Source organism: Pleurodeles waltl, chromosome 11, assembly GCF_031143425.1.
Source record: "Pleurodeles waltl isolate 20211129_DDA chromosome 11, aPleWal1.hap1.20221129, whole genome shotgun sequence".
In the NCBI taxonomy this organism is placed as follows: domain Eukaryota; kingdom Metazoa; phylum Chordata; class Amphibia; order Caudata; family Salamandridae; genus Pleurodeles; species Pleurodeles waltl.
The window spans coordinates 36429912-36495893 of NC_090450.1; the positions used below are offsets into that span (position 1 = coordinate 36429912).

Below are 65982 nucleotides of genomic sequence, written 5' to 3' on the forward strand. Positions count from 1 at the left end.
TTTCTAAAATGATTATGAACATTTTTGAGGGGGGGGCCAATGATTTTTATTTTTCAACTGGGGGGGCGCGGCATTAAAAAGTTTGAAGACCACTGTTGTAGCAGGAGATGATCAATGTGCTCACTTGTACATCTGTACAGCACAATCGCCTGGATTAACGGAGGGTTGCGGGCGCAGGCTCAGACTGCCTATAGGACACTGGATTTATACGGCAGGGGAGGGCCAAATTATGCAGCAGGGTTGAGTAAATTATGCAGCAAAATAAGTGGCAAATTAAGCAGCGTAATACAGCACATTTTGTAACAGTATTGCTTCGTTATTTTGTACTTTTGTCACTTGTTAACATTATCTGGGCACTGGGAGCACCACATTAGCAGCATTATAACACCCAATTTCAGAAATAAGCAACAGAAAGGTGACCAATCAACCTTTGCAAAGGGCCTCCCACAGCGCAGCAACACATGTAGCTACGTTTTTAGTAACTTTTGAACTCTGAGCTACAAACAGTTTCTTTTGTTAAAATCTGCAGATTGTGCAGGAGACGATGGATTATGCTGCAAATCCATAACTATTTGAAAATCACTGGAGCCGCACAATCGCATAATTCCAGTGGCCTGCAAACGGGCAGTGTCAGCTATCGGTGTGTGGGCTGTCTGTGGGCCTGTTTTATGGTCGGGTGGGGTGGTGTTTACTGCTGATTTCCCTGACATTGCCTGCATCAAGCACAAATGCATGCAGTCTCCCATACCTTGCAAACAATTATACAGCGTCTCTTTACAAGCTCAGAACAGCCTTGATTTGCAAATGTAAACAAGCATAGGAACCCCCATAGGAATAATATTTCATACAATTCTTTGTTAGCAAAATAGCAGTAGGAATATCTGGTCATCTAAGTATATGCACAAAAAAAAGCAGGTAAATAATAGATTGCATTAAATGTCAGGCACACTTATCTGTATAATGAATATCAAACATCATTTATTAATAAGTCAATTAAGGCTATTGTTCACACAAAACAGTTCAAGAGCACGGGGTTAAAACAATTCCATCCCAAGTCACACTCTCCCGGGGTCCAACTCAGATCGGTACTTGATGATTTGCATGTGTGTGGTACTACCTCCCTGAATGTGATAATTGTATCTCTTGTCTTTCACTTGCTGATCCGGCGTTACCCTTTCTCCATCAGTGTACAGCGCCCCCTCCTGTGCATCTTGTTACAGCTGCAGGAGGAGTAGTGTGTGAGGCAGGACTTAAGAGTGTTGTCATGAGGTACACTGAAAGTGACTTGATCATAGCCAAACGTACTGAACCAGTCTTCTACCTTCTCCTCACTCAAGTGAACCTAATGAAACAACCTAATCCCCCTGGTGTCCTACTATATTGTAGTGGGGCCACCAGGAGACCCGGTACAGGCTATGTGTGCAGAAACAGAGCCCGTGTGTGGTTACCAAAGGTCTGGATCCTATTACCTGCCTATCTCGTACCGCTTACAAGGAACATTCCTTCCAAATGTCATCCTATTCATAAGCGACTGTCCATAGAAATTTCCTAATCCCTTGTATCTTTGCCATTCTATTTCCTGTCTAGGGAGTACAACTGTCCAGCTATGACAACCAATAACTAGCTAAAGTGTTAGAGAAAGTAGCAGACTCGACCGCAATCACCATTGAGTTTAACTCTGACCAACTGCAAGCAAAGGACATTTTACAGAATTAGATGACTCTGTGTTTTGTCTTGGCTTCCAAAGGTGGGATTTGTGGAATTGTAGAATCTTAATGTTGTATTTTCATACCTATCATATCTTTATGCATAAATTAGCAGACTGATTAAATAGGTTAAAATGTTAAGAATTTGCCAAAGATCTGGGTGGGGTCCAGACAGTGGGATATTTGGCTTTGTTTGATAAGTTTTTTTGGAGGTTGGGGAATGAAGATTCCTAAAACTGTGTAGACCATCTTCGTTGCCCTCCTACTAATCTGTATTATCATCAGATTTGTATTGTCTGCATCAATGGTTCCACCTGTGGCAAGGGTACCCAGTGAAAACATTAGACAATAAGGATGAATGGGATTGGAAATTTTATTATGGTTCTTTACAATGTTTTGAGCTTGATACGGAATTAAAAGTGAATCGTTTAATTAGGACTGATGTGTTCTAAGGCGAAGTGAAAAAAAATGCAATAGGGGAAAACTGTTAATTGTTACCAGTGCAGCCATGTTTTCGTGCTTGTGCCAACTGTGCTTGAAGAAAGTGCAGGTCTATTGTATTTGATGCCTCTATTTCAACTCTCAGCTTCCAAGACAAGAAGCTTGCTCAGTCCAAAAAGCTAACATTTTTGTAACATCTAAAGAACTCTTCTTCCTTAGATTCCAGCACCTGGGCACTTCCCATGTTTACAACATCATGTGATTTCCAATCAAGGCCTGTTAAAAAAAGCAATATAGTTATGTCTTGCTCTTGCTTACAGATGTCACTTATTTTCCAGTTCCTGTGGCCAACTCTGTGGATTCACAGATACTATATACTTTGGTTGTTAATAACCATTTAGCACTTATGTTGGCATGCTTGTTTAACAGGGTGCTCTGGGTAAGGACATGGGCTTAAAGGTAAAGCTGTGTGGGTAAGGTTGGACTGGCCTATAGGGAAATCGGGCAATGCCAGTGCTTAATTTGTAAAAGAAAAAGTGCTGGTTGGAATCCCGGGGCTGTTGCAATTAGTTGTGGACATGCAGACACCAAGGCTAGTAGTCTTCAATCCGCCTCATTCCTCTTAAATGCACCACCAGACATTACCTGCCCCTTTATCTGACTCTCGCCGGTCCCTTCTCCCTTTGTGACTGTTTTTCTCTGTTACTCTTTCTCCGTCTTTCTGGTTTATGTGTTTTTTTCTGATGGAGTGTTCTCAGTGTCAGAATAGTAAGTGTTGTGAAGGTTCACATTCATTGATTGATTGATTGGTGTATTGATTGAAGACTCACATATAGCATCCGTCAGCAGATCTGTGTGTGGAGGGTGGAAGGGATCCCACTGCTGGAACAATAAATGCTTTTCCAGGTCAGGTTTGCAGTGCACAGGGAGAGGGATGAATCTGAGTGGGGTGGCGCCTCGGTGATAGAGAAGCAGTGCTCCTGGTCAGGACAGGAGTGCATTGGCACAGCTGTTTTCGCATCTCAGTACTGGAATAAGGTAGTGTTGACTGCCAAAATGAAGTGCCTACTCCCTGCCATGTGTTTGGATACCAGTCCTGGAATAAGGTAGTGTTTTTGGTAAGGACTGGGTGCTTAGGCACAGCGATGAGTGTGGGTTCCAGTAATGTAATAATTTTGTGCTTTCTGTCAGGACTGAGTCTCTACGCCCAGCTCTGTGTGTGGGTCCCAGTACTGGCATAAGGTAGTGTTTCCTGTCAGGACTAGGGCCCAGTTCTATATGTGAGTCTCAGTACTAGAATGGTTCGCAGGTCGGTCAAACGCTTCTAAAGGGCCTTGACCAGCTGGCCACGGTAGGCCCAAACCTGCAAAAGCAAGGTGCGTTGATTGGCTGGCGTGCTTCAAAACAGCCAATCATGAGTAGCGGCAACGAGCATTGTGGTGCTCCAGTGGGTGCAGGACGGCACCCCCAAGAAATTGAGTGACCGTTTTCATCGCCAGGAACACCTCACCGGATCCAGCAGTGAAGTGATGTGAAGGTCTGCATTGCCTTTGCCGGGTCTGCAGAAAGTATTCGGGACCACCAGCGTGTTTGTGACCCGGCCAAGCATCGATCGCTGGCAGCCCAGACTGGCCTGCAGCCCCTGTCCATCCAGGCGAGCTGCGGCAGGGAAGCCGTAAGGTTAGCGTGACCAGACGTCCCAGATTTCCTGGACAGTCCCAGTTTTTAGAGGACTGTCCCTGTGTCCCGATGCTTCTCTTAATTTTAAACAAATGTCCCAGTTTTTGGGATAAAGGTCAGATAATTACAAAAATGTCCTGGTTTTTGGGACAAAGGTCAGATCATTAAATAAATGTCCCAGTTTTTGGGACAAAGGTCAAATCATTAAATAAATAAATGTCCTGGTTTTGGGACAAAGGTCAGATCATCTAGGGAAGCATAAGTTAAAGGTATGCTCTCCTTTAACAGACGCCCACAAAGTTTGAAATTATTAAAGTAATTTATCTGTTACTGTCAGGCAACACAGTGTCCTGTCTGCTCCCAGCAGAGAGACGAGTGGAGAGCAGAGAGACGTGGGTGGAGCGGTTTGTGGGTGCAGGGTGGGAGGTCAAGCCATAGCTAATTTTATATATGTAGTCTTGTAAATGTGTGTGCGTGTGTGCGTGTGTGTGTGTATGTGTATGTATATATATATAAATATATATATATATGTAAACACACACGTATAGGCACACATTCACAAAGCTATGCAAAAAAAACGGAACAGGCCAGATATAAAAGTGAGTGTAAAGTCTTTAGTCCTTCTTTTATGTCTGACCTGTCCCGGTTTTTGCTCCTTAAAATCTGGTCACCGTATACCTGCTGTGCACCCCCGGCGATGCGTGCAGAATATGGATTGTTGGCCACTCCTGTGTCTCGCGGGTGCAATGGGGGGCAGCGTGGAACAACTGCAGTGGACAGGGGTTGTGGTGCATAGCAGTCTCGTGGCTGGGACTGCCAGGGAAGGGATGGGCCCAGCTCCTTCCCTCTTTGCAGAATGCCCTGCTGCGGGAAGGCAGACCGCATACCCTGGTGATACACCTGGGGGGGAATGATCTAACTTGCTTGGACAGGAAGGCCTTGTTGGGAGAGATGGTTGTCGGTCTCAAGGCGGTGGCACGACTGCTATGCCCCGCTGACATCCTGCGGTCCACGATAATAGCGAGACCAGAGTGGATGGGGGCCAAGGATCATGGGCAGGGGAAAGATCCAGGAGGAAACTGAACATCTCCATGGCCAAGGTATGTAGGACCAACTCCTGGGGTTTCGTGAGGCATGGGTTCATTGACCTCAGGACACTGGGGTTCTATTAATCAAACGGCGTCCACTTGACAATGGTGGGCATGGATATGTTCTTGTTAAACATAGTTGGGGCATTAGAGCTGCTAGGTTTCCCACCGAGCAGGGGGAAAGGGCGGAGCTGCCTGTGGTTGAGTAACCACAGGCAGCGTGGTGGAGAGAACTCAGCCAGACTGAGGGCATATTAGCCTAAAGAACAAGAGCTGCTCAGGGAGTGTCCTTGGGATGCCTCCTAGCAGGGACACGAGGGAGCAGACAAAGGCCAACAAGGGATGGCAGCGGGCGGACACAGCACTTGCGGCTCCGGCAAGGCCAAGGGGTTGCCCACTGTGATTGGTGGCAAGGGAATCCTAGCCCCAGAAACACTGACTAAGGACCCTCAGGAGAAAAGGCTGTGCTGGAACACTAGTGACTAGCAACATAACAAGCAAACCACAGGGTAACCTTAAGAGACTGGGAAAACATTATGTGTGAATTGATCTTGCAACCAGAATGCAACGTTTAAGTTTGTGATGTACAATGTAATTAACTGCAGCCGTTAAAAGCCCAGTAATGTCTCCCCTTGCTAATGTCACAGGGAAAAGACGGGGGGAGAGTGGGTCAAACCACGAACAGCCGGCAGGGGGAGATGGTCTCTCGCCTGTCTGGGACGGGTTGGTTTGCAGGCCGGTGAGTGCTGCTGACCAGTTTGGGGCGCGTGACAACTGCCTCCCAAGGGCGTGACCACTTGTCCAGAGGAGGCACAAGAACACAAAAACAAAGCGCGATATTTGACCGGCGTGCTTCAAACCGGCCAATCATGAGTAGGGGCAACGAGCATTGTGGTGCTTCAATGGGTGCAGAATGGCACCCCCAAGAAACTGAGCGACCGCCATCATCGTCCCACCCACCCACACCGTAGGAGCTGGCGTCGCAGCCGCAGGATTTGGGCTAAGCAGCGTGGTAGCGAAATCTCAGCCAGATGGGTGCGCACGTTAGCCTAAAGAACAAGAGATGCTCAGATAGTGTCCTTGGGATGCTTCGTGACAGGGACACGAGGGAGCAAAGACCAACCAGGATTAGCAGCGGGTGGACATGGCGTTTGTGGCCCTGGGAAGGCCAAGGTGGCGCCCACTGTGATTGGTATCAAGGGAAGCCTAGCCCCAGAAACACTGACTAAGGACCCTCAGGCTATGCTGGAACACTGGCGACTAGCAACGTAACAAGCAAACCACAGGGTAACCTTAACAAATTAGGCAAACATTATGTATGAATTGATCTTGCAACCAGAATGCAATGTTAAGTTTGTGATGTACAATTTAATAAACTGTGGCCATTTGAATCCCAGTAATGTCTCCCCTTGCTAATGTCACAGGGAACAGATGGGGGGAGAGAGGGTCAAATCAGAAACAGACAGAAGGGGAAGATGGTCTCTAGCCCATCTGGGATGGGTTTGTTAGCGGGCCGGTCAACACAGCTGACTAGTTTGGGGCCCGCGACAAACGCCTCTTGAGGGCGTGACCAGCATTGCCACAGGATGCACAAGTCCACGAAAACAAGGAACGATGATTGGCCAGCGTACTTCGAACCGGCCAATCATGAGTAGGGCCAGCGGGCATCGTGGTGCTTAAATGGGTGTAGGACGGCACCCCCGAAGAAAATGAGCGACCGCCATCACCGACCCACACATACCGTAGAAGTGGGCATCGCAGTTGCAGGAATGGCGCTAGGCAGCAGGGGGTGGAGAGAATCCAACCAGATGGAGAGCACGTTAGCCTAAAGAACAAGAGATGCTCAGGATATGTCCTTGGGATGCCTCACAGCAGGGACACGAGAGAGCAGACAGAGGCCCACAAGGGTTAGCAATGGGCAGATACAGCACTTGAGGCCCAGGCAAGGCTATAGGACCTCCCACTGCGACTGGAAGTAATGGAAGCCTAGTCGTGAAAACAGTACTTAATTTGTAAACAAAAACGTGCCGGTGCCCAAAGATATCCTCTTAAACAAGCGGCTGCCGCAATTAAATGTGCAAACACGGAATACCAAGGCAGCGTAATCCTGAAGCCATCTCCCTGCCCCTTCAGCTCACTTTTGCAGCTTTCTGTTTTCTCCTATTGCAGAGGTCTTCAAACTGGGGGGCGGGCCCCCCTTGGGGGGCCTCAAGAGATCCCAGGGGGGGCGCCAAACTCTGGCCAAAAGAAATATTATACAGATAACATGCCTTTGTTTTGAGCAGAAGCATGTTATTGCAGTTTTTAAAAGGTAACAGTACTTAACTGCAATGTTTAAATAGGTTTAGACCCATTTAAGCATGGCCATCTTTCTAAAATAATTGTGAAAAATTCTGAGGGGGGGCCCAATGTTTTTTTTTTTCAACTGGGGGGGCGCAGCATTAAAAAGTTTGAAGACCACTGTCCTATTGTGAAATTTTTTCGTTTTTCTCTTCATCCGTCTTTCTCACGTGTCTTTTGCTCGCAGCAAGTGCTTGAGGCAGACGAATAAGTGCCGACCCTCGAAAATAAGTGCCGTTGCTCGGCACCGGAAACAACAAACACAAATTAAGTACTGCGTGAAACGCTGACTAAGGGCCCTCGGGAGGAAAGGCTGTGCTAGAACACTGCGACTAGCAATGTAACAAGCGAATCACTGGGTGACCTGTTCAGACATGGGAAAACATTATGTGTGAATAGGTCTTGCAACCAGAATGCAATGTTTAAGTTTGTGATGTACAATTTAATAAATAGTGGCAGTTTAAATCCCAGTAATGTCTCCCCTTCGTCACCGGGAAAAGATGGGGGGAGCATGGGTCAAACCAGGAATGGCCGGAAGGGGGAGATGATCTCTCGCCCGTCTGGGAGGGGTTAACATAGCGCTTGCCGTCAGGACTGGATCCCTGGGTACATAGCTGTGGGTAGGGCCTCCCAGGTTCTAAAACGAGGCAATGTTTCCTGTCAGAACTGAGTGCATATTCCCAGCATGGTGTGTGGGTACCAGCACTGACTTCCATACATGGGTACTTGGTTGGTTTACACATGCCAATTATTAGCGCCTGGGAGAAACTGCTAACATGTGTTAATAACTGATGAATCTGTCAGCAGCGTCGGCTTCTCATCTGCAAAGATGAGCTATTTTTGTAGCAAAAAGTAACACAGATGAGTGTGAACCTTGCCAGCACAGACACTAACAAAGTGGTAAGAGCTGAGGCGGCGGGGCGCGGCGGGGGCGCAGTTACACTAGCGTGTGTGCGCAAGATCACACAATCTGTCCGCTCTCTGCTGTGACAGCCGTGCAGAGGAGGAGGGGGGGGGCCCTCTCACACGCCGCGGGGGTGAGGCCAGGTGCGCCCCAACAACAGAGCACAAGGGGGATATTTACTAAGATTGGGCATCAGTGCTTGCCTGGCACAATGTGACACAACGCGTTACGCTGATGTACTAACCTTTATAAAAACCCCAGGCACTGTCCACAACTAGGGTGACCACCCGTCCGTAAATTTCATGGACTGTCCGTAATTTCGCCCTGCTGTCCGTGATGAAAGCTTTAACGGACGGCATTTGTCCGTAATTTGAGCTAAATTTCACCTAAAGGGCAACGGAGGCAGGGCGAAATTACGGGCAGAGGAGTTTCCCCAGCTGGGCTGGAAGGCAGGGGGTCTCCTGTGCTCTGAGGGAGGGAGGGGCAGACAGATAAGAAAAGGCCTTCTTGCCAGGGGGTCTCCTTCCCTAAAGACATGCAAATGTGGGCAACTGGTAAATTTGCAAATACAAAGGGGCTTGAAAACCTCCATTGAATTTACTAAAAGGAGCCACTTGAAGTTTTCTGGTGGGAAAGATATTTCTTTCAGAGAGGTATTGTAATGGTTTTCCAAGGTGAGCTGTGGAGTGTGTGGTTTTAATGGAGTGTTATAACATTTTTTTAGCACTAGGTAGAAACTGTATATTATTCAAATCTGTATTTGAGAAGCGCTTTTTTTTTTATTTAACCGAAATGTATTCTCACATTTTGTAGCAGCCTTTATTATGATGTAATTGTATTTTTTACAGTTCTTTCAGGTACCTCGGTACCTCATTGTACTAACAAACATTGGCAAAGCCAGTAGGTCTCATCTACGAAAGAGTTATTGGCTTTGCAAATGTGTTTTAGCCATTAGCCATGTTATACACCAGAGTAGCTGCTGTTCAGCATGGCTTAAAGCTAGTGGCATAGTGGTGTGGTGTGGAGTAGAGTAGCATAGGAGCAGTGGCATAGAGCCCAGTGGTGCAAAGTACAGAGCAGTTGTTTAGAGTGTGTTAGCGTAGAGTGCAGTGGTTTAGAGTGCAGTGGCATGGAGTGGCATGGGACAGAGTAGAGTGGCATAGAGTGCAGTGGAGTAGAGTGGCATACAATAGAGTAGCAGAGAGAGCAGTAGTGTAGAGTGGTGCAGTGGCATAGATTGCAGAGTAGACTCACGTTGCAGGGAGTGCAGTGGTGTAGTGTAGAGTGGTGCAGAGTAGGGCAAAGTGCTGTGGAGTGATGCAGAATAGAGTGGCATAGAGTGCAGTGGCATAGAATGCAGTAGTACATAGTACATTGGTGTATAGTACGGTGGTGGAGAGTGCAACACTGCAGAGTAGAGTGTCAGTGCAGTGATGTTTTGTGGAGTAGAGTGGCACAGAGCAGTGGAGTAGAGTACAGTGGTACAGAGTAGAGGGCAGTGGGCAGTGGCGTGCAGTTGTTTAGAGTGCATTGGCGCAGAGTGCAGTGGCATAGAGTGGCATGGGGTAGAGTTACATAGAGTGCAGTGGAGTAGAGTGGCATACAATAGAGTAGCAGAGAGTGCAGTAATGCAGAGTGGTGCAGTGTCATAGAGTGCAGAGTAGAATCATGTGGCATAGAGTGTAGTGGTGCAGAGTGGAGTATTGTAGAGTGGTGTAGAGTAGAGTATAGTGCCTAGAGTGCAGTGGCATAGAGTAGAGTGGTGTAGAGTGCAGAGTTGCAGAGTAGAGTGTCAGTGCAGTGGTGTAGAGTGGTACAGAGAACAGTGGCATAGAGTACAGTGGTGCAGAGTAAAGGGCAGTGCTGTTGTTTAGAGTACACTGGTGTAGAGTGCAGTTGCATAGAGTGGCATTGGGCAGAGTAGAGTGGCATAGAATGCAGTGGAATAGAGTATATTGGTGCAAAATGCAGTAGTACAGAGCAGAGTGGTGTAGAGTATAGTGGCGGCCAGAGCAGTGTTGCAGAGTGTCAGCTTGCAGTAGTGTAGAGTGCATTGAACTAGAGTGCAGTGGTCAGAGTAGTATAGAGTACAGTGGCGTAGAATAGATTGTTTCAGAGTAGAGTGCAGTTGCATAGAGTGGAGAGGTGCAGGGTAGAGTGCAGTGGCATAGAATGCAGTGGCATAAAGTAGATTATTTCACAGTAGAGTGAGGTGGCTTAGAGTGGAGAAGTGCAGGTTAGAGTGGAGTTGCATAAAGTGGCATAGAATGTGATGGCATAGAGTAAAGTAGTGTAGAGTGCCGGGGCATAGAGTGCAGAGGTGCAGAGTAGATTAGAATGATGTACAGTGTATTGATGTAGAGTGCAGGGGCATAGAGTTGAGTGTTACAGAGTAAAGTGCATTAGAATAGAGTGTATTAGCTTAGAGTGCAGTGGCGTACAGTGCAGCATTGCAGAGTGGCAGAGAGTGGAGTTGTGCGGATCAGATTGGTGTTGCCTAGACTGGAGTGGTATGGCGTGCAGACGAGCAGAGCGCAGTGGTGTAGAGAGGCATAAAGTGCAGTGGCTTAGAGTAGAGTAGTACAGAGTAGAGTAGAGAGGCATAGTGTGAAGTAGCATTGAGAGCAGTGGCATAATGTGGAGTGGTTCCGAATGGAGAAGAGTACAGTGGCATGGAGTGGTGTAAAGTGGAGTGATACAGAGTAGGGTGCAGTGGTGTGGAGTGGTGCAGAGCAGAGTGGAGTGGAGCATGCATACCATTACAGACAACACATTTTTGCCATTACAGACAACACATTTTTGATTGAAATGACCATTACATTTGCACAGATATACAGTTTTTCAAATCAAACTATATTGTGCAGAGTCAATGATGTGTGGAAATTGCATCACCTAATGCAATGATTTGTTTTAATCATGTCAAGGTATTTGTTTCCAGCACAGTTCAGAATTAACAAAAATGTGCTTGATTTGTACTTCAAATTCTGATATATTCTGAAGTCTATTTAAATGTTGTCATGTGATAGAAAAAACTCTTTCCTAACCCCAGTATCCAGCAAGATTGTTTCATAAATCCTCTCACTTTGAAATCAGAGAAAGGAAAGTAAACACTAAGTTCCCACCGAAGACAGAGCCTGACATTTGACTTTGTTCTTTGAATGCACAGCAAACATGATAAGATAAGAACAAGATTTGCAGGCCTGTTTACAGAAAGGGAGCACTCGGCAGGATACTGTAAATAAGGGTTTGGCAAGGGAAGGGAGGAATTCAAGCTGCATAGCCTAAAACAAATAAAGCCAGCAAATTGAAAGCAACAAATTGTGAGTTAGAAACCACAAGGCCAATGGCAAGGAACAGGAAGAATGCATTCACAAGGAAGCACAATGAATTTACTTAAAGTGACTGCTGTGGGATACTTTGTGGGGAAAGTCCAGTATTTTAGTCCATATCTTGCAGAGGTTTGGTACATCAATCACCCAGGCAGTATGACAAGAAGACCTGGAGTGGTTTCCATGTTGCAGGATAGGTCTGTACACCCATTCCATCAGTTTGCCACCATTTCCTATGGTACAGAGCTTCTGGCACACCTCTTGTAGGGTTAGTGCTAGGTAGCAGACATGAAATCGGGCATTTAATGATTATTTAAGGTGGTTGTAAGTAAGGAGTTGACCGGGTGAAGATGGTAGTCTGCCACAAGGGTTTGGAAATTTAGTAGCTCACTGAAACAAGGTCCCCAATTTTAAGACACCTGCAACATGCCACTGATGGAGTTGCTCTGAGCACAGCCATCCTGTGCGAGTAGGAAGGCTTAGCAAAGGTAGTGCAGGAGCATAGGGTTTCTTCGTGTCAGTGAGTTTACAGGTTCTGGCAAGGCAAGAGAAAGCCATGCATGATAACCCCGGATGGTGATCCATAGAATGGTCAGTAGGAAACGATGAGCAGTGCATTAAGCCTTCCTTAAAAGTCTTTACTGGTAAACCCCATCTCATGCAGGGAGGTGGGCAGAAAGCCAGTGAGCCACCCATTGGACATCTGCAGCTGAAAAAAAGCATTCTAAGTCCAGAAGATCTAATCCACCCGCAGTCACAGTTAGCTTTAGAGTGGAAAGAGCTCCCGATGGCGCCGCAGCGACCAAATCAGATGTGTGGCCTGTCTGAAGAAGGAATGAAGGACGAGCAGGGGAAGGTTTGCAAAATAATACTATCATTGGGGTAGCACCCCATCTTCGCTAGTGCCACATGGCCCACTACAGAAAGCAGAAGAGAAGACGAAAAAGCAAACTGGGCTTGGAGGGACCGTTCGCTCTGCCGAGATTTTCATCCTGGAAATCAGTGTAAGAATGGTAGATATTAATCATTAGGTATCGAAAGGTAACTGGTTCCTAGTTCAATCTGAGATCTAATTGTGTATGAAGGCGAAAACAGTGCCATATGCTAAAGAAACACTAATTACATTTTAAAATTTGTAAATTTTGTTTGTGCAATTTACATCCCAAATATTTTGAAGATTCTATGTGTACTTGACACTTAGGGATAACCCAGATCTCAAGTTTTGCTTTTGCTCAATTTCAAAACCATATAAAGACATGGACTAAGTGGGCAATTGCCTTGCACAACCTTGCAAGGGGTCTGGCCCCTGCTCACCCTTCACAAGCACTAACAGCGAACCATTGCACCAGAAGAGTTTGCCAAGGTGGATGGGTGTTGATTGTTCAACCACTTGACAGTGCCCCTTCTGTTTCGCTCCTGTGTGCAGACAACTCCCCAGGTACCCAATACCTTCAAATACTCTTGGTGGACCCATCTTGCCTGATTTTGGGAATTGTCCCACCTTGTTCTTCTCTTCTTTATTTATCCAGTTGTTAGCAACAACCCTTTGAATTACTTGCCGTGGATCTCCCATTTGATCTCGATTCCATCCTACTCTTTTATTATCTTTGTTTGGTAGTCCAGGCTCCCATTTCTGAGATAAATGTGGAGTCCCAAACATACACTCTAGTGCAGTGAGACTACAGACAAGTTATGGGTACATCACATCCTGTCATTACGTGTGAGACTGTCACCCACACCATCTGCCCTGCCTCTTTAAAAAAAAATAGGTTGAAAGTCCATGGGCGGTTGGGGTAAGCCAGATGTTTTTGTTCAATTTGTTTAAACTTGCATAAGGTTAATTACCTTAATGTTTCCCAAACTGTTTGCCAGGGGTTTTGAAATGTTCAGAAACATAATCAAAATGTTGCTGTTATTTTCTCTTCAGGAAAGATCGGGTAGATTTGGGTAGGGGTGATGGCCTTGCCGTGAAGGGCATTAATTTACTACTGAACAAGGACGTAATGTGACACCTGAATGTAGCATACCAGGAGGCAATCACAAAAGGTCCACAGTGAATTAATAGTGCTATGTTAAAAAAGAGTAAATAAATGCACTGACAACATAGTGAGGCATGGCCTCTCTTGCGTGTGTCTGTAAAACTGACGTTTGTTCTTGAATTTTTGTCCTGAATTTTGACCCTTTGTCCTGAATTTTTTACAGTCCTGTCCAGAATTTGCCTCAGTGCCAGGTGGTCACCCTATCCACAACCGTGCAGTGGTATGTGGGCGCCCCTCCATCGGCGAACCTAGGGGACATTGTTAGCCAGTTGTTAATATCATAGCTGGATAGTTGGAGTCCATAGATAAGACATAGAATTGCAAATAAACGAGGGGTTTAGGAAATGCCTTTGGCGGTTGCTTATGAAAAGAATGGCATTTGGAAGGAATGTTCCTTATAAGAGGTAGACAGAGGCAGGGTGACCGGATCCAGACCAGTCCCTAGGTAGCCCCATTTGAGCTTCTGCACACATAGCCTGTACCGGGTCTCCTGGTGGCCCCACTATGTGGCAGGAGGACTCCAGGGGGGGTAGATTGTTTGCATTAGGTTCACTTGCGTGAGCACAAGGTAAAGGACTTCTGTGCGCTTGGCTATGATCAAGTCACTTTCAGTGTACCTGGGGATGACACTCGTAATTCCAACCTGGCACACCAGTCCTCCTGCAGCTGTAGCAAGATGCCCAGCAGGGGGCGCTTTACAGTGATTGGACAAGGACAATGTCTCACCAGCAAGTAAAAGACGAGTAACAGAATCACCACATTAAGAGATGTGGGGCTGAGCGCATGCAAATCACCGCACTGCTCATTCCAGTCACACGGGACCTGCGTAAGAGTCCATGGGCGGGCAGGCATGCTGATGTATAATATCTTTTTAATGAAATCACCACGTTGCTTAATTGCAGCCATTTTGTATGCCCATGTTATACTTTCTATATCAGAGAGACAATGGTTAAATGAATAGAGGACAATGTTATTCACCTATGGATATACATAACCAATATGTAGCCAATTAATGCTTTATATTCCTGCATAGGCCTGTAATCTCGCTTCTGACGTGGTTAGCTTTCCGTTTGCATTGTCACTTGTACTGGAGGATTGAGAAATGGCTACCTCAGCATCCGAGCAATGTATATTACCTCTATTTTTTCAAGGTTCTCTCTCTGTCCTTATTACAAGTAAGCCCTGCTCCTAGTGAAAGTGATCAAGTGTGGGACGTGTCACTATTCTGTGCTCAATATTTCCAGTTCGAAAGCACTGTCTCACTGACTGCTTGTTTTTTGATATTGGATAGAATTTGGACAAAAAAGCAGGCTTTTAGTGGCTTGATATTTAAAGGCAGTGCCCCTAGACCAGTGATTTTCAAACTTTTTAAAGCCACGCCCCCCCCAGTGTGAAAAAACAAATCATCGGGCCCCCTCTCAGAATTTTTCACAATTATTCTTTTAAGTTGGCAATGTTTAAACATGTCTAAACTTATTTAAACATTGTAGTTAATTTCAGTTACTTTTTTAAAAACTGCAATAAACATTGGTCTAATTAAAACAAAGGATATTTATATGCATTATCTTTCTTTTGGCCAGAGCCTGGCGCCCCAGCCCTGGTATCACTTGAGACCCACCTAGGGGGGCCCACCCCCCAGTTTGAAGACCCCCGCTCTAGACCATTCATCTTCTCCAGACTGGCGAGCAGCACATTTAACAATAGAAACTTTAGATGGCTGTTGAGGGCCATCAAGCAAACACTTGACCTGGTCCACCATTTTTGATAGAAGCTCTGGCACAAGGGAGGAATCCTTGCGGCACCCAGAGGAGCCTGGAGGTGTGAGCAGCCCTGAAGGCTTGCTTCAACCAGTGAAAATTGTTGCAGTTTTCTGGGACACTGAATTGCATGCACTTGTGAAAGCACATAGTTCAGACATCTGAGTAGAATGGATACTGAGCAGAGGTTGACCTTCAATGATGCCATACAAAGCACACACGGCATAGACTGCAAGCAATGTTTCTTTGTTATTCCTAAGACATGAACTATCAACATTACACATATGCAGCTTTCTCGTTCTACTAACAAGTACTGATTTTTGGTTTCCTACCGGCCCCAAGCACACTAAAGCAGGGGTTCCCAACCTGGGGGTCCACAAGGCCTACTTGGGGTCCGCGACTGCTTAGAAAATTAAATAATATTAAAAGATTAATGAAGGGTATATACATTAACAAAAGCAAAATGTAAATCTGGACATTTTAAAATGTTCTCTGAGAGGCTAAGACTTCAGCTAGTGTTCTTATTTTGATTAGTGGAAGCAGTGCACGTGCATCAAACAAAATGTACTATCAATCAATCAATCAGGAATTTGTAAAGCGCACTACTCACCGTGAGGGTCTCAAGGCGCTGAGGAGGGGGGGAGAAAGGAGGGGAGGGAGGTGCTGCTACTGCTCGAACAGGCAGGCCTTAAGAAGTTTCCTGAAGGTAAGGAGGTCTTTGGTCTGGTGCAGGTGGGTGGGTAGAGTGTTCCCTGGCGGCGAGGAGCGAGAATGATCTACCGCCGGTTGTAGTTCTGCAGACGCGTGGGACGGTTGCGAGGGTGAGAGTGGAGATGCTGGGTCAGGGTGTAGAAGGAGAGACGTCTGTTGAAGTATTCTGGTCTGGTATTGTGGTGACTAGTGGCCTCAATTGAATTTTAGAAAAGGTTACAATTTTTATGTTTTTTTATATTTATTTGAGAATTAAATAAATGATTACATATTTTGTGCATTTGTAAGATAAATGTTTGTTTCTATATTTTGTGTATATTATTTTGCAGGTCAGTCATCAAAAAAGCTTAGGCTGGGGTTTCCTTCTTCAAGCAATGACTCAGTGGGGGTCCCCGGATTTCAATAGTGATTCAATAGGGGTCCCCGGGTTCCAGTAGTGACTAAGTGGTGGTCCACAGGAGTTAAAAGGTTGGGAATCACCCAAACCCAAAGCATTAGCATTGTTGCACATTTACATGTTTTATATGCACTACCTTTTTCTTATCCCATGTTACCAACTGCACTTTGAGCTCAACTGGTTTAGTAAACGTAGCCTCGTTCTGAAGTTGCCACAGCAGAGCAAGAACTCCAGCCATTAGTGGAGACAGCTCACGGTAACATCTTCAAGCTCTTGTCGCATTCTTCCCATGAGAAGAGCCCAGTGAAGTTTGGGCTCTACCGTGTGTTCTTTCCTCCTTCAATAGCATTGAAAAAAGTGAATAAATGTAACTTAGAAAAGTATGGAATTTAGCATGACATGCTCCAACTGACCAAGGGGTGAAGCTCTAGTCCGACGATATGACAATCTGCATTAAAGATTTGTTTTTGCTTGCTGGCTATTTTGCATTAAACGTATATTAGATTTCTGTGAGAATTCCCAAATGTCTGTTTTACAGTATTAATGAGACATGAGGTAGGTTTTTCGTTAAAGACACATCATATGTATGGCCTCTGCATATGCATGATGTTCCATACCTTTGGATTTAAAGCACTGTCAGAGCAATCGGTACCCCTCTGGCTGTCCTAAATGATAGACTGTCTTTTTTTTATCTCGGTAAATTCAGGCAGTTCAAGTTGGTCTTGTGAGCCCAGGGGCAGGTTAAGGCAATCACTTTTCCAGTGCCCAAACCTTCCACACAGAAATATAAGAAACCACCAGGTGGAGCTCAATTTCCCCTTCACTGCCACTGGCTCTAATGGGTCTTCCTCCTTTATGCCCAACATGGCAATTCCACTTCTTATTCCTCCCTGGAAACTCCCTCCGAGCATTTGTCGGAAGGATCAATCAAGTCTTATAGAGTCCGGCTCGTCACCCAGGGGGTCTCCCGGCACTGTGCGGGTTCTGCATTCATCGATCGAGTGGGGATGTTGGTCAGAGAGCCAGGTCTTGAGCTGCTTCCTGAAATCCTGCAGGGAAGAGCAGGTCAGCAGATGGAGGGGGAACGTCGTCCAGGCTTTGGGTGTGATGTAGGAGAAAGATCGGAGCAGTGGCGTTGGATACAGGGTGCGTGGGCCTGGACGAGGGAGGAGCGAAGTTCCCTCATTGGTTGGTCGAAGAAGAGGCAGTTGTTGAGGTAGATCACATTTGTAAAGCCATTAGATTAGATACAGTATATTCCTTATTTCTTTCTTGGACAGCATTACAATGATTTACAACAGAAAGCAAGCCAGAAGGAGCCCGAGTCTGCCTTCCTATTCAGATGGTTCACATCTGCTCCTGTACCGTGGGCAACAGTCCCTGAACAAATGCAACACCAAACACTTCTCGAAGATTTCCATTAGCAATACCAGAATAAATATCACACACATCTTTCAAAAGATCAAGGTAATCGGCACAGATTTCATGTTTGTTTGAAATTATTGGTCTCCTACCAGACTGTTTTGACTGCACAAATATCAATAGCTACATTTAAAAGGGCATCTCTAGCAGGCAATATGAGCAAAAAATCCAACGGGCCCCTTCCCCTTTGTGAGTGGAAGTGAAAATATTTTCTGAGAGCAGGTAGTGGTCGCACGAACCACTGCCTACTCTGAAAAAATGAAAAAAAGAAAACTTTTAATTCTTTTGTTTGAAATGCATCGCGTTTTCCTTGGAGAACAACGGGCTGCATTTCGAAGAAAAAAAATGCTTTATTTAAAAAGCAGTTGCAGACATGGTGGTCTGATGTCTCCAGCAGGCCACCATCCCTATGAGTGCAGCTATTCCTATTGGGATCGCAGATTGTGATCTAGCTCATGAATATTGATGAGGTAGGTCATTTGCAACCTCACTGGGAATCGCTAAATGTGTCTGAGACACATTAGTTCATTTCATTTTGCGAGTCTTTAATTGCACGTTGCAAAAAATCGCAAGTAGAGACTCACAAAATCAAATAGTCGTACATCTGGCCCTTACTTATTTATTCCCTTTAACTATAAGTCCTACCTAATTGCCTCATTACGCTACCACATTTGCAAGATTACACCGTGCCCTGCAACAAAAAAACATTCTTCGGTTTCACGCAGTATGCAAGAACTGGTTCCTTTTCGTTTCTTTCTTTACTGTTCTCTGTTTCAGGTCTCCACTTGACTTGGCCAGGTGGGAGCTGTAGCTGAAAAGTTGTCGCGCCGTGGATCGTCACTTGTTTTTTGCAATGGGACTGCATCGGCCTAAACTTTCTCCGGTACTGTCCTGCCCAAGTTCTGAGACACCAGCAAGGTTGTCCTCCAGCACTGCTGAGTCATTGTTATGGAGTACCCACAGTTTCGTCCAGCAGTGCTGAGTCAGTTCTATGGGCCACCATCAGTGTAAGCATGCTTTGGCAGTGCCATGCTAGTACTACGGGACGTCAGCATCGTGGATTCCTACGGGAGTGTCGCCGCAGTGCAATGGGCAGGGCCACTGGAACTGTGTGGCAAGAGAAGTCCAAATTATGCAGCAGGTTCAGTAAATTACGTGGGCAGGAAAAGGCAAATTATGCGGCGTAATGCAACATATTTTATAATAATATCTATTCATTATTTCGGCATTTTTGAACTTGGTAACACTCGCTTGGCTTTGGTTGCACCTTATTAGTACCAATTTAACACCAAAATATAGCAATAAGCAACAGAAAGTTGACCAATCCGGCTTTGCAATGGGCCTTCCACTGCACAGTAAGACGTTATTGCATATTTAGTAACTTTTGAACTGTTTGAGCTAGAAACAAAAACATATTTTTGTTAAAATCTGTAGATTATTCAGCAGATGATGGATTATGTGGCAAATGCGGCAAATCTATAATTATTCGAAAATCACCGCAGCCGCCCAATGGCATAATTCAAGTGGCCCTGGCTATGGGGCACTCTCAGTGTCAGCGTCCTGTTGTAGTGTTGTGCCAGTGTTAAGGTGCACCATCAGTCTGAGGTTCCTTTAGCACAGCCCTACGTGAGTTCACACCAGCAGTCCCCTTTCCATCCTGTGAGGCCCTCCACACTGCCAGTTCCTCTGCTTGATTTCGCAGGCTTACTTTTCTGAGGACCAGAAGTCACACAAGAGAAAACGAGGTGTAACAGCCATATCCATAGTTAAAATGATGTTCCAAGCCTCTTACAGACAGGGAAGTTTTGAAGATGAATGTAGTAAAACAATTACTCTCTTAATGTGTCTTCTTAGGTCTGAGGTGTAATAGGCAACATATTGTATTCTGTACATGTGTGGGGGGCTTTGGTTCAGTCTCCTTCAGCCATTGGCTTCTTCGTCTATGAAAACATCAGCCATTGGTTCGACACATTGCCAATCACAGTTTGAATCAGCGCGTTGGAGTCTTTTAGCCTCACCTGTAGTTTTGGTTGTTTGAGAAGACTCTCAACTCAATTGCAATGTATGAAGGTCTATTTTATATCCGAATAGGAAACTTTCATCATACATATAGCTCATCCAAGCATTATATGTAACAAACATTTTTTTCACATTTGTTTTACATTGCACAAGGCACTTTTATTGCGCAAGTCGGTGTACAAATGTCAATGACAAATGTATTGGATTTGCCAATGCTGGTTACTTATTGTGTTTCTATTAACAATTTTGTTGCACTACATTATATGATGCTGCAACAGTGTTTTCCTTTTGAGTTGTATTTGCATAAAATGATTATACTTATGTTCTCACAAACGTCATACTTGCTGCAGACAGGGCAGTCTATGTTCTGGGTCTAAGATGTATTTGTTCACCTCTGGTGTGGTGTGGGGGCAGTGTGAGGGAGAAGGGAAGCCTACTGCAGCTAGAAATTAGATTGGCCCTGATCTAGTTAGCGTTTTGTAGAGGCATGGTGGTGGTGGGGCGACCAGGGCCTGCTTTAGGGCTGGTGGTGCCCGGTGCGACAACCTTGTTTGGTCCCCCCACCACATGACATTCCCCTCTGCTCCTCTTACTACTACCCAGCAAAATTGCCCCCAGTCTCACTATAGCCCCCTCTCACATACATTTTGTTTGTTAATCCACTCACTAATCCACATAAAATACAGATCCGTTCTTTGCAGCAGGCGTTTTAACCCTCTGCGCTACTTTATGATGAGTCAAAACTGTCACTAGCCAAAACTCTGATCTCTTTCTCTCTCTAGCAGGAACATTAATCACAAGAGTTATCATGACATTTTTATTGCTGCCTGAAAGATAGACCCACAAGGAACTCTGCAGCAGGTGCTTTTAAATTGTAAGTTAAGGCTAAACACACCGCCCCCACCCCTTGAGGTCAATCCCCTGCCCCAATCCCCGCCCCAAGCAGCCAGCCACCCACCCACGCGCAGTCAGCGCCCAGTGTGGTTGCACCTGTCGCACCACCCTAAATCCGGCCCTGGGGGAGGCGACATCCAGAACAGAGATGAACCTCTGACTGATAGCTGCATGGGAGGTTATGGTATGACTTAAACTGTTTTAGTTAGAAGCAGAGGCCCACCAGCTGTTGCCGTGTGCTCTCATTTCTGGTTCACGTTGAAGTCAGTTCTATCGCATTAATCCGTTACTGTAGTATTCCTCTGAACTGAGCACATTTTGAAGTTTTTTGCAATCTATACATTCCACTAGGATTTCAGATCCTGGCTATCCCCTGGAAATTCTCTCTGCCTCCAGATGGAAGTCTTGCCCTTTCCTTATCCAATATCACATGAAGGCCAATGCTACCAGCTGCCTTATAGCATCACCTCAAATAGCCACAAGAGGGTACCAAATTACAACATATAGGTTCCAAAACGTCCTTATTTGTAGGTTCAGGGAGAGTCCAAACATTAAATGTAATTTTGTTGGAGTCTACGATACTCTTGGTCTTAAACCTTAAACTGGCTTCTTTGCAATTCTTTCATCCTCACATCTCCCTAAATATTTTTTTTTCTTTTTCATAATTTGCCCAAGGAGAAATCTGTTCACTTGGAAGTATTTCATTGGGGATTTGGTCTGCAAGAAAAATGCTGCATTGAAGTTGCACAGGTCTGGTGCCCACCACTCAAGATACACCTCAACCCCCTGTGGTATAAGAAGGAGAGAGCGTACTCAACACCGGAGAGTCATTGCAGAGACAGTCAAAAAGTAGACACTGCAGTTGAGAAGAAAAATGATTTGATGAAGGAAGGAGAGTGCGGACCGAGCAGAATTGAGAGCTCGTGAGAACTCAGTGGAAAAACCCAGGTGAGCGTGAAAGTGGACTCTGTGGTATTAAATTCACAATTTGAGGAATAGGCCTAAAATGCCAATGGTCTATAATATTTATAAAGTGACAAGTCCGAAAGACCATGTCTTGGCACAACCAATGTGAAAAGTGTGTGTGGGGGGGGGGGGGGGGGGGGGGCTCAGTTGATGTCCCTAAGCCGGCGAGTTACTGAGTGACTACCAATCATCTTTAGGGAGCATCTAAACTTGGGGAGTGTCCCCTTCCCTACCCCTCAGCTCAACCTTTTGATATTTGGACTTGGTAGTATACACACAGAGCCAGGCAGTGTTATACATTCATTAACACCTCAATAATTGCACTGGGAAGTGTAGTGGTTAGAAATCTTTGTGTTATTAGCACATATTCCTTCCTCTCCTCAGAGGTGTTAGTCTCCCACTCTTTCCTTCTCTCTCCGCACACAAATATAATTCTTATTTTTGTATCTTCTGAGATCGAGATGGGGAGAGCATTCTGGAATTGCTTGTGTTCCCATTCAGAGGAAACCTGGCTCAAGTTCAGGATGGGCTGTTCTTATTGGAGCACTCCCCAGACCAATTTGCATATGGCTGATGCCTGCCTGTAGTAGCACAGTGTTAAAAAACAATGGACTGGAATACAACCCAGAGTAATTACCAGTGGTTGAGATTAATTCAAGCATTCCATCTATCACTTTTCTGTCTTTTCAGGTGGCAGGAAAAATGCCGTGACACCTTAATGCGTTTTGTTTTGAGATGGAAAGCATTTAGCTCTTATGAACCCCAATTTCATGTCATACAAGGAGATGTACACTGTTCATGCTTCCCAGGAGCTCCTTTTTAGGAGAGACAGCCCTAAATGATATCTCAGTTTGTGTTTTTTCCTCTGTTTCTGTGGGATTTTCTGCCATTTGCACGGGAATGATAATCACAAGAAAAAGTTACAATTGGGATTTTTAAAAAATCAAATGGCAAAAAAGGAGGATTATGTACTGAGACTCACTTAAAACACCATCATGACCCCTGTTGCTTGGTGTTGTGGGGATGTGTACATAAAATGGCTTATACCTAGCTCAGGGATGGAACACAAACAGGTTTTATAAGTCATAAGTGTTAAACGTTTAGTCCATGTGTCATGTGATGGTGATGAGTAAGTTGATAAAAACAAAGGTTAAAGTGACGTTATAGTTAGGTTTAATCGTAACATCTTAGACAATGTTAATTTAAACAAAAAAGTCACTGAAAAAAGCAAGGATAAAAATGGCATTATAGTTAGGTGTTGAAATGGGATAAGAGCTAATGTTTAAAAACTGAAAAATCACTGAAATTCACCAGATATAGTTTAGTGAATTCAGTATAATGTGCGCCCCATCATGCACTGCTTATGACCTCAGATAGTGCATCACTGCTGAAATCCCAAATGACGTCATTGAAAACATCACTAACAAATTTGAATTAATTTTCAGTTCAAAATATTTTAATTTTTTTTGGTGTTAGTTCTTATCTCATTTCTGCCCTTAACTAGTATGTCACTTTAAACCTTGTTTTCAGTGAATTTCTGTGTTGTTTTAATCATATTCAAAGTGAAGCATACACCAACTCCTGTGGGAGCCCAATGCGCCACTGAGCACTGCCTTTGGTCGTGCGCAGTAGGGATTGCCCACAGAGCCTGGCCTCTGGCCATGCCTTACACCCAACACACCGCCGGCACCCAAACTGGATTTCAGCCATGTGGAGCATTGGTTTGGCCTGGTCCCCAACCCACTTGAGGTGGCCTACAGCCTGCACATTGGCAGTCGGCTGAAAGTTTGTTCAATTACAAGACTTCTACATTTTTTTGGTGCTGCAGTACCAGTAACTGTTACCTCAACGCCTCACTGTGGGTCTCACTGGGTACCACGGTCCCCTGTGCTGGTATTGTGGTTCTGGGGTTGGCCACAGAGACTGGTCTACTGTAAGTCTTTGCACCCAACTCCCCCCGGGAAGCCTGGACCCCAGTGGGTGGCAAATCGCCCACCATGCATGTTCTTCGGCTGTGTGCCACTGAGAGTTGTCTGCAGGGCCTGGCCTCCAGCAAGGTTCTGTGCAGAACCCTCCTCTCCTACAGGCACCCAACGAACCCACTGTGCACAGCCTCCAGCCGTGCTCAGCCATGGGTTGACTTTGCACCCAACCCTTACTGCACACGGATATTACCTGCACAAAGGCAGGTGACCTCGTTACTACATTTCCACGGGTAGCATTGAACTGGGTACCAGAGTAACAGGTGCTAGTACCGCTGTATTTGCTTTCCAAAATTCTTTTTTTTAATTTGTTGTTTTAATTTTGAACCCCCATGCCCTTCCTTGCTCCCTTACGTGGGCTTTGATTTTCTTTTTCAGGACTTGGCGACCAAGTCCCCCAGTTCTGTGATGGCTGCCACAAAATATTCTCCATGCTGTGGCCAGACACACTCAGGACCCATCCATCCATCCATCGAGTTTGAATGGGCCGACAAGAGCATATCTGGACATACAACAATCCAGACATCTCAAACTCTTTACCAGTGTTAACTCCTTCATGGCCAACCAGCATCTTTTTAAATACTAATTTCTAATTGACCACTAGAAGGATTTGTACAACAACAAAAAAAAACTCTGCCAGTTTTTCTATATCAGAAGGCAAACTTTCACATGAGAATTAACTTGACGCATAGCACTTTTGGAACCCCTAGAAGGATAAATAATGCATGTTATTGTAATCAACACCAAGGATGTTGATTAACTCAATGCCAGGAACAATGGAAGTGACTTCACAGACCCTTTTACCACCCAAAGCATCAGAGGGTGGCTAAATCCCTCAACAAATTACTGTTCATGGTTAAAAGGCTAGAGAAAGGGCAAAGAGGGGATCCTACAGAAATTAAATAGGATTATCAGATGTCGGGAATCAGTCCAGGGGTAAGGCCTACAGAAATATATTTCCACCTAGTTAGGACATTACTTGGCAAAGGCCCTAACAAGTTACAGCTTGGCATACAGCAGCCTGGTGTTGGCTTCATATCCCTGTGAGTCTAAGGTTACAAAAGAGCTGTGCCAGGGGTGCCAACAAACAAGCTAGAAGTAGAAGATGCTTTCCCTGGCAACCCTGAACTGAGATCCAGGGCCAGCAGTGTGTCAGGTGGAACAAAACAGTGTTATTCCTGCTACAAACTAGTCAACAAGCCTGCCTGTCCTACCACCAGGTACTGCAGACTGAGTGCAGGTGTTGTGGCATAGAAGCCTGCCATCCTTTCCGCTCTTCAAACTGGTGGCGGTGGAAATAGCAGTCTGGTCGTCGATGGACACTAAAACAAGAAATAGCCAAATGTGATGGTTAGAACGCTTGCAAAAGTCTATGGCACAGTGATCACAGGACCACAGGGGGTCATATTCTTTCAGCTTCATCAGTGAGGGAGCACCTGGGACCCCTGAGCATTCATCCCACATCTGGTCATGTTTAGTCAGTTAAAAAAATAAATTAAAGGTGATGGGTAGAATAATCGCACATTTCTCAGCCACTGGCCATCACTTCAGGCTGCAATGTAGCCTACTGTATTTTTGCCCACCATGCCACTCCACATATAGACCACACACAAGCAAACCAGTCATGGCCCTGCTCCAATGGGAGCAGTTCAGCCATAAATCCCTGGTCACTTCCTCAATGAAGGGAAATCAAGCAAAATCAGACTAGTTACAGCACTGTTGGGCTTCATCAGTGACCTGCAGCTTGGATCGTCTGGAACAGTGAGCATGAGACACACATCTGTGCCCACTTAGGGCGTAATGTTAAAACAACCATAGAAACATCACATGCTTGAAAAAGTGTCATCCACTGATAACCACAGGCACATCAGGCTTGGAGCAACCATATGCACACCTGTCTTGGAGCAACCATATGCACACCAGACTTGGAGCAACTATATGCACACCAGACTTGGAGCAACTATATGCACACCAGTCTTGGAGCAACCCTATGCACGCCAGTCTTGGAGCAACCCTATGCACGCCAGTCTTGGGGCAACCCTATGCACACCAGTCTTGGAGCAACCATATGCACACCAGTCTTGGAGCAACCATATGCACACTAGTATTGGAGCAACCATATGCACACAAGTCTTGGAACAACCATATGCACACAAGTCTTGCAGCAACCATATGCACACCAGCATTGGAGCACGACAAAGACTGATTTGTATATGGCTGGTCTCTGTCTGGAGTGGCACAGTGAGCACAAAACAATGAACTATAAAGCAGCCTGAGTGAACCAGTGGCCGAGAATTATTTAAGCACTCGAGCCATCACTTTTATTTTTCTAAGTCAGACACCCTAAGCGAAAAGGGTCTGTTCAGTTGTGGGACCAATACTCAGTAAGCCGTCAAGTTTCCCATTTCTGGTGAGGTGCAAATAGGCCAAAACTGGTCAGGGGATGTTGGTGTCCTAATTTAGAGCTGACCTTGCCTGGCAGTTATAGCTGGACATTTCCTGCCACAGCAGGGCCAAGACTTATTGGCATATGGATGTCTCTGTCTGGAGTGGTACCATGAGCCAAAAAAAGATAGACTGTTGAGCTCTCTGATTAATTCAAGCATCTACCCATCACTTTTTCGTTTTTCTAACCTAAATACACACTAACCGTGCCCCTTTGTGTACCAAGTCTGTGTGCAGCATCTCTGAAGGATGGGGGACGGGCTGGCACCCCCGGAAATTGGAAACACGGTCGAGAAATCTTCTCCTTTGGGTGAGAGGTTTCCATGGTGACAGAGGGAGGACTGAATTCTCTTTAAAACAGTTATAATTTCTCTGTGCGCTGGGAGCTCGGTGCAACTATCAACTCCTGGCACTCAAAAGCGCATGCGAAGGTGAGAACTGGGTGAGGGCGCCTGCGGCAACAATGGTGCCCAAGGCAAAAAACACTTCAAAAAGTCAAACAAGTGAACCAAGGAAGCACTACAAAAAGTCCAATATTCAAGATACAATTACTTTGGAGTAGGTTTACAGAGGTGTATTGATCTCATAAATCACATTGTACACATACTAGGGAAGTGAACAGTTTTTTGCTATTTTGCCGCAGTCTGTTTCGCAATCTTGATGTTGATATAGATAACACGTGTTGGTTGTACTTACGTTGGAGTACAACACAAATGGTTGTACCTACAATAGAAGAGAATACCGTGTTTACTGTACTGTTACGGAAACTGTCCACCTCCCTAGTATGTTTACAATGCCTCTGTATAGCGACTCAAAAGTAATTGTATCGTTGATATTAGACTTCTTCTGATGCCTCCTAGATTATTTTTTTACTTTAAATTGGTGATGGTAGGGGGCAACTACCGCTAGGGGTGCACTTTTTCCACTGGAAACTGTGACCTTTTTCTTTGTTGCACATCCAAAAGTATATGACTGGGCGGGACTCGCAGTTTAACCCCGCAGAATTCCGCAGAATTACATAAAATCTCTGCAAGGTTCTACGCGTGGGTGGAATTCAGGCACACTGCGCTGATTTTTAACACCATAGAGCTTGTTCCGTGCTCTAAAAATGAGCATGAATGGCACCACACGGCACACCAGAGGGCGCTCCTTCTTTCTGCCGCTCAAGTAGATTTTCTACTCGAGCTGCAGCTGTCACAGCACAAATGGTTGCGACCTGTCACGAATGCCCGCGTTGAGAAATCTCACTGGGACGTGTTATAGCCCCAAAAATCACACTAGGAAGGTGCAAATACTCACTCGACACCTCAACGTTGGCGAGCCACCCCCAAGAAAAAAAACTCCACCACATGGCGGTTGATGGAATTTTTTCAGAACTCCGGGCTCTAAGAATTTTACACCCACCACTTAAAATGTGCCAGGACTGAGGCACAACTTTCTTATGAAACCTACCCTCCCCAACGAGTCATCTGAGTCGAAGCATATACCAACCAGTGAGACTGACCCTTATAGCGCCTCCTGTTGGCCATGGCCGAGGATTCCTGCTCACGTTACTACCTGTGAACGGCTGAACACCACACACTGAGACCGAATCACAACTTTTGTATGGAGAGACACAGGGTAAGGACTAACAGTAGGGGCGCATATGAGTGTTCTAGCACCCCCTGCTGGCCAGTCCCAAGAGTACTCCTTAGGTTTCTAACCCTAAATTAAAGGGTTATCCAATGAAAACAAAATGTGCCCATTTCTTTCACCAGAAGATGCAAACTGCATAAAAAAAGGAGACCTCGAAATAGCCTGAAACTATACTACATAGCCTGCACTGCTTTATTTATTAAATGTACTTACTTTGTCAAGACTTGTTTAATTTGTCATGTAAACAAACTATTTTGTATTGCATTGTCCTGCAGACCAGGGCAGGAAGTGGTGCTTTTACACTTGTATATTTTTAAGTATAAAACACGGTACCTAACACACAGCGTCAACAAGAGAAAGAGATGTAGGTTTGCAGACAGCCCTCAGTAAATGTCATTTTAGTGAGTCAGGTTGAAAGTCTTTCTTACACTCGATGTCGGAAAAACTCCTGGTATGATTGGGGTGTCCCTCGGTATAATACTTGCTAGATTGATCCTGGCATCAGAATCAGAGATGCAAGCAAGCCCCTGCGCTCCCCGGCACTGCCAGGTTACATTTCAGAGATGTCCCTGCAAACATGTCACCAGGACGGAGTGCCGTGAATGTAGCAAATGCTGCCACCTGCTGGTCAAAGCTGGCAGTCCAAGAAACAATAGCTGGCTTTTAAACTCAAGGCGCAAAATGTGTTTCCTGTACAATTTCAACAACACAATAACAATACCTTTCACCTTATAGAGCTCCCTACTGCGATTTTGCCGTTTCTAAGCGCTATAACATATTGGTACTATTAACGAATTTTGTTGAATGAACAGCGTTTGTCCGTGGAAAGGACCGAACTGATAACTAAATTACTGTAACAAATCATTTATTTGCACACAGCCACCAGCACACACTCCACGTCTTGAACATTTGAGGAACAAACGGGGATCCAAAAGCAATCAATTTTCCACTGACAAAAGTCTTATTTTTATGGCGTCTGAGCAAAAATGTCTAGCTGTAAAATGTTTAGCCTTCTGGGAACAAGGAGGGAGGGAGGTGGCCGCTCGAGGCAACAGACAGAGGCTACAAGCATTGCAAGTACGGCTACCGTCGCGTTGTAATGGTAGCCAGTGAGTGAAGCGCATGGAAATGTATGGGAACTGATCTTGGGTGTAACTGGGGGGTGGTCAGTGAGTGTAGGTGCAGGGCAGGATCCAGCTAAACAGAACCTATTCTGCTACTATTTTGTTGCCCTTTTACCTTAAGGTAAATACATATAAAATATAAAACACACCATGTATGAAAAATGAATGCAGGCTAAAGTAATCAGTGACGGAGGGGCGTGGCCACCAGTCCAATGGTGGGACGCATTATATCCTATAGCGATCGTAATACGGCGGACGGGATATCCAATCTCAGAGATCTAAATCAAGCCCTTAGTCTTTTTTCTATGTTTCTTAGTCTTCTAACAAATACCCCACCCCCTGTAATGTTTCCTGACGCCAACAGACTAACAGATGACATGGGAGACCAGATTCTTCATATGTCTTGTACTGATCTGCAGTCAGTTCCTCATTAAGGAGGCCTACGCTACTGCTATGGCTGAACCCAGAGATCAGGGTGATGATCCTGAGGAGTATCAGAAAGGAAATGACATGCCATTGCAAAATTGGGTGAATTATTGATCCACTTCAGAGAAACATGGGGTTCTGAAGCAAAAGCCCAACAGGAAGAAGGCATTTATTTGCAGATTACTACTGACAGTATAGATGACTTGCCTCCCTAAGGTGTACATTAAGACATTTTATAAAAGGACTGGAAAGACCCGGATAAATCTTCAATACCTCATTTCCTGAAAAATAGATAATTGATCCGAGATTTTTATTGGGACTTCCCACTGATTCCTGAAGTTAATACTATTTTGGCATCCATGGCTTCAGCTTCCAATTTGGCCTCCAAGGATGTCATCCTTTCTAAAGTAGAGGAAGCAACACTCAAGTGTTCCTAGCGGCTTCCAACTTCACACCGAGGGCGAATACTTATTCAGCTATGCTCACAGGTTTTGCGCAAAGATTTCCCCCGTTATACGATTACATTCAGACTCCTCTAGTATTTTGGCTAATATAGTGTTGTTGTCCAAACTCATGTCTAGTGTTGCCTTTCTTTTACCGGAAGCCGCAGCCATGGCCTCAGTGGCAGGTTGTCAATTACTATGGATGAAGTCTTGAAATTGGAGGCTATCCAGAGGAACCTTATACAAAAGCTGCCTTTTACGGGACCAAACCTGTTTGGTAGCCAACTGGATTAGATGGTGCATAAGGCAGAGGAAGAAAAAACGTTTTAAAATGGCTTCAGGTTAAAAAAATAATTAAAAAAAAAAAAAAAAAAATCCTCTCCAAGAAGTGTTCTCAGAATTTCCAGGATAAATGTTACTTTCTGTTTCGTGGCCGGGCCCATGATCGGGAGGCCATGTTGGGACTGAAATCCCCGCCAAACATCTCCAGTTGACCATAGTCACCATACTATACCACAGTAATTATTCAGCACTACAAATCCACAGCTATCCAACTGCTTGCACATAGGCACTAGAGGAGACGTGTGTCTGTATCTTTAAAATGGGCTGGGTCTTGGTTAGCCTTATAGCTTGTGGAAGTTGGATCCAACTTTCAACTCCCATCATAGTTAAAGTCTTTCTTCAGAGAAAATCTTTTGGTCTGCATACTTTTCTCCAATTTCTCAGTGTTGTTGTACAACACTGAATCAATGTGGGCTAATGTTTAGAACCACTTCCATACAAAAATATGTTTCAGAAAGTGTACCCTTGTTGGGACTTCTCTTTCACCCTGTCCACTGAAGGAAAATTGCCCGGCCAGTGGCGAAAAAGGTTGCCGAGCCTTTCTGGATGAAGTTTGTCAGCCCAGCTGCCACAGGACCTTGGGACCTGTCATAAAGAATTTAAAACTGGGGGACAAGTGGATGTTCAGGTGCTGTACAGGAGACAAGGTTTCCACAAACAACTGCACTGCCAGGGGACAAGTGGAAGAACAATCATCTACAGCATCTTGTGGTGGTCCCCTATACCTCCTGCTCCATCAGTAAGTAGTGAAACCTACCTGTGCCCCTTGCTGTCTCCAAGGAATTGTGAGGACCCCTTTGATTATATATCCTGGCCTGGAGAAGGCCACTGAAGTAGCTAGGCGAGGCTTTGCTGACCCCAAAGCAGCAAACCATCTCAAAAATTGATTCAGCAGAGGCAGTGGTGCATGCTTTTCGATCTAAAGCTCGTAAACTGTTCACTTCTACTGACCGCTGAAGCCCATGCAGCTGTGGTCAACCCTCATCATTCACAGTGGGCCTGAGAAAATCCAACCATGACAAAATTGACTTTAAGGTTATAGCATGTTGATTAAAACACACAAGAAGCAGAGTTCCAGCAGGGAATGCCCGCTAGTCCTAGACGATATATAGACTGTGCCACCTGAGTTATTGGGCACTGACCATTTCATCCTCCATACATCTCCAATACTTTGTCTGATCTGCATCGCTAGATATGGTGGGCTCTTCTGGCCACTGTCAGAGGTGGATATTGTGGTTTCAGCCTCAGCGGCATCAGCACAAAAGAACAGAAACAGTGCAACATCTGCCTAGTGCCTGAAGTAGTGCACAATCCCTTAGTCAGAGAAACATCAAAACCTTTGCTCTGAAGAAATATAAACCAGGGTGGGTGACTGCAGAAGGGTATACGATGAGAAGAGACATTACCAATGAACTAACATTTAAAGAGGGTCTAGCGCTTAGGACCTGTTAGAACAAGAATGTCCCCTGCATGGTACCCAGTCATATATCCCTGCCCTACATCAGCGGACTGCGCGACACTGATATCCTTTTGTCTTTGGCCCAGCTAACACGCTAATACGGTATGTGCTCTGTGACCTAGACCGGTCCATGATGATTCTAAGGTACACAACCTGTTCTATGACCGCGAGGGACACACAAAGCATACCCTCTAGTTCTATCATGGGAATACTGTCCAGGTCCTGGGTTGTCATATCTGTGGTTGCAGCGTACCGTTTATGGATTATATTACTGATAAACCTTCCTTTCTGGTTCAAAACACCCCAAAGTCGGTATCCTCAGTAACAGATGCTACTATGGCAAAGAGTGTTTTTGTCACAAAAACTCCTTTTGTTTATAAGCAACTTTTTGTAATTAATTTTGTCGAGGGTCCTGAAGCTAGCCCAACAAAGCTTTGCAAAAGCCATTACATCACAAAACAAGCACTGGCAAACCCAAAAGGCTGGCAGCAAACACTAGATCTATTAGCTTTGCCAATGTCTGTTAAAGTTGCATATTCAGCATTTTATACCTATCGTTCCCAAAAGGTCGCACTGTCACTCACAAAGAGAAAGACTTTTTCCAAATGTTGATCAATATCCCACAAAGTCCTCCTTAGGATTCAAAAAAGACATAAACATGAGAACGCAACTTTAAATACTTCTGAGCTGCAAACAATTTTGCACACAGGATGATGGCTTCAAGATATACAGCATGTATTGTGCACTTGAAGAAAAGAACACAGGGGGATAGTCCAGCCCCACCAGAACTTTACTCATAGTGGCTTTTACTAGAAACCCCGCTGCATCCAACAACCCTGACAATGACACAGGCAGGCTGCAACCTACAGGATGACCTAGGTTTTAGAGGAAGTTGTATTCGTAGTCCTTCCTCTCTGTTTTGCCTCTACACATGGTTTTGATCTTTGCTTCGTGCACATTGAGATTGCCCATCAGGCCCTAACAACAGACACTGAGGATGGACCAATATCCAAAACCATGCCAGAGTGGGCCTGCACCACGTATCTCCTTCACCTCATGTGTGCTACTCATGTTATTAAGAAATGCAATGACTATAGATACCTGTGCTGTACTTCAGTCCTTATATATTGTTGACTGATTTACACTGACTTACAGGAGCGGAGTACTTTCACACATTTGATAAAATCGAGCTTGTTTGATTGTTTTAATGGGATCAAATGAAGAAAAGTACACGACAACAAGTTCTAAAACTATCGGCAGCATAACATTTGTTTCTGCAACTGTCTGTAGTTAACAACAATTTAATCATTTAATATATTTGAACCGCTATTGATGGTTTGTTCTGTTTAGGTGAGAACCGAAGACATCTATAGGGCCATTTAACTTCTCAAATGTAAAGTCAAATCTTTGGGTGAAAGGGCAGTATTGATCAACAGTGGTTTTTTCTGAATGATATATTTTAATTTTACGTTTTCATGCGCACCTTTGTTATTTTTCTTACTCCACTTAAGTCTGAGACAGTCTTTTAAGTTCACATTTCTAAGTGCATTCACGGCCCGGAACTGTGGATCCCTTTTGGAGATACTTTCCCTGAGCTGCAAAGGGCCAGCACTTGGGGTGTTTGTCAACAGTTTCATTGCCTCCATTGTCTTTCGCCACCACTTGGCATCACTAACAACATTACTTTAAGGCACCAGGTCCTTCAGGGATGGCAGAGAGAACTCCATTTTAAACATCGGTCGCCCCAGAGTGGACCAAAAAAAAAAACAACAAAAAAAAAACCTCATGCTTGGTATAATGGCACGACCCTCTCAATGTGACCACGACAGATTGGGCAGACGGGGCAGGGTAGGGCTTCGTAGCACTGAAAGCAACAGCAGACGTGTCCACAGGGCAGGAGTACACACTCTCGAGGCTGCAGAAGGCAGATAACGCATGCGTTCTCTGGGATGTCCTCACCATCATCCTTGTCTGGTGGGGCTCCTGAGGCCGCAGCACGAGAAGAAGACCTCATTGACTCAAACTCGCGTCTTCTCTCTGCCTGCTCCTGCTTCTCTCTAATATGGCGGTACATCCGGCGCACAACGATGAACACAATTATAGACCCCAGCAGGCCGCAGAAGATCGTCGCTCCCTTCCAGAACCAGGCCACCGACTGCTGTTCCTTCAGCAATGTCCGCCAGTCCCCAAGACCGAGGAAGTACTCTGAGCCATCATCAGGAGGCTGCAGTCTCAAGACCCCGTGGGAGTCTAGCACCAGCTGTCCGATACCAGTGAGCGTGGCACCCACCTGCAACATCTCCTCTGTCTCCAGGAAACCCTTGGGCTTCTCGCCACTCAGGTAACTACCAATCAGATCTGTGAATCCCTGTGATGACACCTTGAAGTGCTCATAGATGGTGTCCAGTTTCAGGCCGGAGGCTTCCAGTGGATCTTGCACTCGCACGGGTGCCCCTGGCTTGCCGTCAGCAGGAGTTATTACGAATGGCACCATATTCACACTTTCATGGATCACTCGCTCACTCTCGGTCCTAATAAAAATAAAAATAAAAAAAAAGAGGCAAGGAGAAATAAATGAGAAGTCACTGACTCAAGATGTACCCCTCAAGCCTTGTGTGTACTACCACCTTCATGCAGATGATTAAAACACTTCATAAACAGTTGGGTAATGGCAAGCCTACATGACCACACTAAGCAGAAGACATTAGAAGCCCCATACCCCACACAGCTTCTCCTGCCAGGCAGGCACATTAAAGGGGCAAACAGCAGTCTGTCCCTCTAAGCACTACACATCTCTAGTCCTGCTCATACTCCTTCTGAACCCCATGCAGTCATCTTCTCCAATCCTGTCTCTGCTGTACTCTCTCAACTCCAAATCCCTTAAACCAACATCTGCAGCTCCACTGACTGCATCTGCTCCACCTTTCTGTCCATTCTGATACCAGGCCACCGGCTACAAAACCGCCAAACCCTTCACAGCACCTCGTGGTTGTGCCCAACTGCCTAGTTGCACTGGGCCTACAGCTTGGAAGCACTTCTTGGCTTCTACTGCGGGGTCTGCCAAATGTCCCCTGGAAACCACAATACACAGGAGCACAAAGTTTTACTTTGTCGTCATCATCTTTCCAAGCTGAGACGCCAGGTCACATGACAGTGACTATGAATGAGAGGATGTACGTTTGGGTCAAGAAAATACACAATTAGAGAATTTCCTATTATATAGCATCAGATACCCATGGAAAGATCACCAAAAGGTCTGTAGCCTATATTTACTAAAGCACACTTCAGTAACTACAAGGCACGAAACCCTTTCGATGCAAACATTGCTAGACTATGCAGAGATAGGCGGTGGCGCGTCAAATCAGAATTTCTCAACTGGATTTTACGAAGTCAACGCAAGGAGCCTTTGAAGAGGAGAGCGTAAACGAGAATAAAGAGAAGTGGGCAGCGAAGGCTTGGGTGCTGATCCATCCATGGTAGCAGATGCACTCCGCGAGGATCGGATTCTGACCCTCAATGAAGATACCGAAGACTTCAATTTCGGAGCATAAATCACCCCCCAAAAATCCCACAGTCGCCCATAGTGACCTGGCTGACGCTGCATATAGGGTACACTCGGATGCAATTTGTCACTATGGAAGGCTTTGAACCGTCAATTTCATCATGAAACACCAAAAAAGAAAAAATCTTAATTCGGAAAGATGACCACCTCAATAAAAAAGGAAAAGCCTCTAGAAAAATTTGGACCTCCTCTGGAGGACTGAATTCAAAGATTAGCATCTGGTCTGTACAAACACCTCGAAAAGGGTTCGGTTTCAGGAAAAACATCCTATTAATTGTGTATATGTATGTATATATATATATATATATATATATATATATATATTTGCATGAAGGCCTTTTCCGACTCACTGTGTAGCAGACTGAGGCATTAAATAGAGTAGCTAATCAATTACTATTACAAAGGACTCAGACCCTTCAATAAGTGTTGTAACCAACACCCATATAAAACAATAACATGGTATCCTGTTGGATCACTAACAATATTTACTTGTTGCCACAGTGAAATGATTAATTTTAACACTGGGTCATCAGGATCAATCAAATCAAATGATTTATTCCATAATTGTTATACAATTGTTTATGTAGTATTTCCACTGCATGAACAAGTACCTGGCGCACCTTTAAAAATATCTCAAACCCCTTACTGCACTTCTGTAGGCCAAGGTGCTTAGTAATGTCACCCCCTGGTGTTTGTCACAGGTCATGGGTTCTGAATGTTCATAGCCCAGGTACTGTGGGGGCATTTGGGCACACCCCTATATGTTTGGATGTAACCAGCACCCATGTCAACTAAAATGGAGTTAGACTTCGGAAGAAGTGAAGGATTCTTTGGCGCCTTTAAAGACTGAGGCCCACCCGCTCATGTACTATGAAGATGCTCATTACTTAAGACCCTCCTGTGAAGTATCACCTGATATTATGAATCTATTACAAGGATGGTAGATCAGAGAGCATGGTGCCAAGGTCCAGCACGCCTGGCACTGTGGAACAAGCACAGGAGTACCTTAGGTGTACCCACAGTCCCTCCTGACTGAGATGTGAGAGCATCATGAAAACCAAGGATTCTATGGACTGGAGAGAGAGCCCTGCTCCTGACAGGGAATGCCTCAAAAGGGCCTATTGCCCCTGCTGGTGGTAGGTGTGGGAGGGGTAAAAAGGGAGCTATAGTGTGGAAGCTTCAATACTGGCAGCTTGAAGATCACCCCCACCACTGCCCAGAATGCTTTAGCTAGAGTCTCATTTTCAGCCACTATGTTGGTGTGGGGAGGGTCCAGAACTCAAGGCCTGTAGACTGGATGGACAGCTCCTTGTGTGCAGCCGGATTGCATCAGCAATTACATCCTAGAGTGTCTCATGTGAAACTCTAATCCCTGCTAGCGAGTCGGAGTGTAACGGTGCAGAGAAGTGTCCACTGAGCAGCAGAAACCCCAAAATGCCGGTTGAGTAACACACAACACAGGCTTCTGCAATGAGTAGCTCGAGACCTATTGGTTGCTCTCCAGCTACCTGTCAGCAGCCCTCCTGTGTGTAGCCCATCCTACTAAATTAGAAGTGTTTACTTGGCTAAATTAGTACATTTATAACAAAACTGAAAAGTGCGTATTCAAGACGAAAATGTGTGTATGTTCATTACTCATAAGCTGATGTTTGGAGAATAACTGCTAAATTTCCAATTGAATTTTCAGTGAAACAGTTCCAAACACTGCTTTGCTAAACCATTGTTATTTCAGCTCCAAGATATCCTTCAGGGTGAATGTGTGCTTTATAAATACATGTTATGTTATATTTAAAGCTGATCTTCGAGAGATAAACCATGCAGTGTTGGGACTCACTATCTTGGTGCATTGCAACTGTGGTTGTTTTGTATTAACCATGCATAGACATTCCAAATTAATAAAAGCCTTTTTACATTTCTGCCAGCAACCCTGCCTTTTGCACCAAGGTTCTCAGCTTTTAATCTTGCATGGGTGGCCACTAATGTAATCTTGTATGATGTTGTTACTATAACAACACTGATAGTTGTGTAGCTTGCGATAATTCTCATTGAACATATGCAGCTCTTATTACAAAAAAAAGTTGGAGACCCCTGGTACAGCATCTTCTGCTGCCAGAACAGAAAGTTCTTTAGAGAGAAGGGGGAGATGTGGCCTTCCAGCCAGAGTTGCCAATTTTGGAATTGGGGAACCAGGTTCAAGTCCTAGCCTGAGCTGAATATCCTGTGATGTTGGATAAATCATTTAATCTCCTTGTGCTAAGAAACAGTGTGTAATGTAACCTAGTGCTCGGTGTAATATAATCTGGTGATATGTGTGTGTGTGTGGTGTGTAGTGTGTGGTGTGTGGTGTGTGTGTGTGTGTGTGTGTGTGTGTATAACCTTGGTTTAACGGTAGAGACAGAGTCATGTTCCTTTACTGCAGACAGGCACAGCACTGGGAAGTATTTTCCTGATATTTCTAGAGAGAGGGGTTGGATAACCCTGCAAGAGCCCTGCCCCTCTCTATGGTTCATTAAATACCTTGTCTTTCTGCTGGCTGCTACGATGCACAGTAGCTGTGCCAACTCAAAGCGAGTAAGAACCATAAAGGTTCCTTTCCAAAAATCAGATTCCAATATTACACCCATGAACCTGCTCAACATTAGTCCCACTACAACACTCCTAACACTATGTGAGTGATGGGTTATATGCAGCTATAATGCACCTTTGATTGGTAAAAACAAGCCCGGCTAGAGGTTCATCTTAAGCAAGAGCTGTCTTGGGCCATCGCCCCGCTCCATGGTTTGGGAATGTTGTATTGTTCGGAGATTGTTCATTTTTTCTAGACAGTACTGCGTTTTCCTCAGGTGACGTACCAGTCGTGCAAGGTCACTGGAGGTGCCCCAAGTTTGCGATTTTATGAACCCTGCAGCCGCGCTCTTATTCAGAGGGCACACTTTGAGTGTTCTCCTGGTATCAGGCTGCCTACCACCTATTCATCCCAGGTTACAGTGTAACAGATTGTGGTGGCAGCTTGGATGTAATCCTTCAGCACAAACAGTTTCACCTGTAGATTAGAAGGGAGGATGCCTCTAGTTACAAGAGGGAAAGATGGGGAAGGCAAGGAAAGGGGGGAGAAAAGGAAGAATGGGCCCTTTGGGGGTTGGGAGTTGCAAAACATTTTGGAATTAATAGACAGGCCTATAGCCCATTCCCTTTGTCAAGAGCTGGTTTCACAAACAAACAGAGCAGATATACAGTATGCAGGACACACTGACCAGTCAGAACTGATCTGACTGCGGACGTTGGGCTTCGAAGCCTACAGATCTGTCCACAAACAAGGACAGAATGGTTCTCCAGAAGTGGAGAAGCCCACACGCCCTTTCAAAAATTACAAAACTGCTAGTTTGCTCTGATATCCTGCCTTTAGCACCAGAGCAGAGCAAGTATTGGAACTCTAGTATAAGATACTTCTTGGTTTGTCTTAGTCACTTATACACAAAGGAGACCTGCACCGCAGGTCAATGGACTAGCTGTAAAAGCTATACAGATTTCTCTCCAGACTGAACTTAAGTGGAGGGAGTCTGCAGAGGGCATAGCAACTGTAAGTTGAGGGAAAAAAAGAGGACTTACCTGCCTGCAGAGCAGCTGAACGATGTGTGCCAGGAGCAGTGGTCTCATCTCAGGAACACCTCGATGGACGAGTCTGCCTCAGAGCACAAGCTCCTCAGAGCACAGCTGGTCAAGAGGAACCACGAAAAGCTTTATGCTTGCAGGGCTTCTGCCTCAACTGGCATCCACACTGGGATGGGTCTACACCATGCATGACTCATGCAGGACCTCAAACCTCCCCACCCCTTTCTTCAGGCCGATACGGCCCAAAAGGCAGTCTGTGTTGACACCTGGATGTGGTGTCCTGTTTTGATGACTAGACGTCCTGCATGTGGTGTCCTGTTTTGATGACTTGATGAACAGATGTTCGATGTCATGATTCAGGACCTACATTCACCAGTTTTCATTTGGGACTGTGGCCACCAGTGACTGCAGTGGGTGCTATCGCATCACCTCTGTGCTCCAGGGAAGGAGGGCTGATAACTAATACACACACAGACATCCCCAAATACCCTTCTAAGTTGAAAGAGCTGATTCTCATGCACTAAGCGCATCTGTGCCCTTCAAAGATCTGCTCTAAAAACCATGCGCACTCACCAGTGTCGCGCCAGGCTGTTCCAGATCAAGCGATGCTCTTTCAGAACTTGCTTCTGAATCACCCCCTTCAGGTTCTCTTGGTGCAGGCTATGCAGAGGCTTCCCCATTGGCTGAACCTGACCTAGAATACACAACCAAAGTAATGCATGTCACACACAATGCTACAAAACCATTCCTGCAAAAACCCAACATGGCACACAATTTGGAAGACATCATGTTGATTGAATGACTGATGATTTTAACACCTGTACGTCCCAACAGGTTCTTGGCTTGAAAACAGGGAAGCACACCGTCACTCCAGATTACCACCATAAGTACAGAGGTAAAAAAATATTTATTCGTAATCGCTGTTACTCAGGCATAATCCGCAGTCAATCGGCAAACATTTTACACCCTAAGGTTCCGTGTCTGAGCACCGTCCTCCTCCTATGCTAATTAAGTGCCAGAAAAATCACCCTAGGTCCCCTCACTTCCATCAAGCCTTTGTCTAGAACTGAAAACATGCCCACCCCAAGACATGTGGGGCGTATGTCGCACACCAACCAGATGCCAATGCTCTGCTTACCAGAGGACTCTATAAAAATGAGGAAGCAGCATTCTAATTCCAATGTTCCTTCCACAAATCACTGTACTATAGAACTTTGCTCCAATTGTTTTGATTAATGTCAACTATAACTACACTCCATAAAAGCATTAGGTTGCTCCACATGGTATGAAGTCATCTGGTGCACTTAGCTATTAAAGGATATGCAGAGATTCCTTCAGGGCCACAGTGCTTGTGACACCGGGCATCTATCTTCAAGCTGGTGAACCTGAAAAAGGTCATGCATGTGCTCAAATGTCCTCCTCTCATGCACAGGCTCAATGTCAACAAGGACTTGTTTCAATGAGAAAAAAGAGAGTTCATCATTGTTACACCAATGTATTTATGATCTGAAAGGCTAAATTCAATACATCAATGCACGATTTACTAGCTGTTCAGTGACTTTCTTCTTCACAACAAGGGTCGCCAGCTCATTTTCCCATCACCTACAGCATTCCCTTCTTTAACTCCTAAATCCTGCAAGCATATCTCTTCCCAGCCGAACTATCAGGCCCTATCATCGTGGCTGGTTGAGAATTGAGCACTGAGCGACAGCTTTCAGGTTCAACACTAGAGACTTGCTGTATTGTAAATGACAGATGACATCAACAGCCCCACGTGCATCCAAAGTATGCAGGACATTAAAGATTTCACTAATCACTCACCTTCCACTGCAACATAGTGCAGACATTTCCCAGTGGTGGCCTCCAAAATGGAAGTTAGTTGGTCATCTACCTGGAACTTTGGGATATCCTGAAATGATGATAACATTATTCAGCAGTGTTGTGAGCAACAGAAACGGAGATTCTAAGCTCGATGTCTGCTCAGAGAGAACGGACGCGAATCAACAATCGCCCTGGCCTAGTTACACACTATGAGGTTCGATTTCACAGAAATTCTGAGCCTTAGAATGTGGCAAATATGTCCAGAAATACTGTGCAAAAGAAAAGGATTTAAGTGGAGAAGAGTGTAAGATTAACTTGTAGACTTAAACGTCTGAGAGTGTATTCCTGTGGGTGAAAATGTATATACGACAACAAACAGAATGGAAATTCGTTCAAGTAATGAGTAAGCAGCCATTATGAGGCTCCTGGGTGTATGTTGTAAATCTGAAACTGTCCTTTAGGCATCAAGATTGAAAACAAATCACAAAGGATGGCAACGCATAAAATGGGTCAGGACGGTATTTTGCAGGTGGGTTTTCCCCAAACTTCGCACACTTAAACTTCGTCAGAAATACCAATGTGGGTGATGTGTTTTTACTGAAACAGAGAGGTGGTAAAATCATATCTGCAAAATATTTGCCATTACCACCAGGAAAATGTTGGTGGTAAATGCAGGACAAAGGCTACTGAACATGCATTATTGTTGTTTTCATACATCATTTCTCATTCTTTTCATCTTAAATGAGTAGGTAACATCAGCCTCGGACTTAGCACCTAACCTTCAATGAGCTGTAGAGTGCATAAATAAATCGTCATAGGATAAGATACCTGGGAGCAGAGTGAACAACAGAGTCTATCCTTCTTCTGCAACTGTGAGGTTTAACTTTTAAATTAGCTCCACCTACTAGAGGGCCTATGATAAAAGGCCTGCAATGTGTATTTTTACCATATCGAGCTCTCCCTTGATCACCCAGTTGGCAGGTCCTCACTCCTTCCTCTCAATCCACCCGGCTATAAAAGCATGTTCAGTTCAGGGCCCTATTTCCACAAGTGAAGCATTCTGCAATTCTGTTTGAGCTCCTAGTCAAAGTTGTGCTTTCCCCCCCGCACAGATTGCTTTCTGGCTCAGTCTATTTGATGGTTTGGTGGAGTTCTATCAGCGAAAAGAAAACAATCTTCTGTTTCTCCTGATATTGACGAGAATGTAAGACACAAAACAACCCCCCCAAAAAAGGACAAAAAAACCTGTACTATTAAAAAAAAAAAAAAAAAACTCAACATTGGTAGCTCCAGAGAAACTGAACTTGTCCAATGTGTTTGGGAGATGATCGAACCAGAATTCAAGCACTGTGTTGGAACTTCAATAGGAGAGCTTGAAAGCAAGTAACACCAATGAAATCTTGTTTTTGTGTGTAGAAGGAGTCCAGACCACTGACATCAAGAATTCTAGTTGGAGTGGATTAAATTTGATGTATAAGAAAGCAGTGCTTTTACAATGACAGATCATTTGCCTTCTTTGTTCTCAAAGCATCCTCTGTGGCTAGGCTTATGGGTGGAACTGGTAATATCAGAGCTGACGTTGGTCTGGAATCCTTTTAAGAAAGCAGCAAATTATCAGGAATCAGCGGGCCCACCTTTCATTTAAATTCTGTAATCTGGTGTTGCTTGCTTTCAAGCTCTCCTATTGAAGTTCCAACAGTGCAAGAAGCACCTCCCTGGGTATTATGACCCGTCTCTCCACCAGCTTTTAGATGGCGGTAGCACCGCCATGCAAAGGCTGGTGGAGACGGTGTGCAGGGGGTCCTCTGCACTGCCCATGCACTTGGTATGGCCAGTGCAGAGGCCCCCATGGCCAGACAGTGAAAGGCGCGACGGGTGCTGGTGCACCCTATGCTCTGCAGCATTGCCACTGGCTCAATTATGAGCCGGCGTCAATGTTGTGGTCTGTTTTCCACTGACCCAGCGGGACACTCCTAATGGGGCCAGTGGGAAGGCGGCCACACTGATAGAAACCTGACCACAGGACTTCGGCGAATGGTGAAAAACGTCTGCCGAAGTCAAAATGACGCTCTTCGTCTTTTTCTCTCCCCCATCCCTTTTTATTCAAACTTCCCAGTCACCTTATCATGCACCCTTTGTCTCTCTCTTCCTTGTTTATACCTCTGTTCTCAGCTCTCTCTTCTCCTTGTGTCTATCTCCTCTCACCCCTCTTTCATTCTCTTATCTTTTAAGCCCTCTGATCTGTTTGTCTCTCGCTCTTTCTCCTCCTGTCTCATCTCGCTCTCTGACTTTTCCTCCACATCATGCTCTTTGCCTCCTTTCCTGCCCTCTCTCTAACCACATTTCCTCTTCATTTTGTTTGTTCCTCTCAATGACCTTCCTGTTAACCCTCCATCAGTGTTGGCATTACTTGACAAGAATACATTCAGTTTGGACAGCCTGTCACTCATTTCGACCACTAATTAGGGCTTACTTAGCCAAGAACATAACACCTTTGGCGGAGTAACGTAATTCATTTGAGAAAACAACGCTTTGGACGTGTAATGTCACTTTCATTGATGTTCACTCATTTGACTAATTGGAACATTAAAAAAAATATAACTTCGCTGATCAAAAATGTTGCTTGTTAAGGGTATGAAACAATGTAGCCAAACCTGCCTTTTTATTTGACCTCACAATGCCAATGATGATCGCTGGTGCTGCTCAAGGTGGCCCCTCAGCATCTCTTTTTTATCTTTAGCACTCTGAGGCGGTGTCTTAGGAAAGCTGGGTATAGGCACTCATTCAGGCAATAGCTTCACTTGTCCACACTCAAAGGCCAGTCTACACAGTGAGGCACAACTTACCTTACCTCTCCTCTTTACTTTAAATTGTTACTAACCATCTTGCGCCAAATATGATAATCAAAGAAGATCAGATGCAGTTGAGTAAATGTGCCTAAAGTCACGTGATTTCATAAAATGGAGGAGCTGGGATTTGAACATAGGCATCCTAGTCGGATTGTGCAATATAGCTGGGAGGGGCAGGACATTATCTTTAACACCCTGGTGTATCCAGGACACCTTCACCTATTCTTGACTTCAGGCTTTGATGCACATCTGGTGACAGCAGACTGACCAGTAGAGCAGGCAACAGATATACAATGCCACACTGAAGATCTTGAGCAGTAGTGATACAAAGGCAGAAAGGAGCTCTAATTGTGTGACTGGTGCATTTCAGTGCAATAATACATGTGGTGACATGCACTGAAAAGTGATAGTCTAACCCTTGATGCGGGACACATGGAAGGCCTGCATGTGCATCCCGGCTGATCAAAGACAAGTCCTGGGAGGTTAAGTAGGCTTCCCCGGGGCATCAGAAGACGCGTGGAGGAGATGCTCCAGTACGACAGGCAGCCATGGGCAGGTCAACGGAAGGTAGTAGGCCAGCTGAGTTCTGAACTCAATGCAATGTTTCACATGCAGCTATTGTGGGGGCATCGCAGTTAGCAAGATTTAATGATCCTGTTCATGCAACATGGACACCATCTCAGCCCTTAAAACCTAATGCAATGCAGAGACTATCTCTAGTACTGTGATGGGGATGGGACCAAATTTATTCTGACAGTTTAAAAGTGACAATCATAAATCTGCTGAATACATATATAGGACCATGAATGTCAAATGTGGCAGGAGATGGGCGTAATGCAAGTATCAAGATGTTAGGTTGTGGCTGTCAGATCAAAGAATCAGATTCATCATGTGCCCACCAAAGAATGGATGGATGAGGGTTTAATTGGAGAAGTGGTGGAGGGCTATGGAAATGCCTTCCCAGTGAACTGTGCAAATTATTACATCTTGTTCTCATAAAAGTGATAACTGGCTAGTGCTGCACCACTGAGGTGCAACAACGTTTGGCAACTAGATTGGAATATTGAACTTTGAGCTCCATGTACTTCTTTAGATCGTCCTACAGCTTGGCACTACTGGTGGCAAAGGCTAGAGACAGGTAAACCCTGAGCTCTCTGAGCTACACAGGAAGAAATTATTATCATCTCTGGGACTGAAAGAAAAGCAAAGTGCTTGCTGTAACGTAACGTGCATCATGCCAGTTGACCACCAAGGTTATGCTGGAGCATCATAAATTAGGAATACCTTAACTGGACCCTCAAGAAGCGAGACAGGCTATTTCACACTATGTAAAACTCCTCTTTTAACAGATAACTCTAAAAAGCAAATTAGACAGGTTCGAAATCTCCATCATACTGGATCTGCAATCTCTGCTTGTATTCAGTACTTATCAGACATAAATCACCCAGCACCAAGAGGACAGTTTCATTCAGGTTAATACAACACAATTTAAAGAACATCCAGGGGTAGTCTACTCATCCATCATTCCTAAATACCGGCGTACCACAAGATGTTCGCAGGTATTGGGCTTAACCTTGCATCAGTCTGTCGGCTCTTCCAACAGCAGGACATGTCAGTTATAACTAGGTCTAACCCTCAATTTCCCAGAAAAGGGACAACTGCTCTAAATGAGCATAATCGTCCACCATAGATAGATGTTCAATAATTTGAATACCTCAGGTCTAACAGGGTTAAACCTTCCATCACAATTAACTCTTTCAAATCAAGAACAGTTAATCTACTCTCTATGATATATTTAATACTCAGAACTACACCAGATCTGCTTTAATGGAGTGTAACCTTCACCATGCCCTCATCCTTCTTAACATAGGTCAGCTCTAGGGCTGCATCCACGCAGTTTCTCTAGAATCAAGTCAAACTAATCCTAACATTCTTTCTACCCTCCTTTTCATGGCAGGTCACTCATCACTGCACCTAATATTTAATCATACTTGGATACACAATAACAGGAACACCTCACATGTAAGCCTATTCCTCCCCATATAGTACCCAGTCCTTAAGGCCATGTGAGCTTCACTGGAGCTTACCATGCCATCCCACGCTTGGATGTTCCAGAATCAGGACTTAAGTTCCAACTGGGCATATACAATGTTGGGCAAGAATGCTCTACTACACATATATGGAAGCACCAGTTGGGCCTAACGCTGGATTGCACATGGCAACCACACTGAAAACAAGTTAGATCAAGGCAGGACTACCTTAGCTTAAAACCTACAGTTTTCAAAACCAACTCAAGTCTGCACCAACAGTACTTTATCACAAATAATACCTGGTTTCTCCAGAACAAGGATGAATAAACTTAGTCGGTTTTATGTTATTTATCCTGGACACAAAGGACAGGGGATCTAGGGCTGGTCTAAGGAAAGACAATTCTGGACAGTCACCTAAGACATAACTAACAAGAGTCTGCCAAATCGCCATTGCAATAAGTAGATTTAGCCTCTTTGTAAATAGTGGATAACTGGCAAAATATCACTTTGCCTAGGACTGCAAATATCAATGCACCTGCCCTAAAGGCAGCTACAAATTCAGTGTTGATACTACAAGCCCACCTACTTCGCTCACTGCTAGGCATGATCTTCCATCACAAGAGGTTCCTAGAGATGCCAGAGAAGGGCGCTCCAACTACACCCAAATCTTGCTCAAGTCTGAATTGTCCAGACTGAGGCCCTATGCTGGACACAGAGGTCCCTCTAGAACCAGGCTCATGCTCTAACATGGGTAGTCTACAATTCATACCTGAATTTTATTCACAGCTTTGGATTTCTTCCGGTACAAGTAGTAGAAGAGCCCTGAGAAAGCAACACTGGATGTGAGGCAGATGGCTTCCACGGGAGAGATGCTGAGGCCATCCATGGTAACAGGAAGGGTGTCTGCACCTACATAAAGAAAACATGAAGCAATATTATCACACTCCTCCATCCTCAAAGGTACTAGTTTAAGCTGCAAGTAGTTCAACCTACCTCAGTTTTGTGGAGTTTTGTCAATATTTTAAGATCATTAAAGTCATGATCTCAAATACAAATTCACTGGAAAGAGAATTTGGTTAAAAAAAAAAGCTGCAGTCATATCATAAAATAAAATTAACTATCCTAAACAAACTTCAGTTGTAAGGACATTATGGTTACATTCCAAAACCCAAAAGGCACTGAAATTTCCTGGCTTAGTGTGCAGTGTCCCTTGCCCTGTGGTAAAAGTGAGAGCATCCTGTTTTTATATTTCTGGCCTCACACTATTTTCTAGTGAGCGCACCAATGCCTATGTCTGTCCCTTGATGAGAGTACCATCCTGGACCATCCTGGATCTAGAGGGGTGCACCAAGTGTGTACCATCCTGGACCATCCTGGATCTAGAGGGGTGCACCAAGTGTGTACCATCCTGGATCTAGAGGGGTGCACCAAGTGTGCTCTCTTATAGTTAGTGGCAGTGAACCACTGTCACATAACAGGTTCTAGCATGCAGAGTGTTGGTGGCAGCATATTGTGTCACCAGACCTTTTTACCTGGGTCGCAGGAGTGGTGGCCTACCGGCCAGCTTGTGTTAAGTTCAGCTGCCATGCACTAACCTGGATCGTTGTGTTAACTTACTAGCATATGTGTGGTTGTATGTACGTGTGTGTTCTGTGTGTTACACACAGACCATGTCTGAGAGACCCAGTGTTAATGCGATTTGTAGGTTCAAATTTGGAAGCCCTTGGCCTGTTCACATGCACCAGATGGGGGTCAAGTTACTTATAAGACAGTAGAAGGGTACTGTTGTCATTCCTGAAACTGGAGGGAGGTAACATTGGCACTGAAGTGGGAAAAGAGGAAGCAGGCTTCGTAAATCATTAAGGTCAGTTTACTCCACAGTTTGCTAATTAGTCTTCCTGAATACTGCCATTTAGTAGATGGTGGGGGTGAAGGGTGGGACTGCAGTGCCTGCATCTATCTATATACACACACCACTCGTCCCCAATTCACATTGTAGAAACGGACGCCAGCACACATAGACTTCCATGAGGCACTTTAATGGATTGCCTGTCACTACACAATGTGTTTGGCCTTTTCTGCTTTGATCAATATATATGTGATTTCTGTATCATACTCACTCGTAACACATGATCATACAGAAAACATATAGATGCAAGACAGGAATACCACTCTGAACCAAAATATTCCATTAAAGGGTAGATGATAAGGCCGTATTCCCACTCCACGGGCCATTAATCACATCCAAGGAGGGTAGTGGTTTTCTCCTAGTTAAGAAAAATATTTCTCAATTATGATGCCTTGTAGACGAGAATAAATAAAGATAAGCATTGCTTCTGACCAAAGGATATTTAAACGGGTAAAAAATGATGGCAGGTCAGGGAAAGATGAGGGTGCTAGGCTGTGGAATGGTTTGAGACCCAACCCAAACCACATGTAGATAAGAGCACAATTAAAAACTGATCTTTTTAGACTTGCCTTTAACTCCATTTCACACTGGACTGGGGCTGTAATTGGAGAATAATAGACTACGGCTTATCTCAGTGATCACTCGTGAATGCCCCACGTGAATAATCAAAGATTTTCTCCCCCTATACTCAGCATAATCAGAAGGGAACACGTAGCATTCAACAAAAAATCCATGTGCATAGATTAATTCAACAGCAATGCATGTTCATTATATTTAGTAGACTTCCGTATTTAGTATCATACATGTCCCTGAAAATTATACATATAACTAGAAAGAGGTATTTCCACAGTAAGCAGAAACATTTCCCAATCAAGTGTGGCTTTAATAATGTAACAGACGATTTCAATCAATAAAGCCATTTCTGATATCATCTGTAAGGCAGTCTAGAGCATTACACTCAGGGCATTATGTTACCTCTACTATTACTAAGGAATTTCAGAGGTTATAAGGTTTTGGATCAGAACCATAACAACACTTAACTTGAGGCTTTTTTTGTGATGCGAGGAGCCAGTAATTAACCTGAATTACTTTTGTTGTCATAAAACATACTTTGGCCCATGTTACAGGACCCACTAGGCACATGATGAGGCCTTCACCGACACTCTGGGTCGCTGTGTCCAGCAGGCTGTAGGTGCTGGCTATGGCCAAAGACACCCCCAGATCTGTGACCGGGGTTGAATGCTTGATTTGTGCCACATTCCATCCATCATCTGTTCTTTTTGCTTTGTCACCCTAAGTGGGAAGGGTATGCCAAGACGTGGGTCCCCTGCTTGCTATACCACCAGATTCAAGCTAACCCTGCTGACTGGGGGTGATAACCCGAAACAGGTCTCAGGATGTGTGTTTCTGGTCCAGGAAGAACCTAGCCTGGCAGTTTGGGCTGGACTGGTCCCAGGGGGAGCAGGGTCAAGACTGATTTGTGTTGCACCTGGCCCTTTTTGCAGGGTCATCCCCAATCTTTTTGCCTCCTTCCATCTAATTTTTCGGACCAGTTTTTGTTCACTTTAGGACTCTGGGCACTTTACCACTACTAATCAGAGCTAAAGTGCATATGCTCTCTTTGTAAATTGTATTGTTGACTGGTTTATTCCTGATTGCATATTTGATTTACTAGTAAGTCCCTATTAAAGTGCCCTAGGACCTGTAAATCGAATGCTAATAGTGGGACTGCAGCACTGGTTGTGCCACCCATATTAGTAAACATGGCTCAGACCTGCCACTGCAGTGTCTGTGTGTGCAGTATTAAAATTCCAATTCGACCTGGCAAGTGTACCCACTTGCCAGGGCCCAAACCTTCCCTTTTGGTACATGTAAGGCACCCCTAAGGTAGGCCCTAGGTAGCCCCTTGGGCAAGGTGCAGTGTATTTAAAAGGTAGGACATGTACTGGTGTATTTTACATGTCCTAACAGTGAAATACTGCCAAATGTGGTTTTCACTGTTGCAATCAATCAGTCAATCAGGAATTTGTAAAGCGCACTACTCACCTGTGTGGGTTTCAAGGCGCTGAAGGGGGGGGGGGGGCAGAGGGGACGAAGAGGGGGGTGCTGCTACTGCTCGAACAGCCGGGTCTTATGAAGTTTCCTGAAGGTAAGGAGGTCTTTGGTCTGGCACAGGTGGGTAGGAAGAATGTTCCAGGTTTTGGCAGCGAGGTGCAAGAATGATCTACCGCTGGTTGAAGTTCTACAGACGCGTGGGACGGTTGCAAGGTCGGCGGAGCGGAGATGCCGGGTCGGGGTGTAGAAGGAAAGCCATCTGTTGAGGTATTCTGGTCCGATGTTGTGCAGTGCTTTGTCAGCATACAAGGCCTATCTCCCACATAGCTTAATATGGGGGCTGTCTTTAAATAACTTTAAAGCGGAGATTCCCTTTGAGGGCAGATACAAATATGGAGTTTAGGGTCTCTGAACTCACAATTTAAAAATACATCTTTTAGTGAAGTTGGTTTTTGGATTGCCAAGTTTGAAAATGCCACTTTTAGAAAGTAGGCATTTTCTTGCTTAAACCATTCTGAGACTCTGCCTGTTTGTGGATTTCTCGTCTGGGTCATTTTGACAGTTGGGCTGTTTACACCTCTCCTCTGGACAGTGACACAAAGGGAGCTGGGGGGTAGCCTGCATATCCTGATGAGCCATCTGTGCTGAGAGGGAAGGGATGAGTGGTCACTCGCACCTGAAAGGGCTGTGCCTGCCCTCACACAATGCAGTCTCCAACCCCCTGGTGTGTGTCTGGGGCCTGGCCTGTGTCTGGGGCCTGGCCTGGACAAGGAAGGATCTTGCAAACACATGAGACTTTGCTTTGAAGTTTGCCAACTTCAAAGGCAGAAAGGGGTATAAGTAGTAGACCCAAAACCCCAGACTTTTAGAATCTTTCTGGAATCAAGAGGAACCTCTGCCCAGAAGAGTTGAAGAGCTGGAGGAGGAGTACGGTCCCTTTGCTTTGTTGCTTTGATGGACTGGCCTGCAGTTGCTGCTTCTGCCTGAAAAGAGTGCAAAGGGTGAACTTTGCTGTGTGCCCCGCTTGAGAGAGTTCTCCAAGGGCCTGGAGTAGAGCTTGCCTCCTGTTGGAAGTCTCAGGGACACCAAAGACTTCAGTTTCCTCAACCTGCAGCACTTGGAACTGTGTGTTTTGTGCTGTTCAAGAGGAGAACCACTGCGACACCGCCAACGAAGCCGCTGGCCTGCACTGTGACCTGCCAACGCCTCACGGAGCCGCACGGAGCCCACTGCGCACCGCGACCCTGACCTCACTGATGCAGTCAACGGACGACTACACCGAGCCACTGCTTGCACCGCAACCTGTGGGTCCGGCATCGCCTGCTCACACCGCAGCCTGGGCCTCCCTGACGACTCTCTTGCTGACACCGGCACTGCTGCCTGCACTGTGGCCTGTGGACATCGCTCATGAGGTACACAAAGCACCGTCCCGTCCCACACCGCAGCCCCGGTCCACCAACGCCAGCATCATCGGCTCCAGTGTCGTCACCAGGCATCCTGCCTGCACCGTGGCCTGTGGACACCGCTTGTGAGGGTCACGAAGGACCGTCCCGTCCCGCACCGCTGGCTTGGACCTACCGACGACACTGCTGTCTGCACCGTGACCTTGTGTCACTGCACATCGCACAGCCCCCCTTCACAACGCAGCCCTAGTCTCCCCGATGCCGCTGAATGCCATCACCGAGGCGCTGCCTGCACCGTGACCTGTGGGCAACACAGATCGCATCGTCCCGCTTCTCACCTCAGCCCTGATGCCATCTACGCCAGCGCTCCGGACTTCATCAGCCCGAAGTTCGATCTGCAACGCATGTGACTTCAAGGGCCCAATGACTTCCGGAACCGACGCCAACGACGCAGCTCTCTGGAGCTCACCGCAAGGATCACGACGCTCGCAATTCCAAAGGTACTGTTGCGGGTCTCCCCGACACAGTAGCTGACCTACAACGCCGCGGCCATCCTGAACTGTTAGGTTTGTTGATCACGACTCTGTGATATCCCCAGGTGGAGATATCGTCTTCAAGGAACTGTATTTTTGAGTAATTCTTGCAAAATTCATATCTTTAACACTGTAGGTTGGAGTTTTATCATTTTGGTCTTGTTTTACACAGATACATATTGGCTAATTTTCTTAAACTGGTGTGGTGTCCTTTTGTGGTGTTTTCACTTATTTCTGTGTGTTATGTGCAAATGCTTTACACATTGCTTGTGAGATAAGCCCGACGGCTCGTGCCATGTTACCAAGGGGGGGAGCAGGGGTTGTCTGAGTGAGTATCTCCCTTATCCTGACTAGAGTGTGGGTCCCTACTTGGACAGGGTGAAAACCAACTGCCAACTAAAGACCCAATTTCTAACAATTTGCATATATCAAAAATGGAATGGCATGGAAAGCAAAAAAAACTGATGGATTAAACCCAGATCTGTGACTGGGGTAAATGTTTGATTTGTTCCGCATTCCATCCATCATCTGTTCTTTTTGCATGGCTAAAGACTCAGCAATGCACTTTAATCACCCAGCCTTGTGAGTCCACTGTACATGATCATACTTGCAGGGCTTGGCAATCGGCCTGGTCCAGCAACTAACCCTCTCTGCCCTATGACCTTACGCACAGCCACTGGCCATACCCTGGAGGTTCAGGGCCAGACCCGCCACCGTAGCTCAGGCAAACCCCAACTGAGGCTTTCTGACTTAAGAGTCAGATATATATGACTCCGCCTTTGGAAGCAGTGCTGCTTTCAACATACAGATAGCTCCTCAATGGATGTACAGAAAGACAAACCAGTTTTCCCAAAGTCAACTGAGAAGTGTTTAAAATAGCACCGATTGGAGAGTTCATAATGACGAACACATTGCTCTTCTGATTTTGGCCAAGGGTGGAGAGCTGTCAATGAAGTGGTAGGTGACATTGCTCTCACACTAGCCATCCCTCCTCTGTCCCTGGGCCAAGCTTTACAGCGTGATAATAACTGGTTCATGACTATGGTCCAGGGCAGATCAGAAGGGAAGGTAGTCCATAGCCATATCAAAATCAGGGAGGGCCAGACGGGAACTTGGGTCACTGGGTGGTATATTCAAGACCAATGCGCTAGGCCAGGGAGCCCGCAATACTACAATCCGATGTTAACTGTATAGATAATAATTTGCGTTATTCATCTGTTTAGATGAGGTGCAGATTTACAAACCGTGACATGGAAGATGAGAGAAATAACCTTCTCAGTCAATCCAATTCATCTCCGTTCAAATTTCACTTTGCTAACCAAATTATCAAAAAAGCATTATATCATTCCATTTTTAAGTTTCCCCATTATAGTGTAGGGTTAGGCTCCGACAATATTAGATGATGAGTTTCAAGAAGAAATTTTAGCTACTAAAAATTAGTTGGAATTTCTACGTTTATTTCAAAAGTGCTTTATGTGGTTACAGAAAACTATATGAACGTAAGGAAAACATGTTTCACCACAGTGTGAAAATTTTAAGGGAGTAAATGTTAGCAGGCTACAATTGTTATAACACTTTTGAAAACATTTTTTAGATGTGAAAGTATCATGTTTTTTAAAGGCATTATATTTTACCGTAAAGGTGTAGTATGAATTTTACAGTCATAGATGTTATTAATTCGCTATTTGATACAACAGCAATATGAGGGGAGGGTAAAGACATAGGGCCTGATTCTAACTTCGGCGGGCGGCGGAGGCCGCCCGCCGAAGTTCCCCCACCAAAATACCGCTCCGCGGTCTAAAGACCGCTGAGGGTATTTTGGGATTTGCCCTGGGCTGGCGGGCGGCCGCCAAAAGGCCGCCCGCCAGCCCAGGGCAAATCAACCTTCCCATGAGGACGCCGGCTCAGAATTGAGCCGGCGTAGTGGGAAGGTGCGACGGGTGCAGTGGCACCCGTCGCGTATTTCAGTGTCTGCACAGCAGACACTGAAATACTTTGTGGGGCGCTCTTACGGGGGCCCCTGTAGTGCCCCCTACCGCCATCCTCTTCCTGGCGGGAGACCCGCCAGGAACAGGATGGCGGTAGGGGGTGTCAGAATCCCCATGGCTGCGGAGCGCGCTCTGCAGCCATGGAGGATTCTGTAGGGCAGCGGAAAACCGGCGGGAGACCGCCGGTTTTCCTTGTCTGACCGCGGCCGAACCGCCGCGGTCAGAATGCCCTGCGGGGCACTGCCGGTCTGTCGGCGGTGCTCCCGCCGACCCTGGCCCCGGCGGTCTGAGACCGCCGGGGTCAGAATGACCCCCATAGTGCCCTGAGGGAGCTTCAGAGCCGAATGTGCACTTTACAAATAGGCTGCCCGATTATGTCACCATGGTGGACGATCTGTGCAGGAGGGATTCCAACTGTAAGTGGTGGAGAAGGAGAAAATGCTCACAGTCGCAGGAAGTATGGTTCACACTTTTTTAACATTCATGACCTGAGAACTTCACCTAGGTTGATTCTTAAACGTGTAGGCCTAGTTGTCCTATTACACACACACAAGTGCAGTGACTAGAACGCAAAGTAATTATTTTAAGTTGGCAGGTTCCTCATTCGTGGAGCTGGAGGACTTGAGAGCTTTGAGGAACTTCCATTACAGTTATGGAAACCCACCTGTATGCCCATGATCAGGTCGGTGTTTAGAAAGGAATATTTGAAAATGGTTGTGATGTTACTTGTTTAAAACAGCTGTAACACGTTACTTAAAACCTCAAAGTCCATCGTTGGGGGAAGAGGACTAAAGTTAAAAAAAAAAAAATATATATATATATATATATATATATATATATATATACACACACACACACACACACACACACAAGTATTCAGTACTGCAGATGGTTATGCTAACCTATGATTCTTGCGTCTCCTCACTAACCATTATCTGTCAGTCTGTCCTCCCAGACATTACGTCAACAAGTACTGTCACAAGAGGGTACGTTTTTCACCTATATTAGGAAACAATAACCAGCCCCACCGATATGCCCGGTAGTGCAGGTTACCGGTAAGTAATCCTGGCAATAAGCAAATCCAACGTGAAAAGGGAGTTTCAATTTAAAAGCAAAATCCTGGGCAAGTCCCTTTAAAAAAAAAACTGAACCCCTGTACTCCAGCAAATTACATCATCACTCAAATCTGTTTAATTCCTGCGAGACACACTCTCCAGTTCGCCCCAACACACCCAACCCTTTGCCTGTTCCAGCGTGATAACACTTACCCTGACCTCCTCGACAACCCCCGGGTCAGCACCCTTCCACCTGCGCCGGTTGTCAGGTTCTGCTGCACCCTGGTAACCGAGGTCAAGGTGAACCGGTCAGGAGAACGGCTCCCTGGGACTCGTAGTCCACAGAAGCTCCATGCCCCCGCAGGCTGTGCGAACAAGGAGCGGCAGCGGGACTACAACTCCCAGCAGTTTACAGAGTCTCTTCCATTGTCACAATTTCGGCGTGAACTACAACTCCCAGGGAACGGATAGCGTGAGCCAGTGACGGAGCCCGCGACGTCACGTCAGGCAGCGTAGAAAGGATTGGAATGGATTCACGAGTGAGGATCTGATCTGCATTTTGTCTCCATATTTGAACGAACAACTGCAACGGACTTGCAAAGAGAAAATCACTCACAACGTTTGCGTACACACTCTTTCCATGCCCCTTTTTTTTTCTTTTCCTCGTACAATATGTTAGGCCTTTTACAGTGATTATTAGAAGATTTATGGGCGAATAACACTGCACCTCATTGCATGCTTGTAAATTGCGGTACTGGAAACTGGTGTGTTTATTTATCACATTGAAAAATCTGCCGCTCTAAATGATTTAAAATATTTGCACCTGACCTAAACCATAGACTTGCCCTTGAACTCGTTCATACTGCTGAGTACTACATTTAAAAAAAAAACGAAAATGACTGGACCGCTAACTTACAAAATTATGGATCACCTCTGGGCACCATACTTACTGGCAAATCCTACGCAGAATCAAAAATTTTCTAGCTTTCGCGTCAAGAATTTTCAATTCTATTAAGGACACGGAGGCGAGGATTATGCTTCTCTCTCAATGCTTTATTTTTCCAGCAGCCAATCACAAGAGAGTAATTAAAACAAAACATATCCCAACATTCAAGGGAAGACGTCATAACCATAGAGATCAGTACTGTATATAAACTACCGAGGATAAAGCACTTCCTCTTTCTTTGCGGATGCTGAACAAAATTCAACAAAACAGTCAATAACAGTCAATAACCGGATCCAAATGAAATCCAAGAACCACGTAGAAAAAAGGGACCAGGAATCCAACGGAAAACAGCCCAAGACTCCCACGAATGTCCAGGTCCTCATTGTTTCTGTTCAAAACCTAGAGGACACAAACAAAACTAGTCATAGACCACGGAAAAAAGATCATAAACTCTTATACAAAGGGAGGGCATACAATCAAATCACAGTGAAAGTAAAACATAAAAAATACTTAAGTATGTTAATCTCTGTAATCCGGGTGGGATAATCCTCGCCTCCGTGTCCTTAATAGAATTGAAAATTCTTGACGCGAAAGCTAGAACATTTTTGATTCTATGTCAGGACCGGAGGCTTCGTATTATGCTAGTTCAAAGCTGACTAACCACAATTGACGCGATATCCACAATGGGTTTATAATAGAAAGTCTTAAAAGTAGACTCAGCGGACCAGTCTGCCGCTCTCATAATGTCTTCTAGTCTGGCTCCAAGAGAAAAAGCCTTCGAAGCCATAGCTCCACGGACCGAATGGGCTCCAAAAACGGAGACGTCAATGCCCGCTTCAGACAAAATCCACCTAATCCATCTCGCTAGAGTAGCAGAGGAAACGGGATTAAAAGGTTTATTAAGAGCAATCAAAAGTTGACCCCCGGGGTCTCTCCGGAATCCCTCTGTAGATGCTTCATAAGCCTTCAGGCACTGAACTAAACAAAGTTTAGTATTATGAGGAAAAGAGGGATAGGAGATCGAAGAAGTACCTGTCTTAGTACGACGGGAAATCGAAAAGGAAACTCCAGAAGGAGTAAAACTCCTTCCCGATAGATCCAGAGCTTTAATGTCAGATACTCTTTTACATGAAACAAGACATAGAAGTAAAGTAAGTTTGGCCGACAATTGTTTACGAGATAAGAATTCATTGTCAGGCCAAGAAGAAATAAAAGACAGGACCGCGTTAACATCCCAAAGGGAGGAGTAACGCGGAAGGGGAGGATTAGTAAGCCGGATACCTCTCATCAGTTTACAAACCACAAAGTGTTCTCCTATAGGTTTACCTGACACCGGAACATGGCCCGCCGATATGGCAGATCGATAATTGTTAATAGATCTGTACGCGAGGCCTGCAGCTGCCAAAGAGGCCAGAAAGTTGACTACTAGATTGACATCTGCTTTAATGGGATCGGAATCCCGTTCCGAACACCAAGTAACCCAACGCTTCCATGCAGAGGCATATCGTTTGTGTGTACCAGAGGACCATGCCTGGAGGATAAGCTTTGAAGCTTGTTCTGAAATACCTGGCAAAAGCCATTGTCTCCGGAAAGTTTCCATGCCACTAGTTGTAGCTGGCCTGACAACATCAGAGGATGAGGATTCCCCAGAGGGTCCAGCAACAGGTTGAGCTGGTGCGGAATCAAAAGCGGAAAGTCGCACAACAGCTCGAGAGCTAGAGGAAACCATGCCTGAGCTCTCCAAAGGGGGGTCACCAGAGCAATCCCTACACGCTGGCGTCGAACCTGGGATAGAACTCGAGGAATCATGTTGAAAGGAGGAAACGCATATCCCAGATGGAGAGACCAGTCCTGAAGGAAGGCATCCGTGGCTGTCGCCTCCGGATCCAGCCTCCAACTGAAGAACAACGGAAGTTGTCGGTTCAGGCGTGAGGCAAAGAGGTCGATGGAAAAGGGACCCCACAACTGGTGGAGGTGACAAAACACCTGAGGAAGGAGCCTCCAGTCGCTGCCATCCCGCAGAAACCTGGAGTTCCAATCCGCCACTGTGTTGTCCACTCCTGGGAGATGTTCCGCAATCACTGAAATGCGGTGCTGAAGACAGAACTGCCAAAACTCTTTGGCAATCTGAGCAAGAATCGGAGATCTCGTACCACCCAGTTTGTTCACATATCTGACCGCAGATATGTTGTCCATCCTCAAAAGGATGCAACAATCTGATTTCAGGGGAGACAGACTCCGAATTGCAAAAGAACCGGCCAGAAGTTCCAGACAATTGATGTGGAGGCGGAGTTCCTCCTGGGACCAACGACCGCCCGTGGACAGAGCACCGCAGCGTGCTCCCCAGCCCCACCTGCTGGCGTCCGCCTCTAGTATCACATCTGGCGAAGAGCCGAATATCGCCCGACCATTCCAAGCGTCCATGTGGTCCAGCCACCATTGGATCTCCGATCGGGCTTCCTCCGACAGAGGAATCTTGTCTGAGTACGATAGGCCCTTCTGAAGGTGGGAAATTTTGAGACGTTGAAGGGCCCGGTAATGAAGAGGGCCCGGGAAAATGGCCTGAATCGAGGATGACAAAAGACCTACCATCCGGGCTAAGCTCCTCAAAGACACATACTCTTTCGACAACAGAAGACGCAACTCCTTCTTGATGTTGCGGATCTTCTGGGCCGGAAGGATCAGAAGGGAACGAATAGAGTCTATTTGGAACCCCAAGAATTCCATCTGCTGGGATGGGACAAGGCAAGATTTGGGCTGATTGATGAGAAATCCCAGACTCTGAAGAAGATTGATTGCCCAGGACAAGTGTTCCCGGAGAATCAACAGGTCTTGAGCCATAATGATCAGATCGTCGAGATAGACGATCAGGCGAACTCCTTTGGCCCGTAGGGATTCGACTACTGGGCGCATCATCTTGGTAAAGCACCAAGGTGCGGAGGAAAGCCCAAAGGGGAGAACCTGAAACTCGAAACATTGGTTCATCCAGAAGAACTGGAGAAAGCGTCGATGAGGAGGAAAGATTGGTATGCTTAGATAAGCGTCTTTTAAATCTAAACGAACCATCCAATCTGATTCCTGAAGAACATCTCTCAGGAGGTGGATTCCCTCCATCTTGAAATGCCTGTAAACTATCCAGGCGTTGAAATCTTTGAGGTTTAGAACTAATCTTGAACCGCCGCCCTTCTTTTCCACCAGAAAAATGGGGCTGATGAACCCTCGCGGATGAGGGTCTGCCCGACAAATAGCTCCTTTTTTGAGAAGAGCAAGAATTTCCGAATTCATGATTTCTTGGTCGGGACGGGAAAAACGGTGAGGGGGAGGGATAAAACGTTGCACCGGGGAGCGATAGAACTCCAGTTTGAAACCTCGAGCGGTTTCCAACACCCAAGGGTCCTTGGTTATTCTCTGCCATTCCCCCAGACATGTTTGGACCCTGCCCCCCAGCAGTACCTCCGAAAAAGGAATAAGTCTCACCTGCAGAGGAGGCATCCTGGGAGTTTCCTTGCTGACCCTTGTAGGCGTTTCTACGGAAACGAGATCTCCCTGCGCGGGGGCGTGTGGGGTAAAAGGTGTTGTCTGCCTGCTGATCCCTGTAGAAACCCCTGCCACGGGAGAACGAGTCTCTTCTGGGGCCTTGATAGAAGGAACGGCCTGACGAGCGGCCCCGACCGCGTCCGGCCCTACGAAAAAGAGTCTCCCTGAATACCTTCTTAAGGGAAAGCTGCGCCTTATCCATGGAGCTAAATGAAGCCGCAAATCTGGATAAATCCTTGAGGAAGGGAGCTCCGAAAAGGAGGCCTTGTGCGGCTTGCCCCGCTTCCGAAGAAGCTAGTTCGTTGAGTTGGGGATCGACACGCATCAGAATAGAACGGCGTCGTTCAGATGAAATCGCCACATTGGCATTCCCCAAAAGGCAGATGGAGCGTTGTGCCCAACCAATGAGAATGTCAGGATCAATAGGGGCATTCGATTCTTTAGAGACATAAGCCAACTCCAGGATTTTTGCTAGTGGGCCGGTGAGGTCTAGAAGTTTATCCTGGCATGATCTCCATGCCCGATCCAAGCCCTTCTTAGGGTCTTTAGCCCACTTCTTTAGGAAAGTCACCATAGTGGGGTCTACATCAGGGGTATCAGTGACTTTGCCTTCCAGCTCTGGTCTGGGGCATTCTGCCTTTAATCTCGCTCGAACTTCCTTATCGAAGCCGGCTCTAACATGCTCCTGCATGTACAACGCTACTTCTGGAGGGGGAGTCCAGCTGGAGGAATGAGGATGAACAATGTCCTCAGGTTTAAAATTAAGAAGACGAGGGTTCTTGGGGGCCTGATGTTTGGACTTAGAACGCTTCTTGCGCTTAGTAGGTGCTGAATGGACACTATGCGTAGAATCGGAGTCAGAATCTGATGAGGCATTTGGCGAAATATTAGAAGAGGAGTCTGAATCCTGGACCTCTTGCAAATTGAGTGAGCTATAACCATGCTCTGAATGAATAGTGGCGGCCAGCTTGTCAAACAGCTCTGAATGTGCCCATTTCTGCTTTTTTGACTTGCCCTTGGAGGTGGAAGGGAGATTTTCAGGGGTGTCTTTATGGGCATCTTGGGTCGGTGGGTTGGAGGGAACCCAACCTTTCTGGCGCGCAAAATTTTCAAAATGGTGAGTCAGGGGACCCAAAGCCTTGGCCAAGGCTTTGTTGACAGATAGCTGAACGCTATTATCCAGGGCACCCACAAGGGACTCTTCTAAAGAAGGGGCGTCGTCGCCATAATAATCTTCCTCGTCATAGGCGAAGGATTGCGCCATGTTCAGGGCAGTATGGGTAACTGCAGTCAGAGTAGTCAAGGACTACAATCAGGGGGAGTGCGGAACCCCAGCAGGCTATAAGGCACCAAAATATAATTGAGCGTGGAGGGAGCAGCCTGCTGCACTCTAGGCAAAGCCTATGCAAAATTGTTTCAACCCTGGGCCGACCAGATGGCCCCAGGGCGTCAGGGAGTATCACCAAGCCTGGAATGAGAGCAAGGTGGGAGTTACCGGCCAGGTGGAGAGCGCTAGCGTTGTTCAGAATGGGCCAAAACGGAAAGAACTCTGCCCGCGATCACCGCGCCGAATTGCTGTCAGGCTCCGAATTTCTGAATGAGGCGATCGGCAATTCAAAGCGGAATGAACGCGCGCCAAAGCGTGCGTGCGCGCGCGCGCGCGCGCGTGCGTGTGCGCGATGAAAATGCTGCCGGTACTCCTGATCGGAATTCCGATCCTCGCCAGGGGGGGGAACCCCTCTAGCGAAACTCCAGCTCCCGCTCCACAGTGCCACAACACTATGAACGCGCGCAAACTACAATTGCCACAAATGCGATCAAAATTGAAAACACTTAACTGGCTGCGGCAGCAGCAAAGAAAGAGGAAGTGCTTTATCCTCGGTAGTTTATATACAGTACTGATCTCTATGGTTATGACGTCTTCCCTTGAATGTTGGGATATGTTTTGTTTTAATTACTCTCTTGTGATTGGCTGCTGGAAAAATAAAGCATTGAGAGAGAAGCATAATACGAAGCCTCCGGTCCTGACATAGAATCCATCTTTGTGTGCAGTAGACAGGAAGTTGGTGAAAACAGTACTCTATTGTATTTGCTACGAGTTGTAGAAATAGGAGAGCCGCCTTATAGTGACATCATCAACAGACCGCAGTCCTTGAATATCTGGCAAGTCTCCCAGGTACTTGACTGACTGTTGTGTTGGCGTTGGACTAACCCACCTGTGGTGATACGACAGGGGGATCTTTGTGGTGTGCCCCGCCCGTCGAGATGATGAGAATGCCCATGACGCTGGCGGGGAAGTTAATGAAAGGCCGAGGGAAAAGTTCCTCGTGGCCAGAAAAGTAACAAAGGTATCGGTGTCCAATTGTGTCCAAACAACGGTGCAGATACCAAGCTCCGGTTTCACGGTAAGAGCCGGGTGTATGGAGACGGCGGGCCGCCCCCTCACAACGTGAAAGACAGCAGCCCTGCTCCCTTGGGAGTGCAGCACTACCTGCCTAAGCAGGCAAAACAGTGAACATTACCAGCCACCAGCTGGACTCCCGCGTAATTCCAGAAGCTCAGCACTTCTGATTTCACATAAGTGTTCCAAAATCTACTGTGGGAAATACCTTGTTAGTAGACACTGAGACCAAGCCTGTCCACACAAAGAAAAAAAAAGGAAGACAAACAAAAGCTACTAAACACCCTTTGGGAGATCCATTGCTAGTCCTGTCATCAAACGGATTCTGCCGGCCTTCCTGGTATCAACCATAACTTATGAAAGGAGACAAACAGAGATCAGTCAAACACGAAGGCCCAGGACTGTGAGAGGGGATAGCCTGTCACCACAACCTCGGATTTAGAAGCCATAGTTGACACACCCCTCCTAACCACTGCCTCACAATCTTGATCATAAAATGGCGTCCTTCCCAGCCCTTGAGCCCTTCATTGTCGAGGGTCCTACATCAGCACCAGCCGCCCGATGGAAAGACTGGGCAGAGAGACTGGAAAACTATTTTGCAGTGGTGGCGTTTGATAACAAGACATTGCCCCATGCTCTTACATCTAGGGGGTGACACTATTCCCAACCTAGGAAAGTCAGTGGTCGAAGAAGGCCTGCCCTACACTTACCAGTCCCTAAAAAGGGCCCTAACAGCACCCTTCGAACCCCTCGCGAACCCGGACTATGAGCAGTTCCTACTGCAGCAGGCCAGGTGGCTCCCTGAAGAGTCAGTTGACACATTCTCTGCAAGGCTTAAGGAACTCACAAGCACCTGTATGCTGCTGGATGTGGATGACAAATCCGTGCGCAGTTCATACAAGGTTGTGCATCAGTCAAGTTGAGAGAAAGCATACTGCAGGTGCCGGGGATGTCCATGGGCAACATTCTCACGATGGGTCGATCGAAAGAGCTCTCAAAAGTGCACGCTGCACACATGGAAGCAGTGCTACAGTGCCTGGTCAAAGCGGAACTTGTGATCGCAGTAACATTTGTAGTGACAGACAAGAAAAAGACTTGTCAAAAGCCCTCAGCAAGCCCACGAACATGCTACCTGTGTGGAGGTCCATACCCTCATTAAGGGCCATGCCCTGCCCAAGGCAAGAAATGCTCTAACTGCAACAAAATGAACCACTTCGCCAAGGTGTGCCAGGCGTCTGCACGTCAAAAACAACAGAGACCTAAACCAATCAATCTAGTACAACCACCAGTGACAACAGGGGTGGAAGACGACATGCATGATGATGACAATACAGAGGGAACAGTCAACATTGTGCACGTCATGCAGCCAGGAGGAAACCCCCGAAGACGAATACCAAAGTTTAACATATTTCTCTAGGGCCACAGGTCCCAGCTCTAATCAACACCAGAGCATCCATTAACATCCTTACACAATCAGTACTACAATCCATTCCCATATAGCCACACCTGCACCCCACCACCACTCAAATTTATGATTTTGGGTCTTCTACACCTTTACCACTGGCAGGAGTTTTCACAACAGACATCTCACACGAAGGGCAGTCAACGCATACCAAAGCGTATGTGACCGGGGCGGGGTCAGGGATGCTGCTGAGCTGCAGGATGGCAGAGCAACTCAATTTAATATTGTTTGCTTTCAGTGTGCACCTTGGGAGCGTCACGATCTCCTGGCTGAATTCGCACAGCTGTTTGAAGGGATCAGCTTTTTGAAGGACCGCCTGATACAGCTACACATCGATGACTCAATTCAGCCAGTTGCACTGAAGCATCGTCGAGTGGTGTTCCATCTACGCCCAAAAGTGAAACCTGAGCTGAAGAAGCTGGAGCAAGCAGACATTATCAATTGGGTGGAAGGCCCCACACCCTGGGTATCCCCGATTGTTACCGCTCATAAACCTAAACAACTAGGCGAGGTCAGGATCTGCATCGACATGCGTCTGCCCAACTTGGCCATCAAGAGGGAGCGGAATTTAACTCCCACCATGGATGACATGGTAGATGAGGTGAGCAGATCAAAATGGTTCTCCAAAATGGATTTCTGAGCTGGAGACCATCAAATACTGTTAGCTCCAGACTCCAGGGACTTTACAACTTTCTCCACTCATGTTGACCTATGGAGGTACCAGCGCCTCAGTTTCGGGATATCAAGTGCAGCAGAAGTCTTCCAGGACACTATTCGGGGGGGTGCTAGCTGGACAGCAGGGAGTCATCAACGACAGCGATGACATCTTGGTACACCCCCACCATCGAATTACACATTGACCATCTGAAAGCAACCTTCAAGCAACTACAAGAAAGTGGTCTCACTCTACAGAGAGAAAAATGTGCATTCTTGCAGAGGGAGATTGTCTTCTTTGGCTATCGATTTTTGGGAGAGGGAGTCATGCCCAATCTAGCAAAGGAGCAGGACATTCAGTCAGCCCCCACCAACGTCTCTGGTATCCACAGTTACTTCGGGATAGTCACCTATTGCAACAGTTTCATCAGGGATCTCACCACGTTGACTGCCCCTTTGAGGGAACTAACCAAACCTAACACCATGTGAGAGTGAGTCCCCGATCAGGAAGTATTGTTTCAAGCCACAAAAATGGCTCTGTCCAAACACACAGTGCTCGTCTACTTTGACACCCACAAGGAGTCAGAACCGTTGGTGGATGCAAGTCCTATTGGTCTAGGGCTGTCCTGTCTTAGAAGCAAGGTGGTGGTGAGTGGGCTCCAGTGGCCTGTGCAAGCTGTGCACTCACAAACACAGAACAACGATATTCCCATATAAAAAAAGAAGCCATTGCTGTCCACAGGGGCTGTCGCCACTTCAATTTGTCCGTTCATACGGACCATAAGCCGCTCATACCCCTTTTAAATGTCTCCTCGTCTAAACCACCTCCCAGGATTGAGAAGTAGATCCTACACCTACAGGACTACCACTTCTTGGTAGTGTATTGACCTGGGTCCCAAAATCCTGCAGACTACTTTTCCCGGCATGCAAGACCATCCACCCCTCGCGAGGCTTCTGATGCTGAAGATGTAAAACAGTAAGTGGGTTTGGTCATGGAGCCATCAAGACCTCTCCCCATTTCTCTGGATGAGATCAAAGCAGCAACTGCAGACCATGAGTGTCTTCAGTTAGCCATCTCTGTTATGGCCTCTAGCAACTGGCATCAACTTCTCCACAATGTGGCTCAGAAGACTACGAATGCATGTCTGACACTCTTCGTTACATGATATCAGGCGCAAGTTAGCTGTGTACCCTGAGGGATGCCTTTTGAGAGGGCCACGGCTCGTGATTCCGGTCTCGCTACAGAAGGGGGTACTGGGACTGGCCCATTTATCACACCGAGGGGTGGTCAAGACAAAATCCAGGCTCAGAAGTAAGGTGTGGTTCCCAGGACTGGACGATCAGGTTGAACGTGCAGTGTGCCAGTGCTCGATATGCCAAGCAGTTGGTCTGGCTGAGCTTTGCCTGTGTATCCTCACATAAACAGTCCCTTCAATACCCTGGTTCAGAGCCAGTGCCAACTGTGGAAGATTGCCTGATGGTCACCACATGCTCGTGGTGATCAATGACTTTTCAGAGTATCTGGAAGTGGAGATTATGGACTCCATTACGGCCTCACATACTATTCCCCGTTTGGAGAAAGTAATGGCCACTTATGGGTTACTGAGTGAACTCTGAACTGATAATTGGCCCCCGTTTGCCAGTCAGAAATTTGCAGAATATTTGATATCTCGAGATGATGCTCACAGGAAGATCACTCCTCGCTGGCCCCAGCCCAATGAAGAAGCAGAACGCAGCAGGAGAACCCTAAACAAAGTCCTAAGAATTGTTGTGGGCCACAATCAGAGCATAGATTTGCGATATATGCTTTTCTCTGTGAGTTCCAACTCACTTCTCATGCCACCACCGGAATACCACCTAGCACCTTAAGCATGAACCGGAGGGTGGGAGACACCATCCCTCATGTGAGAGAACCCACCAGGGTAATCGACCAAGCGGCTTACACTTTATTGAGGCGGGGAAGCCTACATGATCGCATGTCAAGTAAGAGACAATCCAAACAAAGGGAAGTGCAGGTTGATGCTCCAATTCTGGTAAAGAATCAATAATCTGGGAGCTAATTCTTGCTGCCTTTTAAAAAGGAGCCATTGGTTATAAGCGCCATCAAAGGTGCCATGGTCACGGCTCATAGAGGTCAGGAATACATGACGAGAATCATTTCTTTTTTTAAACTGTTCTGGCAGCCTGACCCTGAGATCATGAGTGCTGACAGTGCTCAAAAACGTGATCAGGGTGCAAATGATGAAGAGCGAGCTGATGAACGCCCTGAGGTAGTTTCAATGTCACCTTGTCGATCATCGGACAAAGCTGAGGGTCAGTCCCCACACGAGCAGAGTCGGAGCTGACAAGAAGTGATCAGCATGGTGTACTGGTCCGGGAAGGGAAGGGAACGGATCAATAATGACTACCCCTCCGCCTCAGAGACAAAGCATGGAGCGGTACAACCTGCGCCCTCGACCAGAGACCTCTGTGTGACCACGAGGATTCATACTAAGCTGAGTGCCACATTGCTCAGTTTCAGAAACCTTATATATATTTGTCAATGACTGTGCTGCCCCTCGTTTGTGCATTTTGGAGGTTTTCCCCCCCAACTCCTCCTCTGTGTCCAGTTCAGCA

General features: G+C 45.9%; 1 protein-coding gene across 1 annotated transcript; it reads right to left on the bottom strand.

Annotated features, from left to right (window-relative positions):
- Positions 1-32724: 32724 nt before the first annotated feature.
- Positions 32725-54667, bottom strand: LOC138265337 (mitochondrial ubiquitin ligase activator of nfkb 1-A-like). Its single transcript, XM_069212963.1, has 5 exons — positions 54580-54667; positions 46193-46332; positions 40545-40632; positions 39297-39417; positions 32725-34080 (listed from the first exon to the last, which is right to left on the bottom strand). Exons 2-5 carry the CDS (start codon positions 46307-46309, stop codon positions 33333-33335), a joined length of 1074 nt encoding a protein of 357 aa, XP_069069064.1. The 5' UTR covers positions 46310-46332; positions 54580-54667; the 3' UTR covers positions 32725-33332.
- Positions 54668-65982: the final 11315 nt, after the last annotated feature.

What these genes read in the sequence shown, in the direction of transcription:
- LOC138265337 (XM_069212963.1), bottom strand. Translation starts at nt 46,309, where the DNA reads ATGGATGGCCTCAGCATCTCTCCCGTGGAAGCCATCTGCCTCACATCC. An exon ending in GCACTATGTTGCAGTGGAAG is followed by an intron (nt 39,418 to 40,544) that starts GTGAGTGATTAG and finishes TGTGTATTCTAG; the next exon opens with GTCAGGTTCAGCCAATGGGG. An exon ending in AACAGCCTGGCGCGACACTG is followed by an intron (nt 34,081 to 39,296) that starts GTGAGTGCGCAT and finishes TATTTTTATTAG; the next exon opens with GACCGAGAGTGAGCGAGTGA.